The sequence below is a fragment of the Lactuca saligna genome, chromosome 4 (assembly GCF_052625555.1).
Source record: "Lactuca saligna cultivar CGN05327 chromosome 4, ASM5262555v1, whole genome shotgun sequence".
Taxonomy (NCBI): domain Eukaryota; kingdom Viridiplantae; phylum Streptophyta; class Magnoliopsida; order Asterales; family Asteraceae; genus Lactuca; species Lactuca saligna.
Genome location: NC_136420.1, coordinates 63,398,589 through 63,470,677, shown reverse-complemented (window position 1 = coordinate 63,470,677; position 72,089 = coordinate 63,398,589). Strand labels below are relative to the sequence as shown.

General features: G+C 34.8%; 1 protein-coding gene, 1 long non-coding RNA gene and 1 pseudogene across 2 annotated transcripts; 1 reads left to right on the top strand and 2 right to left on the bottom strand.

The window, feature by feature from the left end:
- Positions 1–21,871: 21,871 nt before the first annotated feature.
- LOC145038565 (uncharacterized) lies at positions 21,872–23,560 on the top strand. The gene is made up of 4 exons (XR_013679434.1): positions 21,872–22,146; positions 22,951–22,994; positions 23,175–23,247; positions 23,354–23,560. It is a non-coding gene; the product is annotated as an uncharacterized LOC145038565 (long non-coding RNA).
- A 2,306-nt stretch (positions 23,561–25,866) lies between these two features.
- LOC145038564 (secoisolariciresinol dehydrogenase-like) lies at positions 25,867–27,725 on the bottom strand. The gene is made up of 2 exons (XM_078986885.1): positions 27,627–27,725; positions 25,867–26,821 (listed from the first exon to the last, which is right to left on the bottom strand). The coding sequence occupies exons 1-2, from the start codon at positions 27,653–27,655 to the stop codon at positions 26,035–26,037; spliced, it is 816 nt and encodes a 271-aa protein (XP_078843011.1). The 5' UTR covers positions 27,656–27,725; the 3' UTR covers positions 25,867–26,034.
- A 15,022-nt stretch (positions 27,726–42,747) lies between these two features.
- LOC145038563 (secoisolariciresinol dehydrogenase pseudogene) lies at positions 42,748–43,536 on the bottom strand (annotated as a pseudogene).
- Positions 43,537–72,089: the final 28,553 nt, after the last annotated feature.

Here is a 72,089-nt window from a genome sequence, read left to right as displayed (position 1 = left end):
GCCCGCGTGCTGTTGCGCTGGTGGTCTACGCGGCCGGACTCAAGCATGCAACATTGGCCCAAGACTTAACTGCAAGGTTTGCGCAACCCGCGTGCTACTCTACGCGACCCGTGCGCTGTGTTGGGCAATTTAGGCTATTTTTGGCTATTATTTGACCAAGTGTTGACCAAAGCTTTTAATGAGTTAACCTTTTGACTTTTCTTAACCAACATTGACCGAAATTGACCCTTTTTGACCCATAGATTAAAATGTTCAACTTCTCTTCTTCTTCATTTAACCATCTTCACCTCCAACTCCATTCCTCTCAAGACCATAACCTTCCAATACCCACTTCGCCGAAAGAATCAAGATTGTTAGACTTCTACCGGTCTGTGACAACCCAAATTGCCCCGTTACATTTCTCCGTTACCATTAACGGAATATTCCACTGTATAAAAGTTCTGTTACTTAGAGGGCATCAATTTAGTAAACATTTCATTTGGTTGCAATAAGCATGCCGTTAAGTCGTGATGAAAGGAAATAAAACACATAACACATATTTCCATTTAATTGGAAATGTTAAGTTTTATTATTACGACCACTAAATCGGGTGCGACCAAAAGCCCCGTTTAACGGCAGTATCGGGTAGAATTCCACTGAGTCCCGACTTAAAACCCTATGTAAGAGTGAGTGGAGTCTATTGGAGACTTTTTACACACTCTCTCTCTAGACTCGTTTTAGCCCCGAATCCGTAACCAAACGCTTCCAAATTGTAAGTCCGCTTACCCTAGCTTATTGTAAACATATTGATTTGTGTTTATAGCCCAAAAATAAGACTTAGAAGCAATGGAAAAGGAGTTACGGCCTAAGCACCTCCTTAGGCCGTAAACACCCAAAACAAGGTCAAAATGACCCAAACTTGTCCCTAATAGCTTGGAAATAAATAGGGGAATTAGCCTAGGGGTGTTTAAACACTAAAATGCATGGATTTAGGACTCAAAGAAGAGTTTACGGCCCAAGCACATGCTTAGGTCGTAAACTCCCCAAGTCATGGTCCCAAATGCACTCCAAACTCATCCTAGAGATTCATACATAATTTAGGAACATATCCTCTTGAGTTTAGACCCTTGAAACACTCCAAAATGAATTATTAAAGGGAGTTTACAGCCAGACAAGGGTCAAGGCCGTAAACACCCTAAAACATGCCCAAAATAATTGTTTTGTCCCCCAAATAGCCTCATACATTTACCATGAAATACTAAGAGGGGATTTAAAGGCTTAAACACAAGGAAATGAGGCATGACTTGGAGTTTATGGCCTAAGAATTTATCTAGGCCGTAAACTCCCCAAAACCCACTCAAATGATGGTTTTAATCCTCCAAAATAGCATCATACTTCATTAGACATCACTAGAAAGGCATTAGGGGCTTTAAACTTCCCAAAACTCTAAGGATTAGAGTTTACGACCGTAAACTCCTTTAGGAGTGGTACCTTGGCTGTAAACTCATAGATCATGCCCTTAGAGGCCTCAAACCCACTCATGCCTTTTGGGAAAAGTGCTTAGAATAAATCAATGAGCAAGCTAGAAGCATAAAACACCCAAGAATATGACCTTGGGAGTTTACGGCCGTAAACTCCCTTGAGTTAGGCTGTAAACTCCAAATTGGTCCATGTTAATGCTTTAAACCCATTCACACATTTGATATTTGAGTTTAGCAAAGTTCCACAACTGATAGGAGACCCGTAGCACCCTTTAACGCTACCCGGGACCCCAAACACTTAACCAAAAGTGTTTTACGCTCCTTTGAGTGCGTATATTTGTGTAATTAGCATTAAATGTACTAATTGTATGTAAACATGTGTTATCATATGTTAAATAGGTCGTTGAGTGTGTTCAAGTCCTTACGTGGCACCGAACGCCCAAACAACACTCTCGTTGGACCTACTTACACCACGTGAGTTCATACCCTTGAATGAACCTTTCAAATGTTTTAACATGTTTTTATATGGGGGGAATACAAGTTAGACGTGCAAGTTATCATATCAATCACATGTGATTGTTAACCCGTATGCACAAGATTTTACCACTGTACACTGTTTTACCGAGTGGGACACTATAATGAATTTTACTTATACTGATTTATCCAAATTCATTCTAAATTGGTTTATGAAAGATCCTCTAAGGTTTTTAAACATATTTTACAAAAGAATACAATTTGTGATTTTCTCTGTACGTAAAGGCTTTTCATTTAAGATTTCCCTTTTTGACGTATACTTTTACTTGTTAAATACTGCTGCTTCGCTTATACTTATTTTATACTCTGACTCGATAACACTTTCACTTATACCTATAGTCGCTTATACTTGATGACGCTTATACTTATTCACGCTCTTACTTAGTAATATCGACTCTACTTCACTTATACTTGATATCGACTCTACTTCACTTATACTGGATATCGACTCTACTTCACTTATACTTGATACGCTCTCGCTTCACTTATTGTCGCCTCTACTTCGTGATACGCTTATACTTGTTCGACACTTCTACTTCACTTGCGACCGCTTCTACTTCACTTGTTAGACACTTCTACTTCACAAAGATCACTTCTACTTAATACCCACTCAGTTGTAGTTAGATGTATGTCTGTGCTTACATAGGTACACATAAGTAATGATTGAAAGACTTAGGAAGACTCATCTGCCCTATTTCCTTTTCTTCGTTGAGATGTGGTCTGGTGGGATCGGATGGCCGTCCGAAGGTCGTTTGACTCATTAGTTATATATTATGTATATAAGTATGGACATATAGGAATTCTCTAGTCAGTTCAGTTAAGAGTCTTTACTTCTAGTCTACACTTACATTAGAAACCCACTATTGGGAAGTCTCTCCTCTAGTTCAACACTTACACACTACCCACTATTTGGCAGTCTCTACCCACTATTTGGGATGCATCTTCAGGACACGGTATTCTCCGTCGTCTAGTTGGTAACCAGAGTCTCCTGTAGGGAGAGCGGACATTGTGTGTATAGATCTATACGGGATTGACACCCCCGCACCCTGACTGCTAGCTACAGTCCATGGCTTACCAAGCCAAAGGGGTGACAAATGTCAAATTATATAGACGTTTGTAGGGTGTCTGGTACTCTAGTGTCGGTTAGTATGGTTACGAGTATCCCGGGTTACCTTATAATTCATGGCCTTAAGGTAACAGTATTTCACCGGCAATCTACATTGTATGCTGGTAATTCATTTTCAGAGTCACACTGTTATCTCCGTTTGACCTTACTAGATGTATCTTTCATTTGATACTGTCTGGGGTCTGTTATCTTCGTTTGACCTTACAAGATGTATCTTTCATTTGATGTTGTCTGGGGTCTGTACCCATTGTATTCACAGAATCCACTGTATTCACGGTATTCACTGCATTCACCGTTCTAGACCTTGCTAGACGTATCTTTCATTAGACATTGTCTATGGTCTGTATTCACTATTTAGACCCTACTAGGTGTACCCTTCATTTGGTACTTTCTGGGGTCTGTGTCTCCACTTGTTAGATTGGACCAGGCGTGTCGTTGTTTGATACCTTCCTGGAGTCTATGGTTCTTTGCCTTAGTCAACAATCCTCACTGCTGAGGCATATGATATTCCCTGATGATGTTGCTTTCCTCAGTAATCAAATTTAGTATTTTGATAATGATAGCAATTTAGGGAAAACTACTTTTTCTTACCCCACATCACTGACCAGTCTTGGTAGAAGGCTGCTTTTATTAAAGAAAATATAGGATTTTCTGGAAAGGACTCTAATACACTGAAATCTCCTAAACTATTCCTTTCTTAAGTTATTTGAATGAAATGTTACTAAATGCATATGAACTCACCAGCATTTGTAAAAATGCTGATACTCACTTTTCAAATAACTTGTATTCTCAGGTTAGCATTAGACAGGTACATCCCCGGAGCTGTTGATGAAGATAGCTTAGTACCACGCTGTATTTATTCTATTACTTTTATTACTTTAAATTGTTGTAATGTAATCTTGTAAAACTATTACTATTAATTCAATGTTTTGTTGTACTTTGATTACTATAATGCATGTGTTGTGATACTTGACATGACGTCATCCACCCCAAAACGTTTCCGCCGTTCCGGTTTTGGGGTGTGACACGGTCGGAATTTCACAAAGCCACCACCACAAATATTTCCCGCCGCCCGATCCCCCAATTTAGGTCATTTCTGCCCTTACCTTAAGCATTGAGGACAATGCTTGTTCTTAATCTTGGGGTGGGGGATTTCCTTTTCCTTCTTTATTTCATGCATTTTTTAATTAGGTTACATAACATTTTAGTTTTAAGCTAATTTTCATTCATTTTTTTATTTTTATAAAAACCCAAAAATATTTTATTTTCTTCTTTTCCCCCATTTTATTTTTGCATAACATTTAGCTTAGGGCATTAACATTCATGCATTTTTGTTGTCTGTTTATTCTCACCCCCTTGGATACCATGGAACATGTTCATAGTTATTGTATCATTATTGGTCCAGGATCTTGTTGCTATCTCACCCATCGAACCGGGACCATTAGCTGTAGTTTGGGACTTCATACTCAGGATCAGATGCTGGAAGCTTAAAGGGGTAAGTGATCATGGCCAGGTAGCTTTGATGAAGAAATATGCATGCGATACTAACAACTGTAGGATATACTATAGCAATGGATGTTTTTAGCCTTGAGGTGAATACTGTCGAGAGGATCACACTTGATCATGTTTGAACCGTTAGGATGAAGCACTAGTGCTTGTTCCCGAGTAGAATCCATATCCGGTCTCTTTACATCACCATATCTTTTTCGCGATTTTTTTAGGATTTTAGAGTCTTTTAGCCCACATTAGGACATTTTCTTTATTTATGGAAAATCAAAATCTTGAAAAGGAGCTTTCATCTTTATGCTCCACACATGGTCATTTTCACACTTAAACCATTCAGATTATATTACTACCCTTTCGGTTCCACCTACACACTTTTGAGAACCAAAATTTGAGTCAAAGGGTTTTCTTGTTAAAAACTTCGATTGTTAATACATTACCTTCAATTATGGAAAAAAAAAATGGTAGACAAATTTCCAGCTGCAACTATCTGAGAAGGGTGACTGGTTCAATTATTGAACAATTTTTCCAACATTTTGGTCACCCGGCGTTTGATATTCATTTATATAGGCTTTTTTTTATTGTATATAGATCGAGTTGTTTTTTGTAAATTGGTGATGTTAGGGAGAATGTCGAGTCGGATACCACGGGAGGTTTGGGCCAACACTAAGTGAACCGATTCCTACAACGGTGCCTGAGCGATTAAACCCAATTACACATGAGAGAAATCGGCAGATGTGAGATCAGAGTGTACACTTAAAGAAGAGCTCCATACAAGCCCATGCAACTACTTTCTCCCTACCACATATGTTCTTCATTGTATACATGTTCCATTGGGGCTGCGACTGTCCATCCCTCCTTACTCACCTAGAGGAGTTGTCCTACATGTGGTTTATGGTCCCTTTGTCATCGGATGAAAAAGTAATGAGATAATAGCAAGATCAGTTCTGACCATGTTGACTAACAGTGATTAGGTTCCGTGGTTCTATCCATTCTTTTTATTTTCCTTAGGATAGTTCACCCCGAGTTCATTTTAGTCTTGTCTTACTTGAGGACAAGTAAGGTTTAAGCTTGCGGTGATTTGATAGTTTCATTTTATTTACTTCTTTTTATAGTTTATTTTAGCATATTGCATCCATAATCTAGTTAATTTTCATGCATATTTTTGTTTTTGTTATTTTATGACTATTTCGGGTACTTTCTAGTTTCATGAGCTTTATTGCAGATTTCATGGAGATTAGAGGAGCGGGAGTGTTCGGGACGTATGGGAAGCGATGGGAATTGGTAGACAATAAGGATCTTAGGCTTGATGGTTAGTGGAGATGATGCATGGAGCAAGCTTGATGATTATTTTAAGGCTTGGAGAGAAATAAACTTTAAATTAGCAAGATGCGGGAGTTTATTCAAGCGTGCGTAGATTATTAATCGGACGAGTTTGGATCATTTGGAGAAGCCAAATTGGGTTTAAATTGAAGAAAACTTGAAGAAAAATGGGCTAGGAGTTGATTGGACTCGAATTGGGCCAAGTGGGCTAAGCTATGGAGGCCCAAACCTCAAAGATGCTACATCTAGGGGCTACCCGCGCAACAGCACGTGGGTCGCGCAACCCCCTCAAGGGAAATTCCGGAAATTCTTCTTTTAAGCTATACGGGGAAGGTTGGTGTGCCACTTTTGCACACTCTTAGACATCCGATTTTTGAGCATTTTCTCTGGAGTTTTGAAGATTTTTGAAGGCCAAGAACACCTCAAGAACATCATCTTTTCATCTCTTGATTCTTGTTTAATGTTTGGTACAATCTTCTCTAACTTTGTTACATTGAGTTTAGCCATGCTTGGCTAAACTAATCTTCATTGACTTTTGTTGAATCCTTTGAATTTTTGTTGAATGTTGAAGAATCCATGAACTCATTCTTAAATCTTTATGGGAATGTTTTGTGTTTTAACATATTATTACTACTTGTATGTTTTTATTCATGAGTTTAAATGTGTTTGTAGTGATTAGTTGGCTAATTTTTTATTAAGTAAAGGATTCTCAAATTAGCAAGCAACAAATGATTTTTGTGTTGTTTTTGCTTCACACAATCATAAAAACATTTCCTCTAAAATGGTAGTGAAAGCATTTGACTCCTTTTGGATTTGGTGACTTTTTGGTTCTTAATGCTAGTTGACTTTCACTAATTACATGCTTAATGGAAATTGTGATTTTGACTAAGGAAATTGTTATGAGCTTCTCTAACTATTTTAACAACTAAGAAAAGTCTAGGTAATCTCAAGCTTCTTGGATTACTATAGCCAAATTAAGGATTTAAATCAAGTATTACACCATTGGATTCTAATGATATGTTCATCAAAAGTCAAAGTGAGGAAACCTTAAGTTAACCATCCTTCTCTTATTGATTTTAAATAAAACTCCTATTTTTGTTGAAATTGTTTATTTGAATCTTAGTTTAATTTTAGTTTATTTCAAGTATTTCAAAAGACCAAACCCCCCAATTTTAATTTATTGTCATTTTACAAGTATTTTTACAGAGAGATTTCTCTTAGAGTTATAAAATTGGATCAATCTATGTGGATAATTTGTTGGCCTCGACAACCACCAGTACCCGGGGAGTACTCCGATTAGATAAATTATATTGAATTATTTTTAGGAAAATTATGTGTGTGTGTGTGTGTGTATATATATATATATAGCAAACTTATTAAATATTATAACCAAAGAGATGAATATCAATAAAAATTGTCGATTTTCTTAAAAAAAAATCAAAATTTTTGAGTTTTTCCGGTTTTGATCGGTCCCAGACTTTTCCGATTTTGACCAAATTAGAGTCGATTTTGGACCGAGTTTGACTGATTCCCAGTTTTTTGGCCGATTCCTAATTAGGAGCTTCGACCCATACCCAATTTTGATTATTCGGTCGCCTAGGCCGAATTTTTCAACACTGGCTGAAACATCCATATCCCAAAACAGGTCAATCAAACATCACATAAAATGTAATTAAATTCCACATATTGCACAACATCATATACATCATAAAATCACCATAACAATATATTAATATCGTTCTTCATTTGGTCATTGTTTATGTTGAGAGAAAAACTTGAGACACACTTGAACAAACGTTATAACAAGTATACTTGCGGAATTAGTTAATCTCAAAGGATCCAAAAGCTCAATAATAATAAGTTAATATGTTAGATAGTTAGATAGTTTGTTGCGGAAAAGTATGGAAACATAAATGACATCATGTAATATATCAAGTAAACACATAAGTTGATTCATAACATGGAATGCATTCAAACCAAGTTAATGAGTGAGATCAATCTTAGTGATAAAGTCACGAATGACTTGCTCCGAACAGAAGTATTAATCGGTTATGTTCGAAAGGATTTTGGAGAGTAAGAAAGATATGAGATGTGTAAGGAAAAACTCGAAGATAATTTGGATTCAGAGATGAGTAAAGAGAGATCTGTATTGATTGATAAAGAGTGGTCTCTATTTATAGAGACTAAAGAAATAAAAATGATTCACTCTCTAAAAGTAGCCATGCAAGTCCTACTGGACAATAGAGAGTATTACAGAAAGATAGATAAAAGTAAGAAAAGTACAAAAGATGACTGTGGTCGTCTAGAAGACTTCGGATGTAACTGCTGATGGAGGCATAACTGAGGATGCTTGTAGACTGATGTAGAAAAAAATTAAGAGGTTCACTTCATGTATCAACAATTCCCCCCTAAGTGACCTGTAACTTTCTTTACTTATCAAGTTTAAGAAACTTGATCAGTATCCACTAAAACTTCCCTACATTTTCCACCCAAGTGATCCTCCTTAAAATTTCGAACTTGACTTCGGCAGTTGTATGTTTCAATTTTTTGACTGCTGTTCGACAAATTTCAAGTTGTTTCTTTGTGAGTCGGTTCATGGAGACCATGTGAATGAAGTATTTGACGTGATCAATCTTTCTTTTGAAGATGACGCCTAGTTCAGGGAAGTTTCTTGCACCTAAGGATCTTTCTTCATAACCTTTGGTAGGCATCGGTGCGGGATCAAGTGGAGGTAGATCAAAATTTTTGGCAATGACTGGGTAGATATCTGTATTGATCTTTGCGAAGTCACAAACAGTTTCTTTCAGGTAATTACTTGCCCTTTCAAATGCTATTTTCATCTTCGGATGCTTTTCATACTTGTTCTGGAACACCTTTGCTATCAGGAAGACTTCTTCTGGGTTCATACAGGGGAAGTCAGCTTGGGTGCGAACATAGTCCTGATTCCTTCTAGTGAGTGTTATTGCACAAAGTCATCCTTCATGAATTTGCGAGGTTTAAAGTTCTTGACTGCTGATGGTCTGTCATTGGACCAGATCTTCTCAATAGGAGAGGAATGCTTTGCATAGAGTCAGTTTAGTCTTTCGAACTCCATTGGCAGTCTTTTGTGATCAGGACGGCTACGGTCAAATTTCTCAAATACTATGAAGTATTTAGCATTTGAGGAGATAGGAACATCCTAGTAGCCATCAGGAGGAGGTTCAACATATGTAGGGTATGGTATGTAGTCATCATCCAGCAGTCTGCGGTGGGGATTAACCCAAGAGTTTATCAAGGATTCATCCATAACAGTGTCAAAACTGCATTCTCTCCATATAAGCTCAACAAATTTAGCTACTTTCCAGTCAGCTTTCTTCTGTTTAGTGAAGGGGAAGTCATTTAAGCTTGGAGATGACATATACTCAGCAAGATTCTTGAAATGAGGTGTAGTGTCAGGTCGTTCAGGGGAAGGAACGATTTTTTTGTTGTGGTGGAGGAGATTGATGGCTTGGACTCTTGTGATGAGATGGTTGAAGTGAGGGTTGCGGTGAATGGATTTTATAAGAAGCACAGATAGATTGACGTTCTTCTTCATGGTGTTCTTCTTCTCTATGGACTTCTTCACTTCCCCCTCTTGAGGAGTTTAGATCCGGAGCCTCCTCAATCCATTGTTTAAGTCCATCGACTTTGGCACACACCTCCTGGAATTGGGCTTTGAGAACATTAACCAGTATCTGATTGTCAGGGATGGAGGTGTTAAAGAGTAGCCTATGAATCTCCTTGGTCAGTTGAAGGATTTCGGGGCCATGGAAGTTTGAGGATAAAGAGCGTTGGAGTCTGTTGATGGTTGCATGTAATGGACTCATATGCCGTGTGAGTCTCAGCTATCAGTTTCTGAGAAAGAGTAGATTGGTCCGCAAAGGCTGTCTTCAAGTTGTCATTGATTGCGGATACCTTAGAAATGAGGCGCTCTGCAGCAGCCATGAATTCTTTGTGATCCAGTTGATGATTGTTATCAAGGGATCGAATTCCCATTTCCACCTTAAGAGAGATTCTCTCAGTAGCTAGTCATTCCCTTGCTTCCAGTCTTTTAATCCTTTTGATCAATGAATCCGACACAAATTTTTTTTTCCAGATTGCGGGTGAGTAGACTTGACTGCGGCCAGAATTTGGTCAACCTTGGATTGAAGATTTAGAAATTCTTTTCTTGAGACGACTATCTTTTTATCCTTCTTCTTCTCTTTAGGCTTAGAGGTCGAGTGATGAGAACCACTTGATTCCTCTTCTTCAACGTACATCATGAGGTCATCATCCGAAGGGCTGAGCTGATTGACCTATTGTAGATCAACATCATCAAAACCGAAGGTGGGAGCAGAGCTAACTTCGATTTCGGTGCCTGCATCTTGGGAGTCCCTGGCAGTTGGAGATGGAGGAGGCTTTGAAGGAGTCTAATCAGCAGTCGCCTCTTGAGCCTTGTGGATGATATCAACCATGTTATCCATCATGGCTTGAACTTTGCGGATAGTAGCTACAATATTGGCATTGTTGATTTCATCTGCCCAATACTTTGCTACGGTCTAGACTTCTTGTTGTTTTTGCTGCAGCTGCTTTTTTTGTTGTGCCCTTTCTTGCTTGGAATGCCCTACGGAAAATGGCATATTTATTGGCTTCAGCTTCATTTGATGGTTGATACTGACCCCATGAGTCATTCAGATCTATATCATCAAATGCTTGGTATCACACCGAGGTGTCCCTTGGGTTCACGGATCCTTGCACACTTGTGCTCACCATGCCTAAACCACCTATTACTGATGTAAGCAGAGTAGGATTTCCTGAGCTTCCTCGGTGTCCTTGACCTAGGGTCAAGTCTGGCCTCGACTTAGTTCTAGTAAAGGCTGAAGAATCGCCTTGTGGTGGGGAAGATGTTTGGAGTGTATGGGTAATAGAAAAAATAATGGAGCGCAACTCCTCAGGGGAAAAGAAATGAAGACGGGAAGCCCTAGAGACCGTAGGGCGGGAGCCAGATCCATCCTCTTGGGATTGACCTAGGGGGAGTCTCTATGTTGCGATGAAATAGACTCACTTTCTGCGTCTGAGTGGAATTCAATGGTGGTGTCGAATGGGTGTGTGGGCACCTTAAGGACTACAGGAGCCTGTTTTGAGGCTGCGGTATCAGTACGGTCACGCATTTGGTTTGTGGGATCGAATTTTCTTTTCTTAAGGACTGCAATCGTTTGATCATCCTCAATAGAATTACTGCTAGAGGAAGAGGGAGCCTGATGTTTGCTTGGTTCAACATTTTTTATCACTGGTGGAGTGATTTTTCTTTTCTTTGACGGATTGGATTGTTTGGGAGCATCCTTTTTCTTAGGAGTGACTTGTTTCTTGGTGTTGTGGGGGCCTTGATGGGGTGAGGCTAGCTGTTTGCGTCTTTGAGACAGGTTGGAGAGAGTTGTGGATGATGGGATTGCAGTACTACTTGGGTTAATGATTGTGGATGGGGTTTGAAGAGGCGGGGTAGGAGGGTATGGGGCAATACCTTCCGTAGCCTCAATGTGATCTGAGACATCAGCAGTCTTAAGACCGAGAGTAGAAAGAATGTGGGTTGACAGTCTTCCAATTGGTCCAAAAACAGTCTGATCAGATGAGGGATTGTACCTTTTAAGATCCATGGTGAAAAAAAATTTGACATCGTTGCCCATGCTAATTCCTGCATCCACATGGAGGTCTAATATGCAGAGAGACCAAAACCTTGCAAAAGTGAGTTCGATTGGGTTTTCTCTTGGGCTTTCTTTTGGAATGTATTGAACACAATCATCCCATAGAATCTGACTGTAGTTAACGTCATGGCCTGTGAAAATGCTCCATACGAGTTCTAGGAGCTTGAGTCCTATGTTGTCTGTGCCTCCAGTTCTGTCGGATAGACTGCGGATAATGATATGACAAACGAATTGCCAGACCGCAGCCAATTGGTTTTTCTTAAATTCCCCAATTCCTTTGATTTTCTTCTGATAACCCATTTGGTAGAGCGCAGAAAGTATGTCCGTCATCGATGGAGAGAGGATCTTGATGGATGGATGAACAAGAAGGTTAATGGTTGTGAGAAATTTCTCTTTGGTCAGAATGACAAAAGAATTGTTGACTAGCTTAAGATGCACTTCTTGAAGATTCTCGAGTGGTCGATATGCTAAAAAAGCACAACTGAAGAGGTTTGAAAGGGGAACAACGTCTGTGAACGAATCAAAGGGTCCAAACAGTGGGTGATTGGACAGGAACTTGATCATCAACTTTTTGGGAGCATTGTATGAGGAATGTTCTTCGAACACCACTCTGAAGTTGCTTGATGCAATCTTCGGTGTGATTCTTGAGGTAGAGTCTGAACCAGTAGGGTTTACTGATCCAGAGGCTTTGGAGAGTTTCTTGGATGCACCGGATTTCACCATTGATGAAGTTTGAAGAAGCTTTGAAGAAAGGAAAATAGAGTGCAAGAGAAAGGTTTATGGTTTAGAAAGCGTAAACACTTCTTTGGGAAGAAGAAAGGGGTTTTATAGTTGCTGAAGGGAGCGGGAAAAGATTTTATCCTAAATTAATTTGGATAAAATGTTTGGGTGTTTATTTCGAATTAAGAGCGTTAATCTCAACCACATATTAAAATAAAGAGAAAATCTGTATTTTGAAATTTACCAAAAAGAGGTTTGCATTTAATAAAATGTCAGATATATGATCACGTCTGAAGAACGTGTGGTGAGGGTGAGGTCAATCCGTTGGGTAAAGGGGAAATTGTAACGGATTTGATGTTTTAGGGTAATAGGAAGAGACAGATTAAAAGATATGTTTTTGGAAAATCTTTCTTTTGTCATCATACCTAAAATAGGTCTGACACTAGGTTTATACAAAAAGAATGAGACAGATGCACAAAGAATGTTTTTTTTTTTTAATTTTTTTAATTTTATTTTAATTTTGTTTTTTTTTTTTAATTTTGTATTGAATGACGGGTCATTAAATAGCACACCATATTTTTTTTAAGAATAACAGGTTTGAAAATCATTTATGGTGACTGCGGATTGAAATGTCATTGTGGATGGATTATATGCCGTCGGATGGATGACTGTGGTAGAAAAACTGAGAGGAACACTTAAACAAGGATTAGTAATAACAAACAATAAAGACCATTGAAGTATAAGTATGATATATGATTGCGGTACATTGGATATACCAAACCATCTATCATAGATAACTTCAACTAGGACCGCAACAGAGACCACTAATGGTCTGCGGTACCTATCAATTCATGAAGAATTGAGGGTCCAGGTTCATCATTCCTAACATTTGTATGAAACTGTTGAGTTTGGTCGAGTCAAGTGCCTTTGTAAATACATCAGCAATCTCTTCATGAGTATGGACAAAAATTAGTTCAATGTTACCTTTCAGGATGTGGTCTTTGATGAAGTGATACTGTAGTTCAATATGCTTGGTCTTGGAGTGCTGAATAGGATTGTGAGAAATCGCTATAGCACTTTCAGAGTCACAATAGATTGGTATTCGCAACATTCTGTATCCGTAGTCCAATAGTTGTGTTTTCATCCATAAAACTTGAGAACAACAGCTAGCTGCGACCACATATTTAGCTTCTACGGTAGACCATGACACACAATTTTGCTTCCTTGAGGACCAGCTGACTAGTCTTCCACCTAGAAATTGACATTCACCGGAGGTGCTCTTGCGATCAAGTTTGCATCCGGCATGATCCACATCTGTGAATGCTTGAAGACTGAAATCATTTAATATGGGGTACCATAATCCCAAAGATTTTCTTCCCTTTAAGTACCATAGGATTTTTTTGGTTTCAATCATATGAGACACTTTAGGGTTAGCCTGATACCTTGCGCATACACCCATTGCAAAGACTATGTCAGGATGGCTGGCGGTGAGATTCATCAATGAGCCAATAATACCTTTATAGGTCTTGTGATCAATTGATTCGCCAGAGGGATCTGCAGAAATCTTGTATCCAAAGGCCATGGGGACCTTAGCCGAAGAGCAGTTGTCCATTTAACAGTTCTGAGGTGTATTTTTCTTGATGAATGAATATCCCTTGAGAGACTTGTTTCACTTGAAGTCCTAGAAAGAAGTTAATCTCTCTATTCCTGCTCATTTGAAACTTGTTAGTCACAAGCTTAGCAAATTCATCCACCATCTTTTGATCAGTTGAGCCGAATATGATATCGTCTACGTGTATTTGTACAAGCATAAGGTGATCACCATTTGCTTTTCTAAATAAAGTGGGGTCAATCACTCCTTGTTTGTAACCAGACGAGACAAGAAATTCAGAAAAGGTTTCATACAATGCTCTTGGGGCTTGTTTTAGATCGTAAACTGCTTTTTCAAGCTTGTAGCAGTGGTTTGGGAATTCAACACTTTCGAAGCCCTGAGGTTGTTGAAGATAAACTTCTTCCTTTAATTCTCCGTTGAGAAAAGAACTTTTTACATCCATTTCATGAACCTTGATGTTTTTGTGTGCTACGTATGCTTAGAAGATCCGGATGGCTTCCATTCGCGCTACTAGAGCATACGTTTCATCGTAGTCAATGCCTTCAAGTTGACTATAGCCTTTGGAACCTAGTCTTGTCTTGTTCCTGACAACCGCACCAGATTCATCCAACTTATTCTTGTACACCCATCTAGTGCCAACTATGGTGTGGCCCTGTGGTTTTTGAACGAGCTGCCATACCTTGTTTCTTTTAAATTCTTCTAGCTCTTCTTGCATTGCAGATATCCAGTCTGGTTCGAGTAGAGCTTCTTTGATCGTTCGTGGCTCGACCAAGGACAGAAATGTTGCGTAGTGACAATGATCAGATAAGTCCTTGGAAGATCGAGTTTGGATTCCTGAGGATGGGTTGGAAATAATTTGACCTGGTGGGTGGTCTCTTGTCCATACGTGTAGACGGGGTTGAAGATGATCAGCAGTTGCGGCGGAGGGAATGTCTTCAATGTCAGAAGACTCTGCGGTTGGAGACATCAGTTCCCCCTGGATTTGAGAACATCCTACTGAATTATCTTGAACTGGGAAGGCTGGATCAGAGTTATCTTGGGCAGATGGTGAAGGTTCCCCCTAAAGTGTAGAAAGAGGTTCGCCTCAGATATGCGAGGGTTCCCCCTGGATTGCGGATGGGTGGGTAAGAATTCTTGAATTTGTTCTTGTATCAATGTTCTCTATGTTTTCATCATCCGAATCCGAAGAAGCGTTTGATGGTTGAAACTCTCTGCGGATTGGAGCTGCATCTTCTAGTACTGGAACCTTTATGGTTGCTGTTTGGTTCGGAGTTGAATTTCCCCCTCAACCAGTGAGGTGGAAGTATTTAGCGATACTTCTTCGGACACGATTGGACCAGATACATCGGCATGTTTTTGTTGTGCTTCTAGAGACACGAGAACTTCGGATAGCTTCGCTGTGTCAATCGGATCAAAGATATCATCATAGTTCACTTCAACTAGATTTAATGGACCCGAAGAGGCAGTAATATCACTTTCTAGAATTGTTGTGGTTTCAGTTAATGGAGCTGGGTTGCGGATGTGATGGTCATCAAACTTCACATCGAAGCTTTCAATTATCAATCTTGTGCGTCTATTGAGAACTCGATAAGCGACCTTGTTAGTGGAGTAGCCAAGGAAGATACCTTCATCATACTTTGGTGATTTCTGTTGTTGATACGAAGCATCTACACCCAAAAATATGAAAGAATCGAATTGTTAAGGCCTTCATAAGGTGTTTTGTTGAGACGTTGCACTCAATACTTTGATTTTGTACAAAACAAGTTGTGGCCACTGCTTCGGCCCAAAAGTAGAGATGAAGGTGTGCAAAATTGAGCATAGATCTGGCGGCTTCTACTAGAGTGTGGTTCCTTCGTTCTACTACCCCCATTTTGTTGTGGCGTGTAAGGAGCTAAGAAGTTGTGTGTAATCCCTTTGGAAACCGAGAAACTATTTAGAAGATGGTTAGTAAACTCGGTTCCATTATCACTTCAGATACGTCTAACTGGTAATTTGATCTGAAGTTCGATTTCCTTGATGAAGTTGATTAACACCTACGGTGTTTATGACTTGAGTCGAAGAAAGAAGACCCATGTGAAACATGTGAAGTCATCCACAATAACCAGTATATATTTTTTTGATGAAGATTGGCTACGATAGATGGACCGCAGAGATCAATGTGGAAGAGCTCTAATGGTTCAGAAATTGAGGAATCAATCACCGTGGGGTGACTTGCTTGGAATTGCTTGCCACACTCACATGCAGGACAGAGAGTATCGTTGCTGAACTTTAGGAATGGAAGACCTCTGACTAGTTCTTCGGTGACCAGGTTGTTGATATATCTGAAGTTAAGATGAGCGAGCTTGCGGTGCCATAGCCAGCTGACTTCGGATACGACTTTGGATAGAAAGCATAACTGCAGTTTTCCTATGATCGGAGACACATGCAGAGGGTACATAGTATCTGCGAATCTGGACTTGATCAGACAATTGCTTCTATCACTTGTTATTACATATCAAAATTGGTCATCGAATTCAACACGATGGCCTGCTTTACATAGCTGACAAACACTGATGAGATTGTGTTTAAGGCCTTCTACATAAGCAACCTTTTGAATAGAGAAGTTTCCCATAGTGATAACACCGTAACCTCGGATTATCCCATTAACATTGTTCCCTAAAGTGACATTTCTACCGTTGCAAGTTGGTCTGAAATCTCGAAGGTATTCTAACCTTCCCGTCATGTGCAAGGAGCATGCACTATCGATTAACCATTCTTCTTCTTGTTCCTCCTTGCACAAAGCCTGAAAATTACACGGTTAGTTTAGGCATCCAAACTAGTTTGGAGCTTGGGAATATAAATGACTTTCTGATTGATGCATGAAAAGAGGTTGCAGAGATTGGTTTCGTATGAACTTTTAATCCTAGTCCTGGGTGTTCATGAGTTTTTGGAGTGTAGTGCCTTTTTGAAAAGTTATGAGGTTTCTGAAGATGATCAGTTTTGTCATGAGAAAACTTTTTTGACAATGACATTGAGAATGACATTTTGAAATTTTTTCTTTTGTTATGACACTTTGTTTGGTTAGTGGTCGGAAGGGTGTGGCTGATTTGTGACTGGTCCGCGATTGGTAAGATTTGACACGTGAGCTTTTGGATTTAGAAAATTTTTGTCTTGAAGAAGATGTTGCACGTGTAGATACCTTGGATTTTTTCTTGGGATTTGGTAAAATGCCTTTACATTTGTTGAAATTTTGATGTGAGTTTAAAAGTGTTGGAGTGGGTAAAATACCGTTCCATTTTGGATCATCTGGGGAATAGATTTGCGAACCATTGTTTTGAAAACACCTTTCTTTGTTTTGGGCTTTGTTAGATGAGTTGGGAATGGATGTTGAAATTGCACATTCCTTTTTGCATGGTTTCTTGGTGCGAGAGTTTTTCGAAAAATAGTGAGCAAAAACAAACTTTTCTGGACTCTTAGATTTTGAAAAACTGGTATGTCTTTTGTTTTTAGAAAAGATTTGTCGATTTGTGCCTCGAGATCGAATATCCTCTTTGAAAGCCTTTTTTGCTAAGGTTTTTGGAGACCCGCAGTCATTAGTGTTCAATTACGGTTTCCTGGAAACCTTTGAAACATTTTGACACCGAGGGCTTGACTCATCAGAACTTTAAAATTCAGGGTTTTGAGAACATTGTCCTACTTCAAAGTTTTCTATGGGTAGTTCATGGTGAATTGGTTGAAGAGTCACAGAACCTTTGACTATGGACATAGGTAAGGAAGACTTAGCTGTCGTAGCGTAAGTCTGAGTTGTGACTGAAACGGGTTTTTTCAGAAAATCATGGCTGCGGTGAGAGGCACTGTGGTCTGAGGACAAGGGTGGAAAGTCTTGTGACACTTCGGTACTTTCTATGAAAATTTCTTCATCATCAACAGATGAGGTCTGAGAATTTGAATTGAGTGTGCCATAGATAAGAGGTTGATCACATGTGTGATCCGAAACCTCAGGCACAATTTCATCAATGACACAATTATTACTTAGATTATGGAGCCTACCAAAGTGTGTTCTGATATCTTCGGAAAAAGTCTTATCATTGACTGGAAAATGAAATTCTCGGTCAGGAGGGACATAAAGTCGATCTTTGTTAAGCTGGGGTGAGGAATCCTCTATGGTAGGATATCCATTGGACCAACCCCAATTATATGTATTGTCCACGGTTCCATTATTAACTAAATTTTCAATAGCTTCACTTTCATTGAACAAATTTTCTATTAAAAGATTTAAACGTACAATCTCACTCTGACCTAAATCTCTTTGGTTCAAAGCTATTTCTAGTTGTGTTTCACTCAACATTCTTTCATTCTTTTTCAAACTCTAAATATCTTTCTAACATAGCCATTTTGAGTCTTTTGTTGTCCAGTTGTCCTCTCACATGAAACATCTCTTGGGATGCTATGTTCTTCTCATCTAAGGCTTTGTTGTAGTTTGAAAGGAAGACAACACAAGTGTCATTAAGATTGTCTATGAAAGGTTGACAGTCATCCATGTTATAGTTTAGAGTTCGGATCATGAGTTTTACATGTTCGATGATGCTTAGAGTTCCATCCTTTGCCATGTAGCAGTAGTTCCTTTCCAGCTTTGTAGACCCATCATCATCAGCAGTTGCTAGCATGCAGATCTTGCCTTTCCCTTTGATGTTGCTGATGTTTTCTTCTTCATCTCCGGATAACCAAACTTGATGGTCTCTTTTGACATGAGCCACATATGCCCTCGCCTTTTCCTTTTCTTCTAGTTCTTGAGCCATTCTAAGGTTGTATGCTCTATCTTTCACTACGTTAGCTTTGCAATCCTTTGCGAAATGATTCTCTTTGTTGCACTTGTGGCATATTACAACATCACTTTTGTCTTATGAAGTGGTACTGGAGTCAGGGGTTTTAATGGACTGCGGTGCCTCCTTTGGTTGAGCGTTTTGAGATTGCGGATGTGGGTGTGAACTTTTAGGATAATGAGAGTGATTGTTTTGAGGATTGAAACTACGGTTGAAAGGAGGTTTGTTGAATTGTTGATTTTTGCGAAAGGAGTGAGGTGGTAGTCGGTTGAATTGTTTACTAACTAGAGCAATAGCCTTCTGAAATTCTTCATCATCATCATACTCTGAGTCAGCTTCGTATGATTGCGGTATAGTATCATACGAGGGAGAGTAAGATTGGTTGTGAGGAGCTTGTGCTACAAGAGCAAGTGGCCCTCCGAAGTCAGCACAATCTTTGAGTACACTGGATTCTTGTGCTTGCAATTCTCCATATAACTTATAGAGAGATAGGGAATGAATTTTCCTGTCTTCTTTAACTATTATCTTGGTAGTAGTCCAATGTCTTCCTAACCCATTGAGAAATTGAATGTTTGTTTCATGGTTACTGCAGATGGTGCCAGCATTTGATAACTTAGTAACTATTAGATTGAACCTTTTGAAGGAGTCCTCTAAACTTTCACCAGCATGAGCCTTGAAGTTGTTGAATTCATTGAGTGCAGTTGTTAGCTTCTTATCTTGAGATTGTTATGAGCCTTCATACAAGTTCTTGAGAACGTCCTAGATCTCTTTTGCTGATTTACAGTTTATGATAATGTCGAAGTTGTCAGGAGCAACTCCACAAGAGATTTCATAAAAAGAAACAACATCATCTTCCATTTTATCGAGATCATCCTTGGTGGGACAGTTCAAGAGTGGTTGTCCTCATCCTAATCTGGCTGTGGTGCCATCAGTTTGAACAGGTGTAAGAACAGGGACATGTGGTCCTTCTTCAACAGATCGCCATACATCTCTACCAAGTCTTCTTAAGTATATTTCCATTTTTTGAGACTAGTGATGATATTCATTTGCAACCAATATTGGAGCTCGATTTGAGCCACCAACATTGTTGGAAACATTTAGAGAAAGTGCTTGTGCCATTTTTGTTTTAAGAAATGAGCTTCAGTGGTATAGAAGGCCCTTTGAAAAATCAGAGTTCCGTTTTTCAAAAAGCAACCACTACAGCTCTGATACCAATTGTTGAGAGAAAAACTTCAGACACACTTGAACAAACGTTAGAACAAGTATAGTTGCGAAATTAGTTAATCTCAAAGGATCTAAAATCTCAACAATAATAAGTTAATATGTTAGATAGTTAGTTGCGGAAAAGTATGAAAACATAAATGACTGCAGGTAATATATCAAGTAAACACATAAGTTGATTCATAAGATGGAATGCATTCAAACCAAGTTAATGAGTGAGATCAATCTTAGTGATAAAGTCACGAATGACTTGCTCCAAAGAGAAGTATTAATCGGTTATGATCGAGAGGATTTTAGAGAGTAAGAAAGATATGAGATGCGTAAGGAAAAACTCGAAGATAATTCGGATTCAGAGATGAGTAAAGAGAGATCTGTATTGATTGATAAAGAGTGGTCTCTATTTATAGAGACTTAATAAATACAAATGATTCACTCTCTAAGAGTAGCCATGCAAGGCCTGCTGGACAATAGAGAGTATTACAGAAAGATAGATAAAAGTAAGCAAAGTACAAAAGATGACCGCGGTCGTCTAGAAGACTTTGGATGTAATTGTTGATGGATGCTTTATTGCGGATGCTTGTAGACTGCGGTAGACAAAATTAAGAGGGTCACTTCATGTATCAACACTTTAATAATTACCCATCACTAATTCATCTTTGTAATTATCCATCCTTATTCTTCGCTATTATTTTTGTAATTAGTTATTTTCACTCATCTTTGCAATTAATATTAATAATAATAATTCGTTATTGTAAATACTTATTCTCATACCGTATTGTAATTACTATAATTTTTAATCATCATAAATGGGCCCCTGCATCACTATCCCCAAAAGGAACAACCATATTTACTACTAGTACGACCGACTCAGCCTAGTAGACTAAGCGATGCGCGACTCTCAGTCTCTCACCCACAACATTGTCTCTGATTTGTTACGTTCACTACTCTAATAATGCATATACAAGAGGTAAAAGGCCAAAGCTTTACAACTCATGATTGCATTCTAACTCAACCATGCAAAAAGTAGCTTAGAAACTAGATCTAGCATGCAAGAGGTAAAAAGGCCAAAGCTTTATGACTTACAAAGGTCCAAAAGCTCTACAAGAAAGTGAGGAAGAAACTGGATTGCCAAGAGAATGCCCCACCAAAGTCTTTTTCTACTTCAATGAGCTAAAAACCACCAAATAAGTTCTTCAAGGTCACCAAAGATGACTAAGGACCTCAAGCAAGTCAATATTAGGGTTTTTAGGAGGCTAGAGGTTAATGGAGGTTGAGGATGGGCAAACCTAGCCCTCTCATTCTCTTAAATACTCGAGCATTAGGGTTTTGGATCATCAGGCTGTTCTCACGTCATGATGCTTCATTCCTCACATCGTGATATTCGAATACGCGGGTCAACAAGTCAATGGTCACTCACAATGTGACCACCACATCTCACGTCATGACCATCTTCCAAAAAGGCTAGAAATTCAAGAATTTTAGTACTCGGGATCGAGGTGTTAAAAAAATAGACATCTCACTACAAATAAATTTTCATTTAGTGACATATATTTTTAATGACATATCTTTTTTATGCCACTATAGTATGCTTTTAGTGGCATATTTTATATGCTATTCGAAATTTAATATATTTAATGACACTTAAAATTGATGTCACTAATATTAAAATTTATTAATGGCATAAAAAATTAAAATGCCACTAAAACCTTTATATTTTATGTCATATATTTTTTATATGCCACTAAATTTTTATTGTGCAATTTTACTGATTTATTTTTGTGCCACTAAAAAGATTGAACTTATTCTTATTCCCTATTTAATAATGAATCGGTGTTTAATGCTAAAAGGTATATATGAAATTTAACATTTCCCCGTTTCCTATACCTGTCCCCTTTTACTTTGTAGTTCTTAGAGAGCAGAGACTAATTGGTTTTTTACCCTAATCTCGTTAATCTCTTTTCTCTCTCATACGCTCCGATACCTAACACCACCTGGATACCGCCATTGCCGTGCACTGCTTCCATCTCCGATATCACAATACCAACGTCGCTACGCTACACCACTATGACACTATTCGCCACTATACACTAGAAATTTAGACTCCGAACATCGAATCTCCATCTATTCTCTGCTCGACTTCAATCAGGTACTCTTTTCTTCACTCTAACCATCGAAATCGATTATCTCAACCAGAAGATAACATTGTTTGGATGCGAGGCTTTAAAGTGAAGTGAATAATCAATATTAGATAACCAGAAAATCACTTGATTGGTTTAAGCTTCAAAGAATAGATACCTAATTCTATTACTTCCGTTCTAAAAAACGGAGAATTAACTCCCAGATTCACGTCGTCACTTCAAACTTTACAGGGGTGTGCTCCCTATCGTTCGTCCCTGATTATCTTCTTCTCCCTTATAAATTGATTTCTTCACAACTATTGCTTCTCGATTACATACTTCGACATATATTCAACGAGTTTAGTGATGATTTCTTTGAGGGTTGATTTTGCAGACCTAAATTCCAATTACATGAATTGTATTTCTTGATCGATTTATGATCATTGGTCGATTTATTATGTTGATTTGGTCGATTTATGTATATGGCATGAGTTGATTTCTAGTTTGATGAGTCGTTGAGTCATTACTGTGTGATGGAATGCAAAATAGGATGAATAATAATATAATAGTTGTGTTCCTGCTTCTTTCGGTCATGTTTGTTATTATTGGTATCTCCATTTTCAATTTAAGGATGTTAACTCTGAGAATAAGCAAAGGGTTGTTCCTAAGAGCTAGTGGATAAATAAGGTCGAATCATAAGTCGTTATGGACCAATTGCTTCACCATTATTCATTCAGGGAACAATATTCCATGCATATTTATTCTCTATTATGCATCACATGCAATGAATTTATTATTAAATTTACAATTAGTAACTAAAGTTTACTTTACAGGTTCAAATAGTGAAGAACCTCGTAAAAGCCATTTGAAGAAAAAGGTAGGGGATATACAAGAGAAATCACTTTCCTTTTCAATTTAGAATTCTAAAAACTGCCTTTTATTTATGTTATGAAGTTTAAACTGTCATCTAATTATACAAAAATATGCATAAAATTATCATTTTTTTTAGTATGCTTTCATTTAACAACTTATTATGAACCATGCATTTTGTTATTAGTAAGCCTATATGATCGGTAGAAGTTAGTCGTTTGAATCTGCTTCATCTTGAACAAGAACTTGAACAGACTAAGGTACATATAAGTTAACATTGACTTTTCATGTGTGTCTTATTTCAAGATACTTATCTACCCAGGTTGCTTTATTTTCCTTATTTTAACATTTTGATTATTTATAAAGGGGAGAAAACTCACTAAAGACGACAATGTTGATACAATTAAGAAGGAGTTCAAAGTTTACAAGATTATATGAAGTTTGGGGAAAATGTTCAACTGGAATGAATTGTAAAGTTTTTTTTTTTTGTTACTTTTTTTTAATATTTAATGACTTTGTGGTTTGACATTTAAACATATTTGGCATTTATGTAAAATAGTGAAATTTTTATTCTTTTTTGTGGGTTATATTTTAATTAGTTTTTTATTTTGTATCATAGCTAAAAAGTATATCACTGCTAGTAGTATAATTTTAGAATTACATTGGTATTTAATGGCATAAAATATATGTCATAAAAACTTTAATTGTAGTATAATTCTAGAATTACATTGGTATTTAATGGCATAAAATATATGTCATAAAAACTTTAATTGTACTATGGCAATTAAAAAGTGTCACTAAAACAACATAAATTCTAAAATTGAATTAGTATTTACCGACACAAATTAAATATGTGCCACAAACAAAAATTCTAGTGTGATAAATAAAAATATGTCACAAAATCCTTAAAAATTGCAACGGCAAAAGAAATAAGCGCCACTAAAGGGTTTTAGTGGAAACATTTCTAGTGACACTTATTATGTGTGCCCCTCATTCTCTGAAAAGTCTTTAGTGGCTTATTTTGTGGTTTTTAGTGACACTTTTTATGTCCTACTAAATGATATATTTCTTTGTAGTGTTTAATAGGAAATTTGTGATTTTATTCGTTATATAGTTATAGTTAGTTATAGTTAGGCAGTTACTTACATCATGTAACTTTATGAAAAATTTGGTACCATGTATGTCAAATTGGAATAGTTGTTGTCATAAAACATAAATACAACATTAAATAATTATTACAGAAATGTCCTAAGGCCACATTTAGTGAAATATTCCAACATTTATCGTTTGTCGAAGTGTTGTTATAACCTAATAATATGGCGCCACCTTCAAGTGCATGAGTTTCTTCTATGATCTATGTGAGCAACACGGGAATGTTCTTTGACGGTTTAGCGTCGTAGAGGGCATCTAAGATGCCATATTTGACAACTTGAAGTTGATTGATATTTCCTCCTTTCCAGATACAGATCTTTGTTTCGAGAAAGTTTCCGTCAAACATGCAATATCTTCGCCTCTACTTGTCTATTTATTGTCGAGTTTACGCCAATCTCTTATGTATTCTATAAATTGCATATATAGTTTATAATTCTATCAAAGTCCGGTCATTCTTAGTTTAACAAATGAAATTTAAATGAATAAATATAGACCAAATACGCCTGATCATATGGGTGAAAAAGTTTCAGTGGTTGGAAGTTGGAACTCCTAACAAATGGTTAAAGGCATTTTTCTCACCCATTGGTCTCTTGTTGCCTATACCTTCAATTTTTTCACTTTCCTCTAACTTTGATCATTTTCCGACTTTTAAATATTTAGTTTGAATTTTAATTCAAATGATTTTTCCTTGATTTTCAAATAAACATATGCTTAAATAGCTTCTTAATTTTAGTGAATTGGTGTCAATTGTCAATTTTTTAGAATCTGTTCATATATGAAATGTTGATTTATAAATCTTCAAAAGACATCTTAGAGCTGAATAAACATTTTCCTATTTGAATTCTTGAATAGAGTTGTTGCTTACTTTCATTTTGAGTCACCTATTTAGACAAAAAGTGAAACTAGGTGTATGTAACCGTTTATAAGAGAATGATACATTGGTAACGTGATACAAAACACTATCAGAAAACATTGATATTTCTGACAAAAAATTAGCCGTGGAAAAAATCCTACAGAAATACCTACTGAAACGAACGAAAATTCGGTCATCCATCACCGAAAATTGTCATAAAACCCATCGCTAAGAGTTTTCTTTTTTCTTTTTTTTTTTCCCGGTAATATGAGGCTATGTGTTTCCGTTGGTAATCATGGTAAAATGGTTGAAATCGTCACTAAAAACTATCTCTCCATGGCAAACTTGTCCGTGATAGTCATTCCAACGAATTTGGATGTCGTAAATAAGTCATTTTTCTAGTAGCTAGTATAGTGTTGCTTCTGTTTAAATATTTTCATTTCGTCCTTTTGTATGGATGTAAGACATTCCGTTATCTGGAGTCAAGACATGTTATTTATTTCGGATTTGAATCTTATCTTTCCTTAATTAGCATTGAAGTTAGCATTTTTTTCGGTGTATTTTTTATATTATAAATGAGTTTCAAATAACGACTAAAGATGAACTAAACATCCATAACTTTGGAGTGGGCAATTGGATTGAGTGGAGAAGATGTCCATTAGTGTTTAAACCCCTGTTATCTATATTTTCATTTGTTCCTTTATACTTTCCCTTGGCCTAGCTCCTTGCTTAGGCGAGGTTATTTGTTTTTTTTCTTATTTTTTCTTATTTGTTGGTTCCAAAAAAAAAATCAATAAAGTACTTATTAAATATGCAATTATAGGATACGATAAATTGTTGTGTTACAAATTAAAACTATATTTCATTAACAAAATGCACATCAAATTTCCACATACATTACAAACAAATGCTCCATTTATTTAGAGCATTTGTAATATATTTAGGAGGAATGCGATACAATACTAGAAATGTTATAATTAACACACACAATACATCTTTTAACCAAAGAAAAATAGAACAATTAAGTCTAAACGCATCAGAGTTACTCGTTAGGGGAAGCTCGTGCAAATAGTCCAAAAGCTGGATTTATAACCGTAAAACCTCCATCAATTACTAGATTATGCCCGCTCAAGTACCTGGCCTCATCGCTTGCTAGAAAAAGAGTAGCTTCTGCAACATCCTTTTCACGTAGCGTGATCCCTTTAAGGTTTGAATAAACGTTTGAGTATTTCTCTGGATAATCTTGTGTATAATTTGCTGTTAAAGGCGAAGGGATAAAATAAGGTGATACGCAATTAACACGAATCCCATATTGTCCAAGCTCAGCTGCCGTGTTCTTAGTCAGCCCCACGATTGCATGTTTTGAACTCGAATATGCATGAGAAATGATTCCACCAATGCTCCCAGACACACTTCCCATCATAATAATGCTGCCACTGCGAGCTGGGATCATGGCTCGAGCTGCATGTTTGGTTCCTAGGAACACACCAGTGACGTTAACGTTCATGACTCTTTCAAAAGTTGATTGATCATTATCAACAATGTTCGGCTTTCCATCATCTAATATGGCTGCATTGTTCACCATTATGTCCAACCTACCATATTTGGTGAGTGTCATGTTGATGGCACTTTCAACATCTGATTCAATAGTCACGTCACAATGGACAAATGAAGCGCTGTCAAGACCAATATCTTTACAAACTGCATGACCTAATTTGTCTTGGATATCGGCAATTACGACTTTGGCTCCATGTTTAACGAATAGCCTTGCTATTGCTTCGCCGATTCCCTGAGCTCCCCCGGTGATAAGTGCTACTTTCATTGACAACCTAAAGACAAAATTATATTGTGTGAATATATGAATGAAGAAAAGGCATCTAGATAATGACCAGATTACAACATAATTTTGATTAATTTTTCCATACATCGAAAATCTATCTTGAAAACCTAGCTGGTTTTGATTATTTAATTACGTCCAAATATATCTTGAAAACCATCTAAACAACCGTTAGATCAAATTTTATATGCAGTTCGATAATTTAATTTGAATGATTCTACTTGTATATTTATTACAGATTTAAACTTACGAAGGATTTCGAAAACCAATCGAAATTTATTCTAAACTTTTGGGTCGTTAATTTTATTTTTGGAATTTACTATATTTATTTATTGTTGAATCAACTTTAACTGTTTTGTGAAAAATCTCACTAATAAGTTAGTAATTTGTGATGAAAATACGTTTTGTTGAAGCGTAGTCTTATCAGAGTTCGAAAAACAAAACTAATAATCACTTGCGAGCATAATTTGAAGATTCGTTAAATAAACCCGATCTCAATTCATCTTAGCATATTTGAGCATAAATTTTTGAAACTGTTTTAAATTGATATTTCGCAAATTAGATTCTAAATTTACTTGACAACATTGTTTTTATAAAAACTGATAGAGGTAATATCATGTTTCCAAATATTAAATGGCATACAGCATCTAAGTAATTATTGACGACATATACATTAATAATAATAATAATAATAATAATAATAATAATAATAATAATAATAATAATAATAATAATAATAATAATAATAATAATACGATTGGAAATTTATCAAGTCAATAAACTATAGGGTTACGTACCTGGAGACAACTTCTGAACTATTTTCCATGGTTATCGATCGGTGGATTAGCAAATAGTGGTTATATATTTGCTATTAATTTGTTCAGAAAGAAATGAGCATTGGGATGATATGCCACACAGTTTGATGCCTTTAAATAGAAAATTTTCCTTACTTAATTAGTTTATTCCTTAACATAAGTTAACTGGCCTACCGATTCTTGCAATTTGCATACTATCATATAATATGATCAACATGCAAGAAGTTTCTTTCTAACTAATAAACTAATATATATATATATATATATATATATATATATATATATATATATATATATATATATATATATATATATATATATATATATATATATATATATATATATATATATATGAGACGGTTCACTTGAGAATAAAAAAAATAGAGATATTGAGATTAAACCCCAGTAATAATAAGAGAGATATATGAATGTATATTTGATTGATGAATATTGATTACATACGAGAGGCATTTATAGCCTAGGTCTACTAACTGATCTAAGCTTATATCTAGGAATAAATATAGGAAACTATTCTATGACTTGACTTAGTAACTGGACTAAGTATTTACATTGGAATGCTTTAAATATACACGTGAGATACATGCTTAATATAATTAGTTAATACGCCCCTGCAAGATGGAGGATCCATCGGATATGCCAATCTTGGATCGAAGTCGTTGAAATGGGGAGCGAGTGAGAGGTTTAGTAAATGGATCGGCTAGTTGATCAAAGGGGTTGACATGTCGTACACGTAGAGAGCCATCGGTAACTTGTTCTCGAACAAAGTGGTAGTCGAGGGCTACATGTTTCATCCTTGAGTGATATATAGGATTAGCACAAGGGTATGTTGCACCGGTGTTGTCACAATACAGGAGCGGAGGTTTTATAATTTTGATGCCAAGATCGAGTAAGAGATTCTTAACCCAAGTAACTTCAGCTGTGGCATTTGCAAGGGCCTTGTACTCCGCCTCCGTAGATTATCGTGATACAGATTTTTGGCGGGAGGATCTCCATGAGATGATATTCGGACCGAGATACACAAGATATGCAGTTGTAGAGCGTCCACCATTTGTTACACCTCCCCAACCGGAGTCTGAAAACACTGTGAGATCCATGGAAGAATTTTTTGTGAGGTAAAGTCAATTATAAATAGTGCCCTTTAGGTAGCGTGGTACTCTCTTCAAGGATTGCCAATGAATATCAGTTGGAGCATGCATAAAATGTGACAACTTGTTAACAGCAAATGATATATCCGATCTTGTAAATGCTAAATATTGAAGAGAGCCTACCAGCTTGCGATAAGGTGTGGGATCTGTGCTTGCGGACCCATCATGCAAAGAGAGAGTGACTAAGGGATTCAATGGTGTGGCTACCTCCTTGGCTCCATCCATGCGAAACTGGTTGAGAAGATCCTGGACATGTCTATGTTGAGATAGGAAGAGACTTGATTTGGTTGGAATGACCTCAACACCAAGGAAGTGGTGAAGAGGTCCTAAATCTTTTAGAGAGAAATGATTTGACAAGGTAGACACGAACTGAGTGAGGAAGGAGGAGTTATTACCGGTAAGTACAAAATCATCGACATACACAAGAAGGTAAGCAAGGACATTATGATGACTGTACACGAATAAAGATGGATAAGCTCTAGATTTGCGAAAGCCAACTGAAAGCAAGAATGTGGTGAGTTCAATGTACCATGCACGTGGTGCTTGTTTGAGGCCATACAGGGATTTTTTCAGTTTGCATACATGTGAGGGATATTGAGGGTGTATGAAGCCAGGTGGTTGTTCCATGAATACTTCTTCATGAAGGGTGCCATAAAAGGAAAGCATTGTTGACATCAAGTTGTCTAATTGGCCAGTTTTGAGATAGGGCAATGGAGATAACAGCACGAATGGTAACCGGTTTAGTAACAGGGCTAAAGGTGTCAAAGTAGTCTTTGCCATATTGTTGGAGAAACCTTTTTGCCACTAGACGAGTTTTGTATTTGTCAATGGTACCATCGGGTTTTCTTTTTATTCTAAAAATCCATTTGCAGCCAATGGAATAATGATTTTCTTTTGGAACTAGCTCCCATGTAACACTGGTAAGAAGTGCATTAAATTCAGCATCCATTGCTTGATGCCAAAGAGGGTCTTTGAGGGCTTGAGTGTGTGTGTGAGGTTCAAGACTAGGGGGTATAGGGTGAACGTGGTAGTGTTTACAAAGGAAGGATTGTAATATTTTTTATTTGGTTTGCGGATGCGAGTGGCTGTTACAGGAGCAGTTTCGGGTGGTTGTATAGGCTGAGGTGTTTGTGGAGTTTTTGGTGTGGGTGCGGCAGGGGATTGGAGGTGTATAGGAGAGTTGGGCAGGTTTGGTGAATGTGGCTGAATGGGAGACGACGGATCAGTAGGTAGAGGTTCATTGGGAATATTTGTGTTGCTGGCAGATTTGGTAAGGTAGTTTTTATTTGTGGCAGGTTGGGAATATTTGTGGTGGGAGAGGTTTTACGGGTGAGGAAGCTGTCAGGTGAGGGTAATGATGTGGATGGCTCAGTGGACCGAGGGAAATTCATTGAGTATAAATTCAACATGTCTTGAATGATATAGTTTTTGAGATTCCGGATCGTAACATTTGTATGTTGACTTGGAATCGGAATAACCAAGGAATATGCATGGTTTTGATCGCGGTTGTAGTTTTGATGTAGTGTACGGACGTAGCCAAGGATAGCATAAGCAACCGAATGGTTTCAATTTGGTGTAGTTCGGGATTTGGTTAAATATGCATTGGTAAGGTGATTTGTGGTCAAGTATGGGTGTAGGGAGTCGGTTGATTAAGTAGGTTGCAGTTTGAAAAGCATGTGACCAGAATTTTAGAGGAAGTTTGGCAAAGTGGAGTAAAGCTAGGCCGGTTTCAACAATATGTAGGTGGTGGCGTTCTTCCACCCCGTTTTGTTCAGGAGTGTGCGGAGGTGTTGTGTAATGAGAAATTCTATGTGCTTGAAGGAACGGTAAGAGTCCCAAGTACTCACCACCGTTGTCACTGAATAGGGAAATAATTTGGTGTTGGAAGAACTTTTCAACTAGCGATTTGAAGGTGGGAAAATGAGTGCAACATCACTTTTTTGTTTCATGGGATAGAGCCAGATATATTTGGTGAAATAGTCTACAAAAATGACATAGTATTTGAAACCATCAATGGATTGTTGTACGGGTCCCCATACATCAGAATAAAGTAATTGAAGAGGTTTTGAAGTGACAAAGGAATTAGAACCAAAAGGAACTTTATGACTTTTATTGATAGAACATGAGGAACAATGAACATTGGAATCAAATTTTGAATTTAAACCTAAGCTAGACACAATAGTTTTGAACACTTGCATTGAAGGGTGACCAAGTTTGTGGTGGAGCTTGAGTGGAGAGTGCTTGAATGTGGCATGGATTTGGAGTCTTGGAGATAGCTTGGAGGTGTAGATTCCATCAGTTCTCTCTCCTCGCATGAGGCGTGCCCCCGTGTACAGATCCTTCACAAAAAAATGAGATGGAAAGAATTCCACCGAAACCAAATTAGTATCACATAAACTACCAACAGATACAAGATTGCGTTTTAATTGTGGAACATGTAACACTTTGGACAAAAATAATGATTTTTTAGGTGTATTGATATACGTGTTACCAATATGAGTTATGGGTAAACCTGTACCATCACCGAGAACTATCTCATCAGGTCCTCCATACTCTGACACATTGTGAAGTGTTTGTTTGTCAGAGGTGACATGATTGGAAGCGCCAGTATTGAACAACCAGGTGGGAGACACCGGATTGGAGGTGGTAACATTGGCAACCGGTGTTGTGGATTTATCTGTGGTAATGTTGTTTTCCCTAAGAAATCTTGCAAGTTTTCTGCAGTCACGAGTGAGGTGTCTTGGAATGTTACAAAACTGACAGAATTCATTGCTACGGTTTGGGCGATTTCCTTGAGTGTTGGAACCTGACCAGTTTGAGTTACCCCTATAGCCCCCTCATTGAGAGTTATTGTGATAGTTTCGGTTGTTTTTTTGATAGTGTGGCTGAATGCGATTGCCTTGATTGGTCCCGGTTTGTCGAGAGGTATAATTGACAGTGATGGGGACATTGTCAATTGTAGTCACGAAATCTTTGAGGGATCTTTCAAAGTCTGTAAGTTTATCAAATAGTTTCGAATAAGAGATGGGTGTGTCTCTAACCTTGATGGCAGCTGTGATTGTACTGTAGTCATCACCAAGTTGCGAGAGGATGTAGACCATGAGATCCTCTTCTGAAACAGGACTCTGGGCTAGGGCAAGATCATCTGCAAGAGATCGCATCTCTTGTAGAAATTCGGTAATGGTGTGATTTCCCTTAGGGTTTTTGGCTAATTTCGATTCTAGGGAGATAATTCTTGACCTGGATGTAGAGGCAAAGCTGGAGAATAGGCGTTGCCAGGCTTCTCGTGCAGTAGATGCGGATGAGATGAGCGGTTGTATGGACTCCGAACAGCTACCTAGTATCGCACTAAGTAGCATCTGATCTTTCCGAAACCAAAGAAGGTATTATGGATTTGCAATTGGTTTGTTTTCTTTGTCGCTGATCTATTTGGGTGGCATGTTGGATTCACCGAGGATAAAATCTTCATATGCAAGACTGATTAGTGTAGTCTCAACTTGTTTACGCCAGACAGGATAATTGTGAGACGTGAGTTTGGTGGTGAGTTGAGTTGCCGCTGTGACTTGAGTGAATGAATTGGATGAAGACATTGGATAAAACCCTAGTTGAAGGGATGTGGTTGTGACTTCTGGATCGATTACTCTTCCGAGTTTGGAATCTCTTATACCATAATAATAAGAGAGATATATGAATGTATATTTGATTGATGAAAATTGATTACATACAAGAGGCATTTATAGCCTAAGTCTACTAACTGGTCTAAGCTTATATCTAGGAATAAATACAGGAAACTATTCTATGACTTGACTCAGTAACTTGACTAAGTATTTACATTGGAATGCTTTAAATATACACGTGAGATACATGCTTAATATAATTAGTAATACCCAGCCACATATTTCACATTTGTCGCTTTAATGCTCCAGCGTACCAGCAGCAACGATGTATGCCTAATCATAAATGATTGTATGGCAGAGAGGTATAATCATATAGGATTATAAATGTTTATAAGTATATATGTAATCATAAATGATTATACATATATGTCTGTTCACAGATTGAGTAATCATAAATGATTATTACAATTAGTCGCAGAAGAGGTGGTGGTGACAGAGGTGGCGGTAGTATAAGTAATGGAGGTGACAATGGTGGGGTCGATTGGTGTCAGAGGTGGTGGTGGTGGTGACGGTTACGGTGGTGGGGATGGTGGCGGAGGAGCAAGGAATGGGTGGCACTGTGTAATCATTTATGATTACACTAGACCTGCCGTGCCGATACGCCGAAGGGTTAGAGCGGCAGATGTGAAATACGTGGCTGAGGTTGAATCTCGATATCTTTATATTATTTTTAATCTCAACGGAACCTACCCCTCTCTCTCTCACACTCTCTCTCTCTCTATATATATATATATATATATATATATATATATATATATATACATACATATATCACATTCTCATTTAATTTGTTAAATATTATTTTGTGGTTATTTTGAGTTAATTTATTTTTCATATATATATATATATATATATATATATATATATATATATATATATATATATATATATCATATTATGGTTTTTTTCTATTTTAATAAATTTCACATGTCCGTTCATTGCCACATGTTATCATTTCCTACATTCTATTTTCTTATTCTCGCTTATTGCTTCCCCAATAATTGTTCTTGAAAATCAGCACTTTAAATTAACACCTATTAATTAATTCCAATCAATTAGTAAAATAAACATAACCTTATTTACCTTGCCACATTATATTAGGCAGTAAATCAGCAAATTATATTATTTTCAAAAAATTTAAACCGATTTTCCAATCACCTCCATTCTTATATACCTCATTAAATAATTTCATGAATTGGAGAGACGATCACTTCATTTCCATCATGGGATAACTTGTTGCATCTATTTTAATATTTAATCTTGTGATATATTTGTTGATTGGAACCAATCAAGGTACTTAATTTGTTTTGTTGTTGTGTATGTATGGCTTATTGTGTGTGGTTGTCACATGCTGAAACGATTTTTCATTCATATCCATTGTTTTAAAGTTAGGGATTCTATGTATCTAGGGTTTTAATATTAATCTGAAAAAGTAATTGAACATGTAGAGTGTTAGGGAAGAAGCACAAGAAGTATATGTTTCTTCATCTCCCAGTTAATGGCCATAAGGAACTATCTACAACACATGTTTGTTTCTTGATAAATTCTTTGAGAACAACGACCTATTTCTTCTAATTTAGATCCGTACGAATTTAATCAATTTTGCATCTGACATTGAAGAAGATTAAAGAACAAGAGTTAAGATGTAAGTATTTTTCAATGGGTTTTTGTTTTCTAAGTTATTTATTAATTTATTTTGCCCATGTTTACAAATCTATGATTGTATTAGAAGATGCAAGTCATAAACATTTATGGGTTTTTGTTGTTTGAGTTTGTGGCAATGTGACATCTCTTTAGGTAGCTAATAGACGAAAAAATCAATAGTAATATGCCATAATATAGTCATTTAGTATAGACAAAATTAATTTGCAATAAAAGGGTAATTATGTAAATTTAAGTACAATATAGTAATATAACTAGTGAGTATGTATTATTATGTAGTTAATACTTTTCTACACATTAAAGAGTTTGATGTACTTTCTAAATAAGGCATTGTACTATATGAATTTTAATTTATACAGAAAGTAGGGTGTTATTAAATGAAAAGTAGGTTGCTATTATATGATATGAATAGAATGATGCTATAACTTTATATTAAAAGAAAGTAGGATGCTAGTAAGAGAACATACCTTTAACATAATCAAATATGTTAATCTCATTTGATCTTTAAAGTCCATGGAAAGCGAGCTCCAAAAGTATGAATGCCTCTAATGGTTCACACCGAAAATCCTAAAACACTTGAAAGACAAGGGGAGAGAGGTTGGAGGAGGAAAATTTCGTTCTCCACCTTCTAGGCTTGAGAAGTCACAAAAATATTATGCCTAACTTTCATGTTTATAGTTTAGATAACTTGCAGATGAGTCTATATTTGAATAATTAAATATTACATATAATTCTCATATCAAATCCATTCCTTAGCAGCAACTAGGAAGCTTCCAGAAACCCTAGAAAGGCTTCCAAAACCATCCATGTCATGGAAACTTCTAGAATTGTCTCTTTTGTTCAACTATTGAACAATTACAATTCAATCATTGCATCTTTAATTAATTCAAATTTATTATGAATATTAATTTTGATCATTTATTAATTAATTTCGACTATTTCTAATTCATTCATAATTAATAATTAACTATTTCTAATTAATATTTTAATCATATAATATATCAGCATATAATTCTCTCTCTCTCTCTCTCTCTCTCTCTCTCTCAAAGTCATTTCTAGATATTTCTAACTTTTAAAGGCAACCCAAAAAGGACTTTACTTTTATTGCATAAAGTTATATCAATTTTGGTCATAACCTTTACCAACTTAATTATGCCCTTGGACAATTATTCCTGCAGTCTTCCACTTAGACAAATCATCAACTGCAATTGCAAATGTAGACTTTGAATAACCAGCAAAGAGTGTTTTTCACAACCACTACCGAACTCTGATTAACTCAAGCATTGGACCTACGATAAGTGCTTAACTATTCCTTTGTTCTACACCATATTGTATGGACATGAGACAAGGATACAAACCAATGTCACAATCCAAATTTCCATTTCTCCGTTTCCGAGTTATGATGACTAGATTCAGATACTAATTGAACACATCAATTTAGTATAGGCTACGCCTAAGACATGAATGTCAACATCAAATCACCAAGGGGCCTAAAGATATTGATTATATTGTTAAGGCAAAATGAATGAATAAAATTTGATTATATAATCATTCATTTTACTTATCACGTCATACATGGAATTACACTCTATAACATCTAATTATGGATGCGTTGGAGTAAACCAATGTACAACGGACTTGCAAACTATGATTTATACACGAAATTACGTTTTTTCTTTTATTTATTGACCTTTTTGTGGTCTCAAGAATCCTTAGTCAATATGACTACACTTTCACAAAAATATTTCTAATGGCAATTTCTTACTCAAAATAAATCCAAGGTGAACTATGAAGTTTTTCTACTCCAGGTACGCTCCTTGGATGCTTCACTTACACTAATGTATTCTTACTCACATTGTCAAATCTTCCTACACGAAACCTTTCTTGATACAAATCAAAATCAATATCCATTTAGATTATGACTCAAAGTTCTCTACTTTCTACAAACGATCATTCCATAGTATCTTTCAATGCCTTGGAATATTCTTGACAGTTATCAGCAGTTCAGTTAAGCCAAATTCTTATACAATCTTATTATGCTCAAAACATATGATACATCAAAATAGGCACAAGTCATAGCATTCATGATTGATCCTATATCCAAAGCATATAGGACTTGACTCATCCTATGACTAGTATAAAGGACTTTGAGATTCACTCAACTCCTTGCTATGAAGCATATGAACAATCCTTTTGGAAATTTCCAAGTTAAAACCTTTGAAAAAATTGTTCTTTGACTGAATCCTATTAACCATTTCGATCTATACTTTTAGATCTGAAGAACAAGTACCAATGTCACTTTCCAATTTCCATCATAGCGAAACAATTCTCAAGTTTTTGCACCTTTCAACTTAGAGACAATGTTTCCTATGCGTAGTATTGCCATCAACATGCATTACCAAGAAGAAAATGAAACTCCCACTAGCTATGGCATGTACTTAAGACTCACCTGTACTTCTAGAAACCAGTACTCGTTTACTTTCTCATGGAAGCATAGATTCTTGCTACGCGATGCTTGTTTGAATCTATGTATAGATTTCTCAATCTTACCCACATTGTTTAGATATTTTGTATGTTTAAATCCTTTTAGAATGTTTCAAACATCCTTCAAAAGTTTCTTATTAAGGAAATTCATTTAACCATCCACTTTACCACATCTTTAGTCAAAGAGGGCAAAAATGGTAACAAATAACTAGTTAGACTTTTCTCAGCTACTGGTGAGAATGTTTCCTAACGATCAATTTCTTGATTATGAGCAAAAACCCTTTTCTACCATACTAGCTTTGAATGTGTGTATATTCCTATCCATCTTAGTCTTCATATTTAAGATCTAATCGTAGCCTACTATCATAAGACTAGTCTTTGCATCAACCAATTTCAAAACTAATTATCCCTCATAGACATAATTTTTCTTTGCTTAGTCTCTTTTCACTAGCAACTATACGACCCACCATTGCTCCCTAGTAGCTATTAGGCTTATCCAAATTGATCAATTTTGGGAGGTGCTCTAACTCTACTAGATTTTTTGAAGAGGTAAGGCAATGTCCTTTTACTCAACTGGTATATCAACTTTAGGTTGAAAGCAAGTGCCAATTATAGGTTAATTTTTTGCCATATCTCGAATTTATTCAAGGTTAATATGACCCCCATTAACTTCTTTATGTATATGTTCTTTCTCTCAAGGAACATTCCTTTCGAGCTATAAGCATCTCATATATTAAAAGTATTTAGAGAGTACTCAACAATGTAACACTTCTCTGATCTCGATTCAAGTTGGTTATTGGTTTCTTGTCTAATGAAAGACCTCACAACACTAGATCCAAATGTGAGGGAACTTCTCAACTCCAAGTTTCATGAGGTGTTTTCAATACCTACTTAGTTAGATACTAGTTTCAGTATATGCTCTACTATTTCTACTGTCTATTCCCAAAATGTAATTAGTAACAAAGCACGATTCATCATGATCGAACCATATAGTATGTGATTCTGCGTTTGGAAACATCATTACATTATGGTGTATTTATAGAAGCTTATTATGGAAACCATTACACAATCTCTATGATGATCATTGAACTTGATACTAAGGTATTCTCCTTTCCTTTCAGATTAAAGACCCTTTTATCTTCATGCTTAATTGATTCCCTACTTTGTTTTAATACTCTTTGAAACTTTTCAAAGTTTCATAACTATGCTTAATCATATAAACATAACCACATCCAATTAAACTATCAGTAAATATGTCGTCCCTTATGGTGGATCTGATGGGTCTACACACATTAGTAATTACAATATCAAATAATCCTTTGTCTTTATTACATGTCCTTGTGAATAATGACTAAGTCTTCTTTCCAACGTACAATACTCACATACATCATCTAACTCAAGGTCAAATGATTCCAAGTCTGGTCTAATTGGAGTTTGGTGATGTGATTCTTACTTATGAGGTCAAGGCGATTACGTCACAAGTGTGATCATATGTAAATATTTGAAGAATCAATACTCAAATCATCACTGCTATTATTATAAACACAAACTATAGTTTCATGAATGCAAATTGCAACCATCTTTATAAACTAGATTTTTCACCTTTTCATTATTAAATGAAAATTTGATATTCATGTTCATGCACACATAAAATGAAATTTTGGTTTCTAGACATTTCCAAATAGTAACAACAAATAACTAGTTTATCCTAACTTCATTACTAAGCACAAGCTCAAAATCCTCAATCATCAATACATACTACATTTGTCCATTCGTGATTGGATTTAGCTCTTGATGCTTAAGCTCCATGCCTTCCTTTAGATCCTACAATGTTATACAAATGTGATTAGCACATTATGCATCAAGGAACTATTAATTAGATGTATTTTAGTTTGAATAATCAAGTACTTGATGTAGAGTCAACATTTGACTTCAGCATCCGAAAATAGTTAGGGTAATCTTCATTTCCTATGATCCTTGTCATTACATTAATTGCAACATGCCTTTTTTGAATCATGGTTGCGTGGAATAGAGGGTATACTGATTCCATTCCTTCATAATGGGAAGTTGCAACCGAAATCATTCCTTTCCATTTAGGATACGAACGTTTCCTCTCATGGCCAGTCCTAAGGATTTAAATGCCCAGGCCGAGCTGGAATAAAAAGGCCCCCTTTTCATTCAATTTTTTATTCTTTAGGTTAAGAGTCAACCCACGTGAATGGACATGTTTTACCAACAACACCTTATATCACTTGTCTATTTGCTGAATTTGATATCCATAAAACCATACCTTGAAGATGGTTCCTTAACCTATTATTACCCAACAAAATATTATCCAATTCTTCATTAAACACTAAATTTTCATTATTTGGTTTCTTTACAAAACCCTCGAAAACATCCTAATATTCTCCTGAATCTTTTCATTCGGATCTATTACCATACAAACACCATCTATAGAATGTACATCTTCCACTTCTTGAAAACCTCCAACTTTTAAGGATTTCAAAAATATAAATTTGTCTTGATTCTTGAAACTGCAGTAGTACCAAGATCTTTTTAACTTCATGACAGTCATTCCATGTTTCAATATGGAGAGTATCATCCATAGTTATAACATTTAATCTAATATGCCCCTTTGAACTTTGCAACATAGGTTCTTACCATTTTGTTGGTATTAATCCTTAAAAGAAGAAAAATTACAGGAACATTTTCTGCAGGTCTTGAGTGTGCAAGAAACTTTCTTTACACAGAAACACACATTCATTGATTAACTCCACATAAGTTACAACTTACATGAGTTGATTTATGGGGCTTCAAACCATGTGTATGCATTCTCCTGCCTAAAATCCTACCTTACTACCTAGATGTTATTTGCTAAACCGGGAGTGGCTGAACCTTGATATTCTGTTCACATGTACTAAAAAAACTCAATGATTTGGATTAGCAAAGTTAGGTGTAACTTGGAGTCATATAAAATTAAAACTTACATAAATCATGTGGATTTATTGATAGTTTATCAATAGTATTACATTTGCTAGTCACAATCTGATTTCTGATAAACATTAAACAATCAACATAACATCATAGTCTGATAAAATGATAATCTGATAATCTGATTTGGCAATTCTGATTCAAGGCTTGAAATAAAAAAGAAAAGTAGAAACCTTTTACCTGAAAATCGCTACACGTTGCTGAATCGATGGACGATTTCACAGAGGTGGTCGACTGGTTGTGCAATTTCGAATATCGACTTCGTCACTTTACTTCTGTCTTCTTCTGGTGGTGCGTGGTCGATGAGCGATTGATAACCTTCAACCTTAGTCTGTATCTTGTTCGACTATCGTGTATATAATATATAATATAAAAAATTTGGGCCCCTAAAATAAATGGGCCCTGTGCGGCTGCACTGTTTGCCCATGCACTAATCCGAGCCTGTTTCCTCTTCTTTCCACCAACATTCAGAAACGCAATAACTAGAATTGGATAAAAAAAAATCTAATTCCTTTCCAGTTTTCTCAGTTTGGAGAAGGTTTAAGAATGCCATCAATATTTTCTCCATACTATTTATATGATAAATCAATTTGAAATTATCATAAGAACTAATGAAGTATCCAAGCACAAGATCTATTGCAAGACTCTTGTCAAGGGTAACATTGAGATTATCGAGTTTGTCTATGTCGCTCTCATTGATTACATGCAAAACTCTTTTCTTTAGTTCGAATGCGATTAGGAACTGTAACATCCCAAATCGAGACCCAAAATTTTTTGTTTAAATTCTATTACTTATAAAATAGTTTATGGAAAACATCGTTGCTATCATTTCAAAACCTCAAGTCACAAATCAAAAGTCTCGAAAACCATAACATCAAATAGTAAAATGTCAGAGTACAATCCCAGGGTTCTCAAAGCAGAAATCATGTGTATGCGATGCGTTGCTACCCTGTCGGCTCATTCCCCTTTAGTGGCGCTTATTTCTTTTGCCGCTGCAATTTTTAAGGTTTTTGTGGCATATTTTTATTTATGTTCACAAAATTTGTGCCCGTAAATACTAATTCAATTTTAGAATTTATGTTGTTTTAGTGATACTTTTTATGTGCCACTAAATGATATATTTTTTGTAGTGTAAATTTGTGATTTTATTCCTTATATAGTTATAGTTAGTTATTGTTAGGCAGTTACTTCCATCAGGTAACTTTTATGAAAAATGTGGTACCAGGTATGTCAAATTGGCATAGTTGTTGTCATAAAACATAAATACAACATTAAATAATTATTACAGAAATGTCCTAAGGCCAGATTTAGTGAACTATTCCAACACATTTATCGTTTGTCGAAGTGTTGTTATAACCTAATAATATGGCGCCACCTTCAAGTGCGTGAGTTTCTTCTATGATCTATGTGAGCAACACGAGAATGTTCTTTGACGGTTTAGCGTCGTAAAGGGCATCTAAGATGCCATATTTGACAATTTGAAGTTGATTGATATTTCCTCCTTACCAGATACAGATCTTTGTTTCGAGAAAGTTTCCGTCAATGATGCTCTTAGGATAACATGCAATATCGTTGCCTCTACTTGTCTCTTTATTGTCGAGTTTACGCCAATCTCTTATGTATTCTATAACTTGCATACATAGTTTATAATTCTATCAAAGTCTGGTCATTCTTAGTTTAACAAATGAATTTTAAATGAATAAATATAGACCAAATACGCCTGATCATATGGGCGAAAAAGTTTCATTGGTTGGAATTGGAACTCCTAATAAATGGTTGAAGGCAGTTTTCTCACCCATTAGTCTCTTGTTGCATATACCTTCAATTTTTTCACTTTCCTCTAACTTTGATTCTTTTCCGACTTTTAAATATTTAGTTTGAATTTTAATGCATATGATTTTTCCTTGATTTTCAAAAAAACATGTGCTTAAATAGCTTCTTAATTTTAGTGAATTGATGTCAATTGTCAATTTTTTAGAATTTGTTAAAAAAAAAAATTCAAATTCAGCTCCATCATATATGAAATGTTGATTTATAAATCTTCAAAAGACATCTTAGAGTTGAAGAAACATTTTCCTATTTGAATTCTTGAATAGAGTTTGTTGCTTACTTTCATTTTCAGTCACCGATTTAGACAAAAAGTGAAACTAGGTGTACGTAACCGTTTATAAGAGAATGATACATTGGTAAAGTGACACAAAACACTACTAGAAAACACTGATATTTTTGACAAAAAATTAACCAGGGAAAAAATCCTACAGAAATACCTATAGAAAACCAACGAAATTCGGTCATCCATCACCGAAAATTGTCATAAAACCCATCGCTAAGAGTTTTTTTTTCGGTAATCTGAGGCTATGTGTTTCTGTTGGTAATCATGGTAAAATGGTTGAAATCGTCTCTAAAACCTATCTGTCCATGTCAAACTTGTCCGTGATAATCATTCCAATGAATTTGGATGTCGTAAATAAGTCATTTTTCTAGTAGCTAGTATAGTGTTGCTTCTATTTAAATATTTTCATTTCATTGGTTCGTCCTTTTGTATGGATGTAAGACATTCCGTGATCTAGAATCAAGACATGTTATTAATTTAGGATTTGCATCTTATCTTTGCTTAATTAGCATTGAACCTATCATTTTTTTTGGAGTATTTTTTTTATATTATAAATGAATGTCAAATAACGACTAAAGATGAACTAAACATCCATAACTTTGGAGTGGGCAATTGGATTGAGTGGAGAAGATGTCCATTATTGTTTAAACCCCCCTGTTATCTATATTTTCGTTTGTTCCTTTATACTTTCCCTTGGCCTAGCTCCTTGCTTAGGCGAGGTTATTTGTTTTTTTCTTATTTTTTTTTTTAATACAAGTATTTGTTGGTTCTTATTAAATATGCAATTATAGGATACGATAAATTGTTGTGTTACAAATTAAAACTATATTTCATGAACAAAATGCACATCAAATTTCCACATACATTACAAACAAATGCTCCATTTATTTAGAGCATTTGTTATATATTTAGGATGAATGCCATACAATACTAGAAATGTTATAATTAACACACACAACACATCTTTTAACTAAAGAAAAATAGAACACTTAAGTCTAAACGCATCAGAGTTACTCGCTAGGGGAAGCTCGTGCAAATAGTCCAAAAGCTGGATTTATAACCGTAAAACCTCCATCAATTACTAGATTATGCCCGCTCATGTACCTGGCCTCATCGCTTGCTAGAAAAAGAGTAGCTTCTGCAACATCCTTTTCACATAGCGTGATCCCTTTGAGGTTTGAATAAACGTTTGAGTATTTCTCTGGATAATCTTGTATGTAATTTGTTGCTAAAGGTGAAGGGATAAAATAAGGTGATACGCAATTAACACGAATACCATATTGGCCAAGCTCAGCTGCCGTGTTCTTAGTGAGCCCCACGATTGCATGTTTTGAAGTCGAATAAGCATGAGAAATGATTCCACCAATGCTCCCTGCCACACTACCCATCATAATAATGCTGCCACTGCTAGCTGGGATCATGGCTCGAGCTGCATGTTTGGTTCCTAGGAACACACCAGTGACGTTGATGTTCATGACTCTTTTAAAATCTGACAGATCATTATCAAGAATACTGAGCTTTCCATCATCTACAATGGCTGCATTGTTCACCATTATGTCCAACCTACCATATTTGGCGAGTGTCATGTTGATGGCACTTTCAACATCTGATTCAATAGTCACGTCACAATGGACAAATGAAGCGCTGTCAAGACCAATATCTTTACAAAATGCATGACCTAATTTGTCTTGGATATCGGCAATTACGACTTTGGCTCCATGTTTGATGAATAGCCTTGCTATTGCTTCGCCGATTCCTTGAGATCCCCCGGTGATAAGTGCTACTTTCATTGACAACCTAAAGACAAAATTATAGGGTTACAAGAATTGTTCATCAATCACTCAGAATCTTAGTCTAGTTTCATTATATTGTGTGAAAAAAATACATATGAATGAAGAACATGCATCTAGATAATTACCAGATTACAACATAATTTTGATTTTTCCATACATGGAAAGTCTATCTTGAAAACCTAGCTGGTTTTGATTATTTAATTACATCCAATATATCTTGAAAACCATCTAAACAACCATTTGATCAAATTTTATATGCGGTTTGATGATTTAATTTGAATGATTCTACTTGTGTATTTATTACAGATTTAAACTTACAAAAGATTTAGAAAACCGATCGAACTTTATTCTGAACTTTAGGGTCGCTAATTTTGTTTTTGAAATTTACTATATTTATTTATTGTTAAATCATCTTTAACTGCTTTGAGAAAAAACTCACTAATAAGTTAAGTAATTTGTGATGAAAATACGTTTTGTTGAAGCGTAGTCTTATCAGAGTTGAAAAACAAAACTATAAATCAATTGCCAGCATAATTTGAAGATTCGTTAAATAAACCCGATCCCAATTCATCTTGGCATATTTGAGCCTAAATTTTTGAAACTGTTTTAAATTGATATTTCGCATATTAGATTCTAAATTTACTTCATAACGTTGTTTTTATAAAGGGATTTTCTAATATGTGCCCTAAGTGCACACATAAGAAGTATTAATTATGAAAAATATTACCATAATTAAATTTGAAATACATTTATTATGGAAATTATTAATGTACTTTACATTTAATTATGGTAATATTTGTTATTATTAATATATTTTATAATTAATTATGGTAATATGTATCATCAATTAATGTTTTTTATGTGCCTTTAGAGCACATATTAGAAAATCCTTTTTATAAAAACTGATACAGGTACTATCATGTTTCCAAATATTAAATGGCATACAACATCTAAGTAATTATTGACGACATATACATTAATTAGTTTGTTTACTGGGTATAATAATAATATAATACAATTGGAAATTTATCAAGTCAATAAACTATAGGGTAATAGCCTAATCGGGTTACCTGGAGACAACTTCTGAACTATTTTCCATGGTTACCGATCGTTAGATAAGCAAATAGTGTTTATATATTTGCTATTAATTTGATCAGAAAGAAATGAGCATTGAGATGATATGCCAAGCACTTTGATGCCTTTAAATAGAAACTTTTTCCTTACTTAATTAGTTTATTCCTGAACATAAGTTAACTGGCCTACCGATTCTTGTAATTTGCATACTATCATATGATATGATCAACATGCAAGGAGTTTCTAACTTTTATATATATATATATATATATATATATATATATATATATATATATATATATATATATATATATATATATATATATATATATATATATATATATGATCAGGTAGGACTCAAAAAAATGGTACCGAGGACAATTTTTGACGTTAATTAAGATTGAAAAAATAAATGGTCAATATTTGATTTTGTTTATTGTCAAAATCTTGCAAGATGATTCGGTATTTTCGTAATTAATTGCGAGCTTTTAATAATTTCGAAGAAGGTTAATTGTTTTTAAGAAGTGATGGGGTGTTAAATGAGTCTCTAATTAAAATACAATTGCTTTAAACCTAATTTAAAAAGAAAGTAATGGGGTGTTAAATGAGGAAATGGCTAGTAGCAAATAGAGAGATAAACCGACAATAATATGGATGGACGGTGTTTGGTGTTTGCTGACGACAAATATAGCCACGTCGGAATACTGACGGCAAAAACGTCACCACACCTCACAGTTTTAGAGATTAAAATTGTTATGTTAAATTAAAAAAATATTAAACCTTCACGCTATTTTTTGGATGCTTATGTGACTGGATTTTAGCTAATGAAAGTTATAGGTGGTAATTTGTTTTTATCAAAATTATAAATGGGATACCAAATACTTTGGTTGATAAATGGGATACCAAATACTTTGGTTATACCCGCAAACCTGATGTGTAATTACTATCTAGTTAGCCAACAAAACAAGACCGGATTTCGAATATATTTTTGAGTAAATTACTGAAATCGTCTCTATCGTTAGATTAAAATTAAATGTTTGGTCCCTAATTTTTTTTTTTTTTTTTTTTTTTTTTTTTTTTTTTTTTTTGCATTCGAATCGTCTCAATGGTTTGATTTTGTTACATTTTTCGTCACTTACATACATAAAGTTAAGAACCAAACGTGTAATTTTGACGAAACCATAGGGACAAAAACACAACAAAAACAAACCACATGGGCTATCCGAGTAAAAAATTAAAGTTAGAGATAGAATAAATCAAATGCCCCATTGTCCTCACTACTTGAGATATTCTCATTATAATTTATTATTAAAATACGTATTATAATGACACAAATGATATTAGAAATAGTATATTACTCATTCTAATAAAAACAAAAATAAGAATAAAACAATTAAATCGGACTAGATTGGTTGGCTTGCTCACCCATAAAATTTGTTTTTTGTTGGGTTTTATGCAGAAAAATTTTATTATTTTAGGAAAAAATTTAATAAAATCTTAAAAAAAAATTGAATCGAAAAGTCTTATTATTTTGGGAAAATCACAAAATATGTAATTTTCTATTAAAATATAAAAAATAACTTTTTTGTTAATTTGGACAAAATGTTAAAAAATCACGATTTTTCTGTTAAAAAAAAAAACTTTTAGGACTTTATTAAAAATATTCTTAAAATAATGAAACTTTTCTGAATAAATCTCTTTTTTTTTGTCTAACTTTTTGTTATGTTAATAAAATTCTTATTGTTCCAAAAAACGACCAAATAAATTAGATATAGACATTCGTCCTTTTAGAGATTAAATATTATTTTAGTTTTTGTTCCTATAAATTCTTCTACCCAATTAAATGGTGATATGTGTAATATTTAATGTTTATTTAATGATGTTTTAATAAGCTAATTTGATATTTATTATCATTTAAATGGATAGGAAGATTTATAGGAACAAAAGTAGAATAATATTTAATTTCTCATATAAAAATATTTAAACTGTTGTTTCTTAATGAATTAGTAACTCGTAAGTTTAATATAATACGAACAAATGGATCATAACAACCAAATTTATATGCTTTCACTTGTGAATAATTTAAGGTTTAAAACAATCAACTTCATCATATATGGAAAGTCGTCCTTTTAGAAAATAGAATCTAGTTTTCTTTAAGTCTCTTAATTGGAAATTATAAATGACAATATAAAAATATTTAAACTATTGCTTCTTAATGAATTAGTAAGACAAAATTTTAATATAATACGAACAAATGGATCACAACAACCAAATTTATATGCTTTCACTTGTGAATAATGTATGGTTTAGATTTTATATTGCTACTTGTATATATATTCAATTTATACTTGTAAGTTGTAACATCATTCGCATAAATATTAACAATAAAATTACGACTTTTAAGTCTTAGATTCCATTAGCACTACTCATCGTGTGAATACCAATTAACAAATCTATGTTAGTTTCCTTTGTAAGAAAACGTTAAAAATGAAGTTTCCATTATCGAACATCAAAGCTAGTTACTGGGGTTCAGGTGCGATGTTGGGTTGAAAAAACGTTGGAGAGGGACATGTCCATCCAAAGGGTAAAAATCTAAAAAATAAATAAACTTGAATTAGGAAGCTCTAGTGCCACGATCCAAAAATGTTAGTTTTCTTTGAGTGTAACCATGGAGTAATTGATATATGTATAATCTGTAATAAGGGTTAGGAAAAATGATTTTTAAAGTTGTTGGGGAATTTCGAAATTGGGTTATAGGAAATCTAGATCACAAATAGGAATCGTGTGATACACTTTCCTTGTTTGATATTTCGATCCTAATTGTCTTGGGTATCACGAAATCCAAACTAGGATAATTCCTGAAGAAACGATTCTGATTTTAAGCACAAAACACAGAATCAAATTTTCATAGAGAATGAAGAAGAAGACGTCCTTTCAGTTTTCTGTGTTTCAACGAAGTTATCCGTTTCCCGGACTTATCCACACAACGGATAAAACGAGAACAGTTTTCAACTTTGAAAAAATACGAACTAATCCTTGAATTTGCATCTTTAAAGAATGACAAATTAGTCATCGTACTGTTCTTAAAAAATTTTATAACTAAAACAATATTCTTGAAACACTTGTTAAATCCATTACACTAAAATATATTTGGTGATTAAATCACCAACAAAAGTTGTTGTAAAGGTTCAATAAAAACGATTATTGGATTAATGATCCGAAAACACAATTACGAACAAGATTATTGTTCCAAGAAAAACGATTATGGGGTTGGTGTATAGGCTTAAGAAGAATGGGTTAATGAGGGTTGTATTATGAATTGAAAAAATGATTAAAAAGTAGTTATGCATGATTAGGGAAAATGATTAAGTGACATTGTGTGGGTTGGTTAAGTGGTTTCAGAAAATCAAATCAAACATTGGCTCCATGGATTAAATTAAGTAAGCGAAAAAAACTGTTTGTAGAAGTTGATAAGGAAGAGAAGGAAAAACAACCCAAAAAAGTATAACATGCTAGTGTTTGTTTGATGTGGGTCTTGACATTTTTAACGCATCGGTATCTCTTGTTGAATAAAAATCAACGAAAGAGAACAATCACAATAACGCCAAGAGTTGAGTAGAAACCCAAAATCACAAAAACAAAATAAGTAACCAAAATCATAATAAGTCATATTTATATTCATGTGATTTATAAATAATCTAGAAGCGACAAACATAGCCGGTCCTTATCAACTCGGTTTTAGTCAACAAATAAATCAAAACGGTCTTGTTTTTATTTAAATACGTAGAAGTAAATAAATTAAAGAGGATTTGAAAAACAAGTAAACTAAACTAAAATACAATAAAGAAAATATTACCATATACCAACTACTTGGTGATTGAGATTGACAAAAAAAAAAAAAAAAAAATTAGACGTGTAATCATGAATTGTTAACTGTAATGATTGTTATACCATTCCTAGATTGATCGGGGGTGTATACAGGTTGTTTTGTTAAACACTAAAAAAAAAACAAGCTTTTTAACCAAACTACTAATTTATCTAATTGAGACAAACTCTTCAATTATAACTAACTTACTACAAAATTATCAAATGGGCACTTTGAAATTACTAGACCACAGTTGAAGTACAAACAAAAACACAAAAACAATAATAAACATTCTCATAAGTTCAGAAAATTATACTGTAGAAACATGATTTCATGATTTCATAATAGGACACCTATTTTATTCCTTTGATTGTATTACTTGCTACTTAGACCAACTAAAAAGGCAAATATATATATATATATATATATATATATATATATATATATATATATATATATATATATATATATATATATATATATATATATTAGTGTATTTATTACATCAACTTATTAGCAATTTGTAAAATCATAACCAGGCTGCTGAAATAAAACTTGTATCTTAGTTGTTTTGTATTTTTTTTTAATTGAGTGGATTGATAAAGATAAGATTTCTGTGTGTTGTGGATTGAGAAAAAAAAAAAAGATAATAATTGATATGACAGTGAGTTAAATGGGCTGCGAAGGAATGACTCCCTCCTCCCTAACAACAAAATTATAAAATAAAAAATAATGTGTTTAGGAATGTATCAGATTTAAATAATAATCTCACACAATGATGTAAACAAATTTAAATGATTAAACAAATCTAAGGGCATCCACAATGCATTGAACTCCATAGAGTTTAATGGATTGTCATATCATCATTCTAAAACTCATACAACTCTATTATTATTTTCTCTACAATGCATTGAACTCTACAGAGTTTAATAGAATATTACAAAATATAATTTAAAGTAAATATTTAAGGATTAAAACTTTCTTTTTTCTCATTGAAGAGTTCAATGGTCATTAAACTCCAAATCCATTGAATGTCAATGTGACATCTCACAATGGTTGAGTTTTGATCCATTGAATGATACATGGACTTGGCACCTCATTCAACTCTACCATTGAACTCACCATTATGGATGCTCTAAGAGCATCCACAATGGGAAGTTTAATGGAAGAGTTGAATGAGGTGTCATGCCTACTTATCATTTAATAGATACAACTCCACCATTGTGAAATGCCACATTAGCATTCAATGGATTTGAAGTTCAATGGTCATTGAACTCTTCAATAGGAAAAAGAAAAGTCTTTAAATCTTTAAATAAATATTTTTTTAATATGTTCAATTGAACTTATAGAGTTTAATCTTTAATGCATTGTGAGATGATAATGAATAGAGATGTATGGAATATTGAATAATGATGTGTCACTCCATTGAACTCTATAAAATTCAATGCATTCTGGATGCCCTATGTAACATCCGGATTTTTACCAGGTATTTTGTAAATCTAATTTTGTCATATTGTGAGAGGGACTCGGCGAGTTGGAGCTCAGACTCGCCGAGTAGAGACGCGGAATTGAACATTGGTGCGCGCCTGGACTTGGCGAGTCCAGGATATGGACTCGGCGAGTCCAGGATATGGACTCGGCGAGTCTGCGCTGTGTAATGAAACCCTAAATCTCCGGGTTTGAGGCCTATTTAAAGGGCCTTATGGCCGTCATTTGTGCTCACCCAACCCTCAGTGAGTAACCCTTGTGTTCTTGAGCTATTTGTGAAGAGAAAGGAGCCATTCTTGATCTTGTGTGTGTTATCTAGCAAGAAGAAGGAGACCCTAGGCAAGAGGAAGCAAAGGAGGTTGCTATTTCGTGGATTTGGAGCTTAGATCATCACTCTAGAGGTATTATCTCGGACCATTTTCTGTTTAGTGAAGCATGATGCAATTTAGGGCTTGTGGTGGTCATTTATGGGATGATTTGATGCCCATTGGTTCCCTCTTTGAGTTGAGGCCATGGATCTGGATCCATAGAGGTCCAGAGGGCCTCACTCATCAAGCTTTATGAGTGACAATAGAGTCTTTGGCCTTGTGTTGTAGTATTTGAGTTATAAACATCATATATGGTCATATAAAGGTTATATGTGCATCAAGATTGTAACTTTACGTGCTAAATGAGCTTGGAGGGACTGGATCTATGGATTAATGAACTGGATCTGACCTTTAGAGCAAGATTGAGTCAGTGCATGGCATGGACTCGTCGAGTCCGAAGAACAGACTCGGCGAGTAGCATGAATGTTGCCCGACCACTCTGTGAGTGGCCTCGCCAAGTTGGGAAAGGTGGACTCAGTGAGTCAAGGGGGAGTCAGGATGGACAGCTGGACTCGCCGAGTTGTTCTTGAGACTCGGCGAGTTGAGTTGTGGTGGCCCCACAACTCGTGCCAGGTGGAACTCGTCGAGTTGAGGGAATGCTCGACGTGTCAAGGGAGGATTCCAGGGAAATTGGTGTACCTGCCCAGATTCGCCGAGTCGCCTGGGTACTCGCCGAGTCCGGTCAAAGTTGACCGTTGACCGTTGACCAGCATTGACCTAGATTGACTTGTTATAGTGTGGTCAACCCCAGTGGGGAAAGTGTTAATTAGAGGTGTATTGTGCTATAGGGGGGACGACAGCTCGACAGGTCGAGTGATTAGCGATTTCAGGTTTACGATTTACCGAGACACGCGAGGTGAGTCTTCTCACTATACTTTACCTCGAGTAGGTAACCAGAGTTATGTGACAGAGTATTGTATGCTATGTATGTTATGTGTTGTACTGCATTACTTCTACGTGTTTGATGCTATGCATGTTTACAGAGTTAGAACCGGAAGGTTCACAGAGTTAGAACCCGAGGGTTCGCAGAGTTTGGGTGCACGGACCCACAGAGTTATAGCCTCGAGTGGCTAATATGTGTTATATGTAGTATTTTGGGGAACTCACTAAGCCTTGAGCTTACAGTGTTGATGTTATTGTTTCAGGTGCTAGTGACGACCGCGGGAAGGCGCCGGCTTGATCCGTACACACACACATTCGGAGCTTAATATCATGATTTTGGGATTTTGTGTTGTCTTGTTTGGATAATTAAAATGGTTGTTTAATGAATATCAATGGAATTATGTTTTATAAAAATTGAAAAAAATTGTTTTGAAAATTTTCGGTATTACACCCTAAGTGTCAATACCGATAGTTTAGCCGTTTATAAATGGATAACCCATGAAAAGTGTAATCGACTGGAAGGTATACTTACAAAGTACAACAGTAATTAAAATTGTTTTCCTACAAATCTTCAAAGTCTTCGTCCTCAAGACCCTTTTTTGTATCTCTGAAATCCTTTTAAATCCTTGTTATAAATTCAATCGTCGCCTAAAAATTATGATTTGGCAGCCTCTTAAACTTTAAAAATGGACTGATTTTTTTAATTTTTAATTTTTTTTTAATATTATTTGTTTTTACAGTTTTGGATAAGAGCTTTTGAATTTCAATTCCGCTGTTTAGAATAATTTTGGACTCCCAAAAAAGCCTGAAAAATTAGCTTTATTATGGATGACTTAAAAAGCAGAAATGGACTGTGAAACTTGACAAAAACACATAAGGTTGGGCTGATTTTAATAGCTAAGGTTGGCTACTTAATTTCAGCCTTTTGGGCTATGAGAAATTCACAAAGATGGGCTTCTAAGCAATGACAATTTGGCTGAAATTTTATATCATGGCTTGTCAACTTGTTCTCTAGAAACACTCCCCAAACGCCAAAACCATTCCGAAGATGCTACGATGCACATATAACATATTTCACTTAAACAAGTAAAAATTGTCTAAAACCAGCTATATATATATATATATATATATATATATATATATATATATATATATATATATATATATATATATATATATATATATATATATATATATATATATATGTGTGTGTGTGTGTGTGTGTGTGTGTGTGTGTGAGAAAAGTGAATATACCCTTAAGGGTATATAAGCTTAGGTACCCAAACACACCATAATAAATCGTTTTGTTTGATATATATTCATTATAATGTTTTTAAACTTCAACTCCTAACTTGATTTAATTTCAAGATTTTCGAAATTTCACTATTATATTTCTCTTATGTCACATCTTTTTGTCGAACACCTATTAGGTTATGTTTATTGTAGTTGAAAATTAAAATTAAGTAAGAGGAAAATAAATGTGTAATTTATAAAAATCATGGAAGTAAATCAATTTAGAAGTTACATTATAAGAACATTGGACAATTATAATGTATTATATGATAGAAAACGACGTAGTATTGTGATTTTGGATACCTAAACTTATATACCCTTAAGGATATATTCACTTTTTCCTATATATATATATATATATATATATATATATATATATATATATATATATATATATATATATATGTATATAGAGAGATAGAGAGAGAGAATACAACGGATCATGCATTGCAATGGTATATCCCTTAGTTCTATGAATGTAGTCTTTAAAAGATTGAGCTTTGCTATACAAAAAGGCGTAGCGGCGCAACGTGTTGCCCGTTTGCCATCTCACTTGTTGTACGATGATAATTAAATTTATTTAATGGAAAACTCAACTTTCCAAACATATATATATATATATATATATATATATATATATATATATATATATATATATATATATATATATTGCACAAACATTAATATAACATGCATGTTAAAAACTAATATAAACTAAAATATCAAAACAAACAAAAATGGAGCAGATCCATTAATATTGTGAAAATGATACGATATGATGATACTGAATATACAAGACGTTGTGAATATGATGCATAATGAACTTAACAAACCTCTTAAGCTTAAACTTTTTGTTGTCCTCAAACAAAGCAACAAAATTAAATAAACCACAAAGGAAAATAAAAAATTAGAAGATTAAAGCTTCTTGCAATAATAATAAAATTCATAAAATTTGTATACTTTCTTATGGAATTTCACTTTATCTTAGGGATTTGTTATTGGAATCAACTTGTGGAGACAAAGGCTATTGTGGTATATTTGAGAGTATGATACCTGGATCAATGATTAATGTTACAATTCTCAACCTTTGGGCAACAATCCTAAACCATCAATAACAACACAAAAATAAGAAGTTACCATGTTTGTATCTAGTTCACTTCTGGTAATAGCTAAATTCAAGATTGACTGTTCATTTAGTTGAGTCATTAGACTCATTAGTCAATTAATTTTTTTTTTTATATAAATAATAATTTACAACATATATGCATTAGTCACAGTCCAACTAGGTGCTTGATGACATCATATCCATAGACATGCGAAAGAAAAAGTTTTCGTACACGAATGAATGAACATGTCAACAAGTACAAGGCTTACACAAACTTTATATAAGAATTGATGAAGTTGGTGCCTAAAGAAAGGACTGTTTTATTTCTTTAGCGTGTCGAATGTGATCAATTTTGTTCAAAATGCGTTACAACCTCATTTTCATCAAGAGGTACTACTTAAAAATGCAACAACGTACAAAAGTTTGATATATATATATATATATATATATATATATATATATATATATATATATATATATATATATATATATATATATATATATATATATATATATATAAATACATAGATTTACCATTTTTAGGTAAATTTATTGAAATAGTTGCATTAATGGTTGTATTTGGTCTAATCCATTTAACACCGGGTAAATCATATATTTGTGTAATCTCAAAGACATAATATAAAAAAAGTCTTTTAGAGCATTAGGTATGGGCCCGTTGAGGTGGTCTTACAACACCTTATAACACAAACGGGGAAATGGTGTTCATGGTGTTATAATAATGTTATGAGAAGGTTAAGAGGAGAAAAATAGAGAGATAAGAAATGTGCAGCCAATCAATGTTCTCGTTTCAATATGTCATAACGTCAACAAGATATGTCATAACACAAAGAGGAAAATAGTGTTCATGATGTTATGAGATGTCATATCAGCAAAAATACAACTTCTATGCTCTTAGCATTTGAAGGTTTTGCTAATCTATATGGGGTCAACAAATATTTAATATTTTAATGTAAAATTTTAATGGTTAGTTTAAAAATAAAATTATACGTTATCTTTAGATTATGTCAATAATAATAATGGAATCATTAAAATAAAACTGGTTGTATTTATAATATATTAATATGTAATGGTAGTTTATGTCACGTTCATTGTAGTTATCATATTTTTAACTTAACGTTCCAAAATGCTTTTGTAATATATAATACATAATTATCAAAATGTTGAGTAATGAATATGCTAGTAGTTTATAGTCGATAGATTATGATTCAAAGTTACAAAAGATTGTGAAATTTAAAAAATAGAAGTTTTCTTCAAATGCAAGGCGACATACATATTAGGTGGAATATTAGGTGTTTTTTATGAAACAACCGACTCTTTATGGTATACATATTCTTTAAATGTTGTTGGGTAATTTTGATGATTAAAATAAGTTATGGATATGGGTCTTTGGTTGATTTATTTATTGTTTGAATAAGGGATATTTGACCAACTATATAGGATCTGCGTGTTATACTTGGTCATTGAATGTGTCCTATTTTCTATGGGTACTAGTTAGTTTCTAGTTTTGCATTTTCTGTTGGGTTTTGTAGGCTATAAAAAGCCCTTTGTTTCTGAATAGATGACTAGCATTTTTGGGTCACGATTACTTCTTTCTTTTTTCACTATATATTTCTCACGTATTAAAGAGCAATGTATTTTTGGTTTTTGAGGGGACTTGAGGCCTGTTGAGGGATGGAAACATATCAAAGTTATATAAATTCTGTATTCATCATAAATGGATTAAAATAACATATAACATTATTCAAAAATCAATTAAATAAAATCAGTAAAATGTTTTAGAGTTTCCGCCTTTATACTGGTTTTGTAATGGCAAGAAATCAATTCGTCATTAAGGAACTTATTGTACCAATAAATGCTATTAATTTCACAATGAATGCACCGGTTACTAAAATTCAAACCGAGGACCAAAAATGTAAAGTTTAGCAAGAACGAGGGTTGCACGAGCCTGATTTTTCGGAGTTGCATTGGTGTGTATAGTTTAGCAAAATTGATCGCACCAGTTACCAATGGCAAGAAATCAATTCGTCATTAAGGAACTCATTGTACCAATAAATGCTATTAATTTCACAATGAATGCACCGGTTACTAAAATTCAAACCGAGGACCAAAAATGTAAAGTTTAGCAAGAACGAGGGTTGCACGAGCCTGATTTTTCGGAGTTGCATTGGTGTGTATAGTTTAGCAAAATTGATCGCACCAATTACCAAAATTCAGAGGATTCGTGTGTAAAGTTTAGCAAAAACGAGGGTTGCACGACCCTAATTTTTCGAAATTTAGGATTCGCAACCCCCTATGCGCAGGTAGGAGTTTGAGTAAAACCATAGACAAAAGTTTGTAATCTTATCATACATTCAAGCTTATAAACTCATTTGAGTTTGTTCTTTCCACCAATGTGGAAATCATTCCCACACCCACTTCACTTGCTAACTTTTATTCTCAAATACCCACCTTTGAGTATCGATATCTCATTCACATATACTCCATTTTGGACATACAATATATCGTTTCGAAATTCTCATGGAGTAGAACACAAACCCACTTAGAGTTAATTATATATACAACGTATGTATATATTTATATATGTCCAAAGTTAGTAAAAATATAAATATTTATACTAACATTTCCATCAATCCCCTACATGAATGGAGATCGATCTCTGCATATCAAAGTTCCAAATGAAGTTTTCAATAGTTTAATCCTGCATAGGATAGGTAGCTGTTATCTTTTGAACCCTCCCTTAAGAATTATACTTAATCTCCTATCAATCAGTGGAGTTCGATGTCATTAAACTGAGCTGCCATTTGTGTAAATGACAATATAATTATCATAGGACTCTCCCTGATAAGGTCATATCATCATAGATGTGTTTGTGTTTGTCATGAACACTAACTTGGTTCTACAAGAGCTTTAGGAATTGCGCCCCCATAATTCCCATCGAAGCGTTCCCACTTCTCTCTCACATAGGTGATTCCAAAAATCATTAAAAACCATATATTTAGCCTTATTTGTCACTACATATAGGAATAGACTAGGAAGTAATGTTAACTCCTCCCCATAGTTACCTACCTCACTCATACAACTAGGTTTTCCTTTTGAACCCAGATCTTGGGATCTCTAGTCTTCTAGGTAAGGTTTCATTCGTATGAATTTATATTTAAGGGCTTTAGTCATATTCTTCTCAACTTATAAACTACATCTCTACTCAAGCCTTTTGTAAGTGGATCCGCAATGTTATCTTTTAACTTCACCCAGTCAACCGTGATAACCCCCATAAAGATTAGTTGGCGTATCGTTTTATGTCCACATCTAATGTGCCTTGATTTCCCATTATACATTGTACTTTGACCTCTACTAATTGTCGATTGGTTATCACAATGCGTGCATGTGTGTGTGTGTGTGTGTGTATATATATATATATATATATATATATATATATATATATATATATATATATATATATATATATATATATATATATATATATATATGGCCGTTACCAGTTTTAGCCATTTCGGAATGTCCACTACAAATGGTATAGCCACTCCGCCTCTTCAGCATAAATATCTAAGGCGATAAATTCATATTCCATTTTAGATATGGATATAATCATTTGCTTGGATGATTCTCATGCTATAGAACACCTTCAAGTGTAAACATGTATCCACTTGTAGATCTGAAATCTTTCATGTCAGATATCCAATTTGAATCAGTATATCCTTTGATACCTATTAGATGTCTGCCATAATTCAGTCAATATTCTCATGAGTATCTCACATACCTTAGTAGCCTAGTAATACTCTTCCAGTGTTCAAAATTGGGTTTACTATTGTATATACTTTATTTACTCACAACATATGCTAAGTCAAGTCTGGTACAACTCACTAGATACATCAGACTGCCAATAATTCTTGAATCTTCCGGTTGATTAACATTATTTCCTCTATTTTTACGTAGATGTTGACTGGTGTCAATTGGAGTTCTAGCTATGCTAGTATCTCCCTTAGGAAAATATTCAAGAATCTTATCCTTATAGTGTGTTTGACTTAAAATCAAACCATTATGGGTTCTTGTGATCTTGACTCCAAGAATCACATCTGAATCCCACATCTTTCATGTTGAACTTGGATTTCAACATATCCTTCGTGGATCTTATCATCTTTGTTGGATTAGTGTCTAAGCTTGTAACCATATTTGGTAAGTACTTGACTCGATTGTGCATAGTCCTTTTGGGTTGCCTTCACCATAGCAACTTGACAGGGTGATTTATGGAAAGAGAGTAGATATTATGGTTTATTAATATATTATAAGAATAATATATTAAAAGAGAAATCATATTATTTAATTAATATTAGTCATAAATTAATTATGAATTAATTGGTGGTTAAAAGAGATTAATTTAATAAAGGGGACTTAAACTGTCAAATGTGTGATAATTGAATTTTGGGCTGGGAAACCTAATAGATCAAAGGGGTGAACGAAATTATGATGGGAGCCCTTCATATATTCGTCCATGGCCTTTATTCCAGAAGGTTCCATGGGTTGCTTAGGGTTTAAGTTGTCCATTAGGGGTTTGACTGAAACCCTAGCTGCTCACAGTATAAATAGGACCCTAGACATGTAGTTTTCAGCCACTGATTTTCGAAGAACCCTAGAGCCGATTTTGTGTGCCTCCTCCCTCTCTCAAATACTATCCTCTTGCTTGTTGGTGTTTGTAAGCCATTAGAGGAGTGATATTTACGACTCTAAGCTCCAAGACAAGACGATTCAAGCCATTCTACAAGAGGTAATCATCTAGATCTATTCTTACATGTCAATTTCGAAATTCATATGCTAGATTAGGGTTCTTGAGTCTTGGATGAATTTCATGTACAATAGAGACACCTAGATCCAAACATTAGGGTTTGTATGAGCACATAGGATGTTCTTTCGTATTAAACCCATCAGTGGTATCAGAGCCATGATTGGTTTCTATTGTATTGATGCTTAGTGTTTCATTCTTGATTGCAAAGTCTAGTTTTTGGCCATCTGCCTAACAAACTCGTCGAATCCTAATGTTGACTCGTCGAGAAGGCTGAACTCGACAAGTCCAAATGGTTACTCAACGATTCTAGCTGTTAGAAAGACGGATTTTTGGATTTTTTGCCTATTTTGACTTAGGATAATTACCATAATTGGTTATAATTAATAAAATACGAATTTTATTGATTCTTTATGATTATCTTTGTCAAAATATAAGAATTTGCCCATCTAATTAGATAATTGTTACCTTATTTAATAAATGTTAAATTATTTGAATTATTTGGTGAATTATCTTGCATGAAATTGGATTAGGTAAAAAACTAGATAATCACCAATTAATTGTTTAATTGTCTTATTTGTATTTTGATCTAGATAGTTTTGAAAGGTTTCAAAACTTTCCCTCAAGTTTTGGAATATAAATTTTGATTAAAAAGTTTAATTTTGAAATATTTAAATTCTAAACCCTAATGTTTTGAAAAGTTTCAAAAATTTGTCCTTAAGTTCTGGAATTTAAATTTTTGATTAAAAGATTAACTTTGAAAATTTTTGAATTCTAAAACCTTAGTTGTATGAAAAGTTCAAAATACACCATTATGGTTTTATTAAGTTAATTAAATGTATAATTAAAAGAGAGTTAATAAATCCATAGTGATATGGTTTACATTTAATTAAATTAAAAGTGTAATTTATTAAATTAGATCACCTAGTATGTAAAATACACCCTTATACTATATATAAAATTAAAAGTCTAATATTATATATGTATAACATATATGCTAGTCTTAACGTTAGTAGGCCTCATTCACGAAGCCGATCTATAAGGGGGGTATAAGGTTATGGCCTATAAAATAGCCGATTAATGGGTGTCCACTCTCACCCACCGCTTTCTTGATTGGTGGAGGATCGTTAGCCGAACGGGTAGGATAGGGCAAACCCTTTCCATTAAAAGTATAATGAATTATGAAGTAACTAAATGTTTTACAAAATTCCCAATCTTAGTTACTTTAAGCAAAAGTGAATTTGATGCAATTCCATGAAATTACACTTTGCACCCTTGTGAAGACGTTAGTGGAGCGTGTGTGGTTAACCGACACACTAAATGGGCTCTAAGCAAAGGTGGCAAAGGGTGACTCAATGTTTGTTATAGTTCAATGGAGCGTGTGTGGTTAACCAGCACATCGAATAGGTGATTGTAACATTGGCGGCACCATGTATATTTGCATGGTTATTCACACCCTGTTTTGTGCTTCTCGGCATCCCAATCACAAATCGAGGGGAATATCGAGATTTAAACATGCCATTGAAAAGTTCAATGAATCTCAAAGGATTAGGAGTTTTCAATTCATGTAAAACTTAATCTCTTTTTCGTTTTTCATGGTGGAAAATTAATGAATCGTCATTCACTTTCCTTCAAATCTTCTGCAATTTGGATTACGGCATCCCTCTTCTAATTTGTAGGATATTGTGTTGGATCCTAGCCTTAATATATCATTTGGGTGTTTTATTAAAGATTCAATCAACTAACCTAGATTTTCTCCCGTTTTGTAGATGACTAATTCTAACCTTGGTCTTCCTGAATCCTAAGGAAAAGATTTTCGTGTTAAAGGTGAAAGTGTGTTCAACAATCAAAATGAAGGATCAATGTCTTCCTTGTGGACTAGCTTGGTTTCACTTCCTCCACCTCCTCCCGTTGTTCTCCCAAACCCATAAGATCGAAGAATTGAAAAGTTCAAAATCACTGAAGCCCTATTGGCGATGAAAATGAAGACGGAAAACCCGTGTATGCTCACGTCCTAGGGATGAAATCACACCTCAATAGGATGACAATGTTGGGTGCAACTATCCCAAAGAAGCTAGTTGTAGACTGGGTTCTTTCAGTGACTCCCTGAATCATATGATAAGTTCATAAGAGAGTATTATATGATGGATCTTCACGCGACCCTCATTGACCTAACTTACATGCTTATTGTTGTTGAATCAGAAATGATTTGGTAAAGTAATTGAGCATATTTTTCTGGTAATTCAACCAACCATGATTCTGTGATCGATCCAGGAGAAACCACCTGTTTCTGATGCCAAGAGAAGGGGCGTTGGCTACGAAGCTGCCCAGAGGACCTGAAGAATCCAAGGGATGGGAGAGTCAAGGTGTATGGATCTACTTGAGGTAAAATCCACTATCTAACTCTGTTAAGTTCCTATTCATTGATTCTTAATACATGAAGTGATAAGATTACATTTGGATGCTTTGCAGGATCGGAGAAAAGAGAGGAAGCTTGATGGAAGAAGCAAGATGAGTCTGATCACAAAGAAATAGGATTACGATCAAATGGATTCGAAAATCAGATTTTGAGCTTAGAAAGTTATGATAGATTTGTTAGGAATATTTTATTACATAGTTTTTCAGTTGATTTTGCATTGTAAGGACATGTTTTCCACTGTTTTTATGAATAAAATAAATTTTGATTTGACTTATTTATATCCTTGCAATGAAATCATTGTGAAAAATTGATGTTTGTGTATTTCTACAATGAATGGATGTGATTCTTAGTTATATTATTTATTATTAAAATTCTCTATGTAAGAAAAGATTCCCATCACCCAAATTTCAATTGGACAGAAGCTTGGAATCATGTGAATCAAATCATATGATGTATGAAAATCTTGGTACTTAGATAATTATTTATTCACATAAGAATGTGAAACAAATTAAGGACTAGGAGATCGAGTTCACAATGTTGTGCACTAGTCAAGTCCACCATAAATGACAATAAGATTATTCGTCATAATTTACTATAAGTCTAGTAAATGTGATCATGCTTACAAGATTAAGCGTTATTCTAAATCATTGAAAAGTTTAATGAATGACAGAATGAATAAGAAGAATCAATGAAGGCAGAAAGATATAAGTTTCTCCAATCTAAGAAGAAGGGAGAGTACTTTTGTATCATGTTTATGATCGTTTTAATAAGAACCGTATCTCAATTGATCCTCTATGATACATTAGTGCTTTGTAATACTAATAAGAGAAATTGGAAATTATAGAAATGGTTTAAATCAAAAAGACCGGTCATACTTTGTTCCCAAGAATCAAGTGACACGTCTTTCATATGTTAATAACACTTGTCGAATAAGGAATAGAAAAGGTCTTCTTATTTGAAATCAGTTAGTTGTGATGTCTTGAAGAAGACAAAGGTCAACAAGAACCGAACAAATGAAGTGTTAGTCTTGATAAGATTTCGCACTTACTCTTGAATGTTTATTTGTCGAGAAATTTTTCTTGACAAGAGAATCATATATGTCAAGAAGTCAGTGGGAATCTAAATCATCTTGAAAAAGTTCAAGAACTAATCAAGAGTAAACCTATTATTAAACACTAGCACACAACTTAGGGTTTGTAACCTATTGTGTTGACATATTCTTGTTTCTGTTCCAATCCAGTTAAGTTGATTATGCATATGGGTTCTACGAGTTCTCAATAGACTGCATAAGGCAAGCACCTTGTTTAATGAAAGTACATTGACTGGCATAGGTGAGCTGCTAAATAACTTGGAAGCAGTGGTGGGACCCTTGATAGCAAAGAATCAAGTATGAAAAAGTTATGTCCATAAGAGTTTGGATGTGTCACAAACATTATCTGATGATTATGGTTATGACAAATTCACATGGATAGGAGCACATGCATCGTAAAATCTAAGTGTCAATAAGGTTTCTCTCCTTCATGAAAATAATTGTGAGGAAACGCTTTCACTAAGAGAGATTTAAGGAGATAGTGATTATGTAAATTGCATTCTCAAATTCGATTATGATTACGACATCCCTCTTCATAGTTCGAATTGTGAGATTTGGTGATTAGTTTGAACGTTTGGGACTTAGTAATATAAGTTCTAAATTATTTTAGACACACAAGCTATCTAAGGAAAGGTGTACGAGTTTAAGAAGCTTAGATGAACTTTGGAAGTCAATAGGTATTGTTTGCTAGAAGTTTAGCTATTTTCTAAATACATGTCAAAGCTAGTGGGAGTATAAATGTTATGCTGGAATGGATATAATCATCATGTTAGTGGGAGCATGATTATTATTATTTTAAGTGTTGCAAGTTGGCAATATTAATTATAGAAAAATAAAAGTTTCACTTTGAAAAGTTGCAAGGGTTGAAAAGTTATTTTTGCTATAATTAAAGGAGAGAATGTTGTACTTCATTTCCGATCTAAAAGCATAGATCGAGAAATAAATTTTAATTGAATTTAGTCAAAGATATATTTATTATTTGCATTCTCAAAGTTCGATTATGATTACGGCATCCCTCTTCATAGTTTGAATTTTGAGAGCACGGCAAATAGGAACATTATGACAATATTATAGCAAGAAGCTGATAAAGTATCACGTTTTTTATTATGAATTGTATCCCATACGCTTCGGGTATAGGATCGATTGCATATGCTATAATATTCGACCGTTATAAAATTTTCCAAATGCCTAGGGCATTAAGAGGGAAAAAGGGACTAGAACCGGATTTGACTAAAATAATTAAACAACTCTCAAGGACAATTTAAGGTTCGCCAAGGATTGGTCGCTTGTGGATAGTGGGAAGTATAGTCATGGATGGACCATATTGACATTATTATGAATAGATAAGATTCTATTTAGAATGAGTTGTCATATGAAAAATATAGAAATGTTTCCATAATTGGAGTTGGATATCAAGAATCTATGTCTAGATTAGAAACTTTTATGCAAGAAGGATGTTGAAAGGAATATACTTTGAATGTGAGACTTCACATCTATAGAATTGTCTTGTAACAATCTCCAATGGAGCGTTCTGTAATTTTATTGGACGAGTCTTGGTGACTTTTGTGTCGTGACATTACGAAAGGACTGTTGCCAAAAATGTTAGAATCTAACATATTATAGTAGTGGTGAGAATTTTGTATTCTTCTACTAATGATTAGGATTAGGAATTGTGAAATGAGCATCATTGGAAATGTATTCAATTGATATATTTCACAAAGTAAGGACCATAGGTAAACATAGTGTACATGCTTGGAGCATGGGATGTGACATCCCCAATTTCTCGGCTAGAAAAGACCGATTTGTTTATGCTTTGTTTTATAAATCAGAGTAATCGTTTAAAGAAAACGGTTGCGGAATTTGTTCCCAAAACAAGATATGATAAAAACTTATCAAAACATTTCTCAAAGAGAATGTATTTTCATTAAATAATAAAACCTCGGGATGTCATGTTCCGATACAGACACATAAGCATAAACAAAACGTACATTCATTTACTCTAGTGATTTACATCTCCTTTAATCTCTCAGTGCAAAGCAGCTTCGTATCGATACCTGTGATACAATTAAACTGAGTGGGTCAGGCTTGGGAGCCTGGTGAGCATATAGGGTTTTCAACCCACAATAATATAATTATTATATTTAATCATTAAACAATCAACCCAATTACCCATCCCCATTATCTTCTTTATTTCTTAAGGTTTTACCCTAAGAATCACCTATCCTTTATTCATTCATTCCTAAAATTTGACTTTAAGGAATGGACACAAATTCCATTGTTATTTAAGGCGCATCTACCAACTTTATCATTTAAGCGCCTCTGCCAGGATTACGACATTCACTATTAGGCGCATCTGTCGACCTTATCCTATAAGCGCATCTGCCAGGATTATCCTATAAGCGCATCTGCTAGTATTATGTCATTCTCTATTTGGTGCGTCTACCAATATTATTCTTAAGCGCATCTGCTAGTATTATGACATCTCTATTTGGTGCATCTACCAATAGTATTCTTAAGCGCATCTGCTAGTATTATGACATCTCTATTTGGTGCATCTACCAATATTATTCTTAAGCGCATCTGCTAGTGTTATGACATCTCTATTTGGTACATCTACCAGTATTATTCTTAAGCGCATCTGCTAGTGTTATGACATCTCTATTTGGCGCATCTTTCATACCTCCTCATTTTAGCACATACCAACTATTTCATCTACCCATGTTCTACCCAACATATTCGCAGATATAAAATATATATATATATAGTTTAACTCATTTAAAAACTATATAAAACGCCCATTCCACACTCATCTCAAATAAGCAAACAATGTATAAACACATAATACGTATTTCTTAGCAAATACTTCATATCTATACGTTAGAAGAAAGTAACCACACACTCACACATATAAACAACTTTATATTATACACATAGCACATATTTCATAGCAAATACTTAATATTTATGTGTTAGAAGAAAGTGACCACACACTCACACATATAAACAACTATATATATATATATACACACACACACACACACACACATAGCACGTATTTTATAAAATACTTCATATCTATGTGCAAGACGAAAGTGACTATACACTCACTTGATCAGAAGATGATCGGACAACACTACGGCTTGTAGAAGTAGTATTCTTCGGTGAAACCGGGATCACTTCACACACCGGGTTTCTCGCGGGCAGAGCTTCGGCTCGGAAACTCTTTTCTTCTCGGGATATTCGGGCTTCGGGAATTGCTTCGGGTCTCGGGGTTAATACCGGGGCTTCGGGGGTACTTCTTTACACGTAAATCAATGTAATATGGGAGAGAGATGAGAGAATGAGCAACCAAACTCGACTGGCCCTTCAAATCTATTTATAGGGCAAAACTGGCTTTTCCACGTCGTGGGCTTGGTCTTCACTACATGCGTCATCGCAAGTTGCATCTGGGGGACTCCCGGAGGTGTCAGGAGACTTGCCACGTTGTGACACTGCTTGTCACGTCGTGGTCTCTGACACAGCTTTGGGGTTCTCGCCTCGAACTTCAGAAATTCATAACTTTCGCATACGAACTCCGTTTTCGATGTTCTTTATATCGACGCGAAGGTGAGAGTATGATCTACAACTCTCGTTTAGACTCTATTGGCTAATTTTGACTTTATTTTTAATATATTATAAGTATATTACTTATATATTATCTTTAGTAGGCCGAGACAGGAAAACTCCGTTCGAAATTCATAACTCCTTCATCTAAACTTCGTTTTCGTCTGTCTTTTTATCGTTGGACTACTATCGAAGACATCTTCGACTCTCGTTTAGATCACTAAGGATAGATGTCTATCTACCTTAAATTCACTATTTACGTCGCGCTGGGTCGCGTTGGGTCGTGCCGGTTCTGTCGCGAAACTTCGACAGGTCATAACTTCTTCGTTATAACTCGGATTTTGGCGTTATTTATATGCACCAAAATCTTGTGACATATACTACAACTTGGTTAAGATTAATCCTTCTAAATAATATTCCATAAAAAAGTCATTTTTGATGCTTATCGTCTCTAAATTGGCTAGCCCGGATCTACGGGCGTTACATGGGACAACTATTGTTATAACCCAAGTAAGAAGTTGATTACCCGAAACAAAAAATAATGAGTAATCAATATGGTGACTAAATAATAGTGTTTTATTTATACTCAAAAGTTTGGGGCCATATATGATTAGTATTATTCTTGTGTTTCACTTTGCATGTTTTGACTTCCCGAATAATAAGATTATTCAAACCCTCCACAGTCGCTCGTACTTTGGAAGTAGGTATGAAAGAAGACTGTCATGAATCCGTCTGTAGATTGTCTAAAGCATTTAGACATAGCACAAGTTTGCTACAGAGTTCATGAGTGATGCTATAAGATTAGAGTATTAGATTAAACCCACGCTCACTTGGATCGTTTCATGGATTTTATCGAATGATTGGCGAGACGATAATATCTTATATTCTTGAACTGAGATGTGTGAGTTGTATTTTGCAAGTTGGTTGCACATTGATAATATGTAAACACACCAGTAACTTTGTGTTATAAAACGTATTGTTGTGTGTGATTCGGTGAGTAAGTACAAGCGAGCATTGAGTCAAAGTTCATCTTTTCCTTTTGCCTAAAGTGGGATAAAATCGATATATGTGGGTCCCTGGATGATTTAGTAATGACGCCCTAAGCGCTTGGCCAAGCCGGGACTAAGTTGATGTGTTCAATGGTAGTCTGTTGGCAGTCGTCATACATCTGAAATCGGGAAACAACATATGAACAGAGAGTATGATTAAAATCCATGTCCCAGTTCATACGATATCTAGAATGGAGGAATATATGATCACTTATCTAAAGGACAAGTTACTGATAAGATCAGAGTTTGACAGCGTCTTTGAGAGCTATGCTTGCTAATTGGATTCTACTTGCATTTATGGTTACTATACTTATCCAAGTGATAGATTGTTCAATTAGTGTCTAAGCCTTTAACCATATTTGGTAAGTACTTGACCTGATTGTGCATGGTCCTTTTAGGTTGCCTTCACCATAGCAACTTAATAGGGTGATTTATGGAGAGAGAGTAGATATTATGGTTTATTAATATATATAAGAATAATATATTAAAAGAAAAATCATATTATTTAATTAATATTAGTCATAAATTAATTAGGAATTAATTTGGTGACTAAAAGAGATTAATTGAATAAAGGGGACTTAAATTGTCAAATGTGTGATAGTTGAATTTTGGGCTGGGAAACCTAGTGGATCCAAAGGGGTGAACGAAATTATGATGGGAGCCCATCATATTTTTGTCCATGGCCTTTATTCCAGAAGGTTCCATGGGTTGCTTAGGGTTTAAGCTGTCCATTAGCGTTTTGACTGAAACCCTAGCTGCTCACAGTATAAATAGGACCCTATACATGCAGTTTTCGGCCACTGATTTTCGAAGAACCCTAGAGCCGATTTTGTGTGCCCCCTCCCTCTCTCAAATACTACCCTCTTGGTTGTTGATGTTTGTAAGCCATTATAGGGTAACATTTGTGACTCTAAGCTCCAAGACAAGAATATTCAAGCCATTCTACAAGAGGTAATCATCTAGATCTATTCTTACATGTCAATTTTGAAATTCATATGCTAGATTAGGGTTCTTGAGTCTTGGATGAATTGCATGTACAATAGAGAAACCTAGATCCAAACATTAGGGTTTGTATGAGCACATAGGATGTTATTTTGTATTAAACCCATCAATCTTGTCACCACTACTAATGATAAGCATATCATCAATATATAAACACAAGATGACATAACCATGAGTGGTGTTTTTCACAAAGATACAATTATCACACTCATTATTTCTAAAACCACTTTCCATCATAACTTGATCAAACTTTTGATGAACAAGTTTACAAACCTTGTTCTCCTATCCCGAGGCAATGAATCCCTCAGGTTTCTCCATATAAATTTCTTTTTCCAACTCCCCATTTAGGAAAGCAGTTTTCACATCTATTTGATGAACTTGTAGGTTTCTAATAGTTGTAATGTTAAGAACTAATCTAGTGGATGTTATTCGTGTTACCAATAAATACGTGTCAAAGGAATCTAGACCTTCCTTTTGTCTATAACCTTTCATAACTGGTGTTGCCTTGTATTTACCAATACTTCCATCAGATTTCATCTTTCTCTTAAAAATACAACGGTAACCAAGTGGCTTGCTACCTGAAGGTAGATCCACTAGTTCCCATGTATAATTTTGTAAGATAGATTCTACCTTGGTTTTTATGGCTTCTTTCCATTGAGGTCCCTCGGAAGAAGTAACCACCACTTGGTAGGTTTTAGGTTCACTTTCCATCATGTAGGTGTAAAAATCATCACTAAATAAATTTTCAACTCTAGCCCTCTTACTTATTTTGAGTTTTATCTCTTCTTCCTCGGATTGAGCTTGTTCGTCCTCTCGAACAACTTCGTTGGTTGGTAAAGATGGGCTTTCAACCTCCTTGTTCAAATAGGGAAATATATCTTCAAAGAATGAAGCATTCCTTGATTCCATTATTATATTCTTTTGTATCTTAGGATTCTTATAATCATGCACAAGAAACTGATAGGCACTAATGTTTTGTGTATATCCAATGAATACACATTGCATTGTTTTAAGAGCTAATTTTGTACCTTAGGCGATGGTACAATAACTTTGGCTAGACACCCCAGCACTTGTAAGTACTTATATGATGGCTTTCTTCCCATCCTAATTTCATATGGTGTTTCATCCTTTTCTTTGCGAGGTCTCTTATTTAAAAAATAGTTAGTCGACAAAATAGCTTCCCCCCACATTGACTGGTTTACACCAGAAATAATTAGCATGGCATTAACCATCTCTTTCAAGGTATGATTCTTTCTTTCAGCAATGCCATTATATTGAGGTGAATAGGGTGATGTGAATTCATGACGAATACCATTTTGAGCACAAAATTCAGAATATCGAGAAACATATTCTCCACTGCTATCACTTCTAACTACTTTTATTTTCTTGTTGAGTTGATGCTTAACTTCCTTTTTGTACAAGACATACTTGTCGATTTCTTCATCTTTACTCTTAAGTAAATATGTGTAGCAATATTTCGTGCTATCATTGATGAACATAATGAAGTATTTCTTTGCACCTAGAGTAAGAATTGATTTCAAATCACACACATCAATGTGAATTAAATCAACAGGTTTGGTGTTTCTTTTTATTGTTTGGAAAGATAATCTAGTTTATTTGGCTTCAACACACATGGGAAATTTGTGAGTTGAGTCAATATTAAATTTGGTATGTAGTCTAGTTTAACTATATGTTTAATAGAATTGTAATTTACATGTCCTAAACGACCGTGCCAAACATTTCAACACTTAAGCATATAAGCAGAACTGAAACTTGCTTTATTCTTTTCATTTGACACCATTACATTCATTTTAAACATGTCATTCAAGGCATATCCTTTTCTCACAAACATACCATTCTTAGACAAAACAAACTTGTCTGACTCAAACACAAGATTAAAGCCAAACTTATTCAACAATCTACCCGACACTAGATTCCTAAGAAGTTTTGGAAGATACTAAACATCCCAAAGCTTCACATCTTTCCCAGTGTCATTTTGAGAACAACATCTCCAACACCTTTGATATTCACGATAACTACATTTCCCATGTATAGTTTATCACCACGATCAACTTCCTTGTAGATGTTGAAAACTCTCTTTTCATGACAGACATAACGAGCAGCCCCATGTTAATCCACCACTCTTTTGAATTAGTATTCATGATATTCACCTTCGAGACCATGGTCGTAAGATCAATTATCATGGCCACCAATTTCATGTCATCATTCACCATGTTTTCTTTATGTTTCTCCTATTTGGGTTGCGGGCACTCCTAAGCCTTGTGACCTAGTTGGACAAAATTTTAGCACTTGAACTTCTTCTTGAAAGTTCTTGCCTTGGAGCCTAGGTTTTTACCCTTTCTTTTCCCTCTGTGAGCTCCCATGCCTTTGCTTTTTTAAGTTTGACCATCTTCCACCACATAAACCTTAGAAGGTTCAACATCACCACCTTTCTTCATATCCATTCAATTGTCTTCTTAATTGCGAAGACATACCACCAATTCATCCATAGACATCTCCTTTCGCTTATGCTTAAATTAGTTTTTGATGTCTATCCAACTGGGAGGAAGCTTCTCAACCATAGATGCAACTTGGAAAGACTCATTAAGGTCTATTCCTTCTACAATGTTATCATCTATAATGACTTGAAGATCTTGGACTTGACTTATAACAGATTTTGAGTCAACCATTTGTATTCCAAGAACTTTGCAACAACATGCTTCTTGGTACCAACATCGCCTGCCTTATACTTCCTTTCCAAAGACTCACATAGTTCCTTAGCAATTGCAACTTTATAATAAACATTTTAAAGTGCAAAAGCTTCCCCATTCAACACATAGTTGTGATACAGAAATTCTGAATGCTTCCAAGCATCCATTGCATTCACAGATCGAGCATCAGCCTGCCCCTCAACAATTACAAGAGCAGTTTCTGTTAGGAACCAAGCCAAGTTCAAATTGGTCAAGTAAAATAACATCTTTTGCTGTCATCTCTTAAAGTTCAACCTAAAAAAAAATTTAAGTCATTCAACATGATTGTTCATGATGTTAGGCATATGTATGGTAGCGGTCGAGTTCATAGCAGGGGTGCCGGTAGCAAGCAGGTGTTCCAGACATTTTGAAAGAATCAATTTTATAGTTAAATTGATAACACTAAATGAAATGATATTAAAGAACAAATCGACACACACGTGTTTAAAAAAACAGAAGAATAGAATGAAATGAAAATAAAGACGAAAATCTGTTTAAGATTGTTAGCTCTTGTCTTCATTTCTTGAATTGAAAAAACCAGTTTCTGAATCGAATAATCTGCAAAAAAAAAAAAAAAAAAAAAAAAAAGCAGTGGCTGAGGCTCAATTTGGACTTGATTCCCTTAAACATATTTGTCATCTGTTCCCAAGGTACAACAACCGAAATAGTGTGTACTACTAGATATTGCTATATGACTGAAAGAATTACTGGAAACAGTTGTAGAGAAGAGGAGGAAGAAGATAAGTATTTGCATATATATATATATATATATATATATATATATATATATATATATATATATATGTCAAATAAGGTAGCCATGGTCCGTTTTATACTGGTTTGTAATGGCAAGAAATCAATTCATCATTAAGGAATTGATTATGCCAATGACCAAAACTACAAAGTTTAGCAAAAACGAGGGTTGTGCGGGCCTAATTTTTTAGAGCTGTATTCATGTTTGTATGTTGCACCTATGCACAAATTCGGTGGATTTGGGCTACGAAATCTAGGATTCACACCCCTCCTACGCGTAGGTAGGAGTTGGTGTAAAACCATAGACACAAGATTGTAAGCCTATCATACATTCAAGCTTATAAAATCACTTGATTTTGGTCTTCCTAGTAATGTGGGAATCATTCCCCCAGCCACATCACTTGCTAACTTTTATTCTCAAATACCTACCTTTGAGTATCGATATCTCATTCACATATACTCCATTCTGGACATATGATATATCATTTTGAAGTTCTCATGGAGCAGAACACAAACTCACTTAGAGTTATTTATATATACAACATATGTATATATTTATAAATGTCCAAAGTTAGTAAACAAATATAAATATTTATACTTAAACTTCCAACACGAATCCCCTGAGTGAGCGAGGGTCCAGGGGCAGCACCCTTGGAAGTGGGGTCTAAAGGGCAGCAGCCCCTAGCAGGGTCCAAGGGACAGAGTACCTGGCTGGTGTCGAAAGAACTTGAATTCTTAGAAATAAGTTTTGACTTTGTTTTTACCCATATAGAAAGAAACCAAATTAGTGACAATTTTCATACATTAAACTATTTTAGTGACATTTTTTCAGACATAAAGTTGTCTTATGGAAAAGGTACTTAACCAATTTTGGTCTTCATTTTGTGGTACTTACGAAAATCATATCAATTCATTCTCTATTCTACTCTCTCATTTCTGAGTCTTATCCATTTGAAGATTGGGAGTACCACCCAAATACTTCAATCTAAAAGTGATATT

Bases quoted from the DNA above. Each gene is read 5' to 3' on its own strand.
- LOC145038564 (XM_078986885.1), bottom strand. From the start codon at position 27,655: ATGGAAAATAGTTCAGAAGTTGTCTCCAG. The intron at 26,822-27,626 runs GTACGTAACCCT...TTTTGTCTTTAG, and splicing joins AGTTCAGAAGTTGTCTCCAG to GTTGTCAATGAAAGTAGCAC.